Source organism: Vicia villosa, linkage group LG4, assembly GCF_029867415.1.
Source record: "Vicia villosa cultivar HV-30 ecotype Madison, WI linkage group LG4, Vvil1.0, whole genome shotgun sequence".
Taxonomy (NCBI): domain Eukaryota; kingdom Viridiplantae; phylum Streptophyta; class Magnoliopsida; order Fabales; family Fabaceae; genus Vicia; species Vicia villosa.
In genome coordinates, this window is record NC_081183.1 from 97,895,101 (window position 1) to 97,967,189 (window position 72,089).

A 72,089-nucleotide genomic window follows, 5' to 3' on the forward strand; every position below is an offset into this window, starting at 1 on the left:
AATTAATCAGCTTTTGTATTGATATTGTGTTGTTATTTTTTTAGAGAAAAATTATAATTTCAATTTGAAAGAAATCTACTCTAAATTGATCTAGTCATCAAAAAGTCTTTTGGGTTATGTTTTTAAAAAGAAAGTTACGGTTTCTAAAGATTTTAAGATCAAAATAGTTTATTTTGAATAGGAAATAATATTCTTATTTCTAATTTATATATATTATGATATTTTATTTTATAATTTGGACTAAACATTTGGAATTAAAGTATTATAATGTATTTTCAATCATTTTAATAATGTATGATAAAAGTATTTGATAATAATGGATTGCTCGGAATAAAAATGAATTTAAAACCAATGATTTAGGATATAGCTGAATAAGTACAAACAAACTTGTTATAAACATAGTAAAGGAACTAGAATCACCAATTTTTGGATGAAAGGAAAAATACTATATTTAATGGTAAAACGTTACTTGGTTTAGGGTTTGATAGTACTCAGTCGGTGGAAAGTAGAGATAATCGAAAAGCTTGCTACGGTAAGAGCATTTTCTAACGATATTATATGTGATTGAATGCATATGTGCTGGTATGAATAATGGTGTGCCCAATTGGGGGTTTTGTGATAATTGCGTGCTCGACTGAGAATGTTTAAATGTTGTGTGCCCAATTATGAATATGTGTTTATGCCGTGATGCTAAACTTGTGAACATACTTTCATATGATTCGTTGAATATATGAATTGACTTGTGGTTATAATTACATATGTGAAGATTATGTAAATTGTTGCATTAGTATATGTAGAGAAAGTGTATACTCATGCATTTCATAGTTGCCTGTATGTCGAGTGGACTGCACCGGGTGAGGACTCTAGTGGATTGAGCCCACCTAATCCTGCGGGATTTTATTGAGTCGGTGTCAGTGCAGAATACTGCACCTTTAGTGGAAAGAGGCCACGACTCTCTGCGGAGAGGTTAAATTCCGGAATTCATGCATGTGAGGAACCCGGTTAGGGGGATCACATCCATATAGAGTCTGCATTAGGATATTTGTGCCTTACTTTATTTGTTGAAATAAATATTGTGACTGTTGTATATAATGTATTACTTGCATTTGTGTATTCTTTCATGTATGCTATTTTTAGATCGTGACCCTCTACTATTATCATTGAATGGGCTGAATGCCCCCGGGTTGTTAGGAATCGTGATAATTAGGGTATCCAGGTGTCGTGAAGACTTGCAACATGTGTATGTCTTTGGCGATCAAAATCATCAAGACTAAATGTCATAGTGAGTCATTTGTACTAAGTCATCCTTGGCTTTCAATTCAAGATCAGCTTAGGGGTTGTTGTTGAAGTCATTGTTTACTCTTCCTTACTATTTTCTCTGTAACTTGTATTATGGTAAACCCTGTCTATTTATTTGTTAAAATAAAGATTGTCATTATGATCTTTTAGACAAAATGTTTGATTTTTGTTCTTAAACCTTTAATTGAGAAAAAATTTTGTACAAGAGGCCATGTGTTATGATCATTGTCTTACAAAACTTTACTCTGATTTATTTTAAAAATGATTATAGATGTTTTATTTCAAAGACTTTGTTGTTTTAAAAAAAAATACACTCTCGCTGTTAAAAATCGGGGTGTTACAATCATGGAATCTTCAACTACAAATTTACAACATAAATGTTATGCTCTGAAGTGATTATCAAATCAAATAGAGTATGGGATGATGTCCAAAAATACTAGAAGATGAACCAAGATGAGAAAGTTCTTCTCTGTGCTATATCAAGATCAATAAAGCTTTCAGAAGCTTATGAAGAAGAAGAAGAAGTGAGGAATTCAAGACTTTAGGGTGTTATTTGTGAAGAAGGTACTTGAAGAAAAGAAGACCATACATCAAAAGCTACAATACAATGTAATATTCTTTTTGTGTATTAGGATCTTCTGATGTACTTAATGGAGTTTACATATGCTTATGTAGGAGCCTTTAATTGTAAACAAACCCTGTAAAAATAAACAGATGTTTGTTCCTTCTAAAGGACTGGTTAGGTCAGAAGCATTAGGAAGGTTTCTAACAATTCTTTATAAAGGACCAGTTAGGTCAGAAGCTTTAGAAAGGTATTGTGTTCCTCAAAGGACCGGTTAGGTCAAAAGCTTTGGGAAGACTAAGATGGTAGTCTTAGTGGTTGCGAGTCACTCGCGGGTAGCTTGTGCAGAGTTAGTCATCGGCGGTTGCCCATGCAGTTGTAATCAGTTTGATTAAAGTGGATTAAGTTCCTGAGTTCAAGGAGAAATCACCTTGGTCGGGTGGACTGGATTAGCTTGAGGGTTTCTCAAGTGAAACAGGATATATCATATGTTCTTTACTTTTGTGTATGCTTTATTTTTAAATTTATGTTTCTGCAAAGCAATCAAAAGTATCGCTCACACCACTTCACTTAAGATACGAAAAATTTGTCAAGAGTGGAAAACCCAATTCAAACCCCCTTTCTTGTGTTTTCTTCTCACCTTCAGTGGAATCTTAGGGGTAAAAATTAGGGTTTGACACTCCCTTTTATTATTTTTGCTCTTTTGCAACTTTGGTTGTTTTAAAATTTTTGTAACACCAGAGTTCGCTTGGTATCTCTACATGGAAGGTCCATGAACCACTAGGCATATCCAGTGTCATCGATGAGTTGCGAGTCAGCACCTCGGCATCTTTGAAAGATTGTGTACTTAGGGTGTGAGAACCCTGATTTCTTTCCTTTAGGAGGAAATGAGGTGTCTCGTTGCGACGAGGTACTTGATGTGCTCTTCATACTTTCTTGACTATGATCTTCAAGATTTACAAGCATGTTGTATTTAGCACATTGAAGGCCATCATCTACCATTTTTGGTTTTTATATTTGTCTAATGTATTTAGCATTTGCAAGCATGTTGTACTTAGCATTATATGTAGTAGAGTATTTCTCTACGCGTCATATTAAGTGTGTTGCTTGTGTTTCCTCCAGTTGGGTTCGTCATCGGTGGGATTGATGAGATGCATTCGTCTCGTTGGACTGTACTCGTCGTCACAGAGGACCGTTTCCTGACCAAGTGTAGGATCCTTGTCCTCCTGAGGCTTGGCTCTGATCAACATAGACATCTCCGGATCCACTTCCTACACCCTTGGATTGGATAGATCTAAAAGGGGATCCACCAGCTACACAAAAACATGTTTAATCCGTATCAGATACGTAGAAATGCATATATTTTGTATCAGAAATGCAATCATTCAAGAAATGTGTTTGAGTCATCATATACACAAAAATGCGTGTATTTTGTATAGACACACAACCATGCAAGAAATGCGCTTAAGTCGTATCAGATACGTAGAAATGTGTGTATTCTGTATCAAACACGCGGAAGTGAGTGTAATCTTTATCTCCTCGCCTTTAGGGTCCTAAAGATAGGTAAACATAAAAAAGTGCAATATGAGAAAAATATTAGACAATTATTTTCATTCATAATAAAGTAAATTTGTTACAGTGAGATAATAGAATAACTAGATAAGTAGATCTTCAATCATAACACCGATTTAGTTTACCTCTGGGGCCATGTTCGGATCTCTTGGGGTCGAGAGTATGGTCGGACGAAGGTGAAGTCCCTTGAGAATCTCCCTAGATCGATATGAAAGAAGTTTGACTAGCTCTCTTTTCATCTAGTGATCTTTCTAAGGACTAGTGTTGTCGGGTGGAGGACCATAGATGATTTTTGATCGAAGATGTCTTTTAGAAAGACTTGGTTTCCTTGCTGCCATAGTCTAGGGGTCCCGTTTACTTTACTAGTCTGATCATGAGGATTTGGTATTCGGCAACTCCGGGAAAGGTGATGATGTTGGGAGAATGTTGCTTACAAGCCACCTCACCTGGACTCTGGCCCCGGTGGAAACTGCTACACTTATCGGGCGGCCCGAGGCTGAAGTTTGTTAGCGTTCTTGCTCTTCGAACGTATTTTCTCCCTGGCGTCTCTATTTATTGATGCAGGGCCCCAGAGTTGTATATAAGAGGAAGCTTGCTAGAAGTTCGGCATTAGAATCACCTGCTCTTCTGGTAAGAACTGAAGCAAGCGATAAGTAAAAGATGTAGCAGGGCCGGCATGCTCCATCATGACATATCGGATTTGGTCTGAGAAGGTCTCTTCCACCGGTCAAAGATCCTTTGGTACTTATAGGAAGCACTCCAGTACCGCATCTACGCTGGTCATCAGCTATGAACTCGTCGTATCTTCGGTGTCATCACGGTAAGTATCATGTCGACAACATAGGATAGCGGCAATGTTAGATTGGAAGATAGACTGTGAATCTTTGGCATTATCTTCGAGAATATTACCTTCACTTTCCGGTAATTTTATTGCATATTTGGATTTGGATCTAGGATCCTTTCTTCTTTTACTTACAGAATTTCCAGAGGAAATCATAGTTCTGGAATTTGATGGATTGTGGTTGAAGCGATACTTGACTCGATCGAATGCGACAGATCTCAACGTTTGATTCCAAATGTTTCTGATTTGGTAACCAAGGGAGGTTACGAACTGGTAAAGTAGATATTAGATCCGAAATCGTGGAAATTGTAGGAATTGAAATTCGTTTTGTTCCGTTCTACAACCAGAAATAGATGCAGTTGATGAATTGGATGTCTTGAACTGCTGGTACTGATCTCCATCATGGCGGCACGGTGTGGACCTGCATGATTAGCACTCTAACGCGTAAGTCAGTTCAAGATTTAAGATGAGAGATGTAAAAGTGGAGATCAGAAAAGTGTAGTTTATTTTTTATGTCGACTGACTTTTATATATTTGGTCAAGTGAGGTGAATTTGAGACAAATTGAACCTTAACTACTAGAAGTCCATTCTTAATTTTAGAAGAGGACCTCTAAATTTTTTGAGACGGTCCTAATAACCGGCCTTTCTTAGTAGGATAAGACTTGATTTTTCATCCGTTGTATATTTTACTTCTCAAATTTATTTTTAAAAAACCGATTTTATAAAAAATATGTTTTTTAAAAACTAAAAAGCAAAAGTGATTTGAACAATTTAAGAGAATGCTATAAATAACATTCACTACAGGCTACATAAAATAGCAGAGCAACACGACTCCAAGAGCATGGCTTCTAATACGAATAATCATCCTCTCCCCACGAGAAACAATTGTGTAACACTTACATCAACCTTGGTTCTAACATCTTTGCTTGCTCTCACAGTTCAAGTCTTCTACTTCTCCCCCATAGATCCACTTTTGTTTGAACCAACACCTTCTGTATCTTCATCCAAAAACAACCAATTACAGGTGAAAACATAATGAATTAAATCTAACTACACGAACCGATTATCGTTTTCTCTGCTATATTAATTGTAATCTCTTGAACAGAATTTGATTAAACTTGGAGAAGGATTTTTGAAGCAACCAGAAGATGTTTGTGTGGATAAAGAAGGCATCATCTATACAGCTACACGAGACGGTTGGATCAAGAGATTGGTGCTTAGGAATGGAAAGTGGGAGAACTGGAAGCATATAGATAGTTCTTCTTTGCTTGGAATCACAACATCAAAAGATGGTGGTCTCATTGTCTGTGATGCTACCATGGTAAGTACTGTATAGTATACATCTATTGAATTGCATGAAAAATATATATATTAATGGTGCATGCATGATTAAATAATATATAATTATATTTTGTAGGGTTTGCTGAAGGTTACAGAAGAAGATGGTTTCAGTGTTATCCTTTCACAAGTTAATGGTTCTCAATTACTGTGAGTTTTACTTGTTTATCTTGTTTTGTTTTGATGCATGCATGCCACTACAAGACTATTACTTCGACTTTTTGTTTTCTTTTGCATCGATTTTGTCCATACACTTAGAATAGAGTTTTTACACTTAAAGTATCATCAATCTGACTTTAACATAATTGATTGTGACATTTACTGAGATTATTTTTTTAGGCTGTATTTATGATTTTTGTTATGTTAATTAGGTTTGCAGATGATGTAATAGAGGCATCAGATGGAAGTATATATTTCAGTGTTGCCAGTACAAAATTTGGTTTGCACAGTTGGCATCTTGATGTGCTTGAGGCAAGACCTCATGGAAAACTTTTGAAGTACAATCCTATGTTAAATGAGACAGTTGTTGTTCTTGATGACTTGGCTTTTGCAAATGGTGTTGCACTTTCCAAGGATGAAGATTATGTTGTGGTTTGCGAAAGTTGGAAGTAAGTATACATTTCTTGATCAGACAATAAAGTTTTACATTTAACCTAGATGAGTTGCTATGTTGAGTTCCATAAATTTAAACTATGTATATGAAAGAAAAATAAAAGGAAAATGAAAATTCATCATTTTGATAGGAAAGGTGCTCTGAAAATGATAGGAAGAAGATATTTATAGCTAATATTTTCTCTGGCTAAAAAGTATTATAAAGGGATAAGATGGAGTGGAAAATTTATTCAAATAATTTTGAAACCTTATCTTAATGTAATTTTTTCAATGTTTCTAAAATTTGATTGAAGGTGGAATAAGTGAGACATTTAGATTTCAGTCAATAGATTTGACATTGATTGAACTAAATGATTAACAAATAAAGTAAGTATTAAATAAGATATTTTGAGGGGGGAAAATGAACTCATTGAGTTAAGTAGAGCTCAATTCAATTATATCATACTAAGAACTTACTCCCTCTGTTCCAAATTATAAGAGAAATTTATTTTTTTGATTCATTGAATAATTAATGTATTTGATCTATATACAGACCATATACATTAAATATTCAATGAATCAAAAAAGTAAATTTCTCTTATAATTTAAGACGGAGGGAGTATGTTTGTAAATTAACGAAGAAAAATCAATTTAATTGGAGGCAGGGGTGAAAATAGAAAAAATTCAATTTTTAATTACAACGGCGGAACTGGTATAAGAAGGCGGAGGCAGGTGTCACTTGATATTGGCTGTACAATTTAAAATGGGTCCTTAAAATGTTGTCATTGGAGATGTTTGCAATGTCTAGAAATATAAACTTTTTTTTTTTTATGAACCAGATTTAGGTGTGTGAGGCATTGGCTAAAAGGAATTAACAAAGGCAAAACTGATATCTTCATTGAAAACCTCCCTGGTGGACCTGACAATATCAATCTTGCTCCTGATGGTTCATTTTGGATCGCTTTGGTTCAGGTAATACTATATTTACTTATATAACATGAAAAATAAATTTAATCCAAGAATCCATATAAATAAATTTATTAAACTTAATAAGGCATGGCAGTGATTTGTTTTTCTTCAATATTAATGCAGCTGCTTGCTTCTGAAAGACTTGGGTTTGTGTACACTTCTAAGGTGTCCAAGCACTTGGTAGCTTCGTTTCCAAGGCTATTTAATCTGATCAATGGAGCAACCAAGTCAGCAATGGTGGTAAATGTTGGAGCTGAAGGCAATATTATCAGAAAATTTGGTGATAATGAAGGGAAGGTGGTTAGTTTTTTAACTTCAGCTGTGGAGTTTGAGGATCATCTTTACCTAGGTAGTCTTAATACCGACTTTGTTGGGAAATTCCCACTACTGTCAAGTGCAAACTAGTGTTGTTCAGATTCAGAATTCAGAAGTGTATTGATATATATGGTTTAGACCAAGCACATCTAGTAGAATACTACCTATGTAATTTAAATTTCTGTGTCAATGATCTGAAGAATAATAAATGCAAAATTAGTATAAAAAAAATAAGACAGAAAATCAATAAGATGAAATTAGAGTACCATCTTTAGTATTTCTCAAATCCCCCAAAGTTGGCACTTGATGCATATTGTAACTAAATCTCAAACATTAATAGTGTACATGCAAGAGTTAATCTACTGTTTCCTCATCTTCTTTTCTATTCTTGATGAGTGTTTTTTTGTGTCACCTGATTGGTCCCTTTTCGATTTCCTACTGTTTACAAATTCAGAGAAGGATGGTATTGGTGGCAAGTTTGTATTAAAAGAATTTTCCGTTGGCACGTCACATGGGATTATTTCTGTCACGGTATTTCCTGAGACCTCATTGCTAGTTTCTTCTTTTGCGCAAGGAGCCGAAGCAGGTGGCGGTGTGAGGGAATGTTCAACTTCAGAGAAGACATTCAATGATGAGGAAACATCAGCTGCACGAAGCCGGTTCATTAGATTGTCGGAACTTGTAGTTGTTAACCACCTGATAGTACTTGCCACTTGGGAATAATAGAAGGATTTGCCAGTCTTGCCATATTTCTTGTAGCATTCATCTTCGAGAAGAGATGCCGAAGCTTCCATTTCAAACCTGAATAAGTAGCCAAGCCGTTCCTGAGCCTGTTTTAAAGCATTTTGTAATCTCTGCCTGCTAGCCACTCGTAATGCATCAGAAATAGCATTCTTGTCAACTTTGTTACTCTGTAAATCATATTATTAGATAAATTGAGTATGAAGAAGGGAAGATAGGGGCAGTGTAACGATTTCTGCTGCATTGATCTTAAAAGTACTTTGCTAGGAATATAAATAAGTAGAGACTTGAAAATAAATTATTATACATTTCCAACAAGTTCTGTTATGGTGTCAGACAAAAGATCTAACCATGGGAAATATAATGAACCGTGGAGAAATATAGAGCACATGCTTTTTTCAACAGGGAGGGTATAATGCATAAAATAGAACCTGTTTATTAGTGTTCTCATTTCGATAGTACTTTTCTTCGGCCCTCTGTAGCAAATCAAGCTTTTCGTTTATTCCCAGTCTGGATTGAACGTTTGACCGGGCTAGATTGTTGACAACCTCATTACCTTCTGCAAACAAATATTCATCAACATTCAGTCTACTAACCACTCCATCACCCCAACAGTATAACAAATGCAATTGAAATAAACTTTGTACTACCATCTAAGTCAGAAATATCTTCCTCTGATCCACTTGCTTCCTCATCTCGATTCCAGAATTCAGACAACTGTTCTCCAACAATTGCATCAGAGGAACTGAAAAATTAAAGAGGTAGATGAACAAGAAAACTAGGCATTATTTAACTGGATTAATTAATGTAGCATGAGGAATGACCAACAACCTAATTAACAGTTCAGCACACAATCTTCTTGGCGAAATTTTTTTCTTCTAATTTCATCCTTTATCTTTCTTTCTCTTGCAGTTTTCTTTCTTAAGTATACATGATGAGAGGCCAGATGGCAGAATCACATGGTAGGTACTACAAAACCCTATGCTAATGGTACGGTCAAACACAGCCAAAGACAGAACTGCTAATCATGTACTCCCAATATGTTCTTCGGTTTATCAATGTTAAGTTAAACTTCTAATGCACGAGGGTCTTTTACCTGGTGATGAAAACTCGAGAACTGCCTTTCTGGCGTAGAGAACAAGCAGCAGTGAGATCCTCCAAATTTCTGGCAACTAAGTTTGGGTGTCTACAGGCGTCACATGTTTTTCCACATAGTGAGGCTGTTACCTGTTTGGACAAAAATAAATATCCATTTGTGTCAATATGAATCACACCACATAATACCAAGAGCTGTATATTTCATTACCTGCTCTCCAAAACTCTCGAGAATCGTTTTCCTACGACATCCAGATCCCTCACAATATTCAAGCATCTACATATTTTACATAAAGATTCCATTGCTTAAATGCATAATGGCATTTATAGATACCATGTCGAAAGAAGCATGCGAGGATTTATATGTTACCTGATTGAAAGCAGTCAAGGACATTCTGGTTGATTCTTCTTGTGAGTTTGATGATTGTGATTTCTTGCTACCTGAGTTTCTTAATATAAATTCCTGAAATAGATCATAGTAAGAGAAAACAAGTCCTAAAAGAAAACATAATCAAAGCATCAATTTAAGTTAGTCAACCATTTTTTTGCGATCATCTACTCCGTAGTACAAGAGACTTGTAGAGGGCAACTGATCACGACCAGCTCTGCCTGACTCTTGATAGAATGCTTCCATTGACTTCGGAATATTGAAGTGGCACACAATTCTCACATCCTTTCTATCAATGCCCTAGTAATGTGATCTTAATCAATTAAATTTAATAGCAAATAACATAAGTATAAAAAGATTATAACATTGAAATTTCTTAAAGAAGTTTGAATCAAATTTATAATAAACGGCCACTTACCATCCTGAACAAACACCAAAGGCTCAGTAACGGTATGCAATAGAAACGCTCCATGCAGAGTACAGAAAGAAAAGAAATAAATACATCACAATCACAACTAATTCATAAGTTAAAGGCATCAGAATAAAATTATAAGATGTTGTGTGCATATATTTATTTCTTTGATACATTTGTGCTTATTTGCAACTCTCTTTTTTATTAACCTCACTTCGATTCATATTTATTGATTGATTGATAGATTAGATTCACTTTAATACTCCATTAAATAAATCCAAGGATACCATACACTCTTAAATATTTCCACAAAGTGAGTCATAAATAGCCTGTAATAGTGTTCACAATAGTACCGCTGTAGCTTTCAGCAGGGATAGTTGTGCCATGCTATTCTGTAGCATTGCAATTTCTGAATGTGAGTCAATGGTGCAAGCTATCTGCACCATTTACTGGTTGGGAATTCCACATCCCCTTCTACATGCACTTGCATAAAGACTAGTAAAGATTGAAAAGCATATAAAACAATCATGCACAGTTTAATACATGTAGAAATATGGAATATTTTATATATTTTGTAAAGAATACATAAGAGGTATTTATAGACTATAAATCTATCTAAATAAGGGAAGGGTAATTATTCTCCCTATAAATGCTAATTTAGTCATAATGACCTGTACAGGACAGCAGCTCATAAAGAGCTGTATTATGAGCTGTATGATATTCAAAATATTCTAATAATAATAATATTGATATTACAAAACTCCCCCTCAAGTTGGGGAATGGATATCTATCATCCCCAACTTGCAAGTAAGATCTCGAAACCGCTCCAAGGAAAGTCCTTTGGTGAGCACATCAGCTAACTGAAGTCCTGATGGGACATACTGTGTAGAAATAAGACCACTATCCAATTTCTCTTTGATGAAGTGTCGGTCTATCTCTATATGCTTTGTTCTGTCGTGTTGGACTGGATTGTGAGCAATACTAATGGCAGACTTATTATTGCAGAAAAGTCTCATAGGAGCTTCATACTTTATTTTCAAGTCATCTAGAATGATCTTCATCCACAACAATTCACATACTCCTTGAGCCATGGCTCTAAACTCTGCCTCTGCACTTGATCTGGCAACTACATTCTGTTTCTTGCTCCTCCATGTCACTAAATTTCCACCTAGAAACATACAATATCCAGTGGTGGATCTCCTGTCAACAACCGACCCTGCATAATCTGCATCAGTATAAACCTCCATAGACAACTGCTCACTTTTCTTGAACAATAGTCCTCTTCCTGGGCTCATCTTTAGATACTGCAAGATTCTATCCACTGCCTGTAAGTGTCTCTCCTGAGGGTCATGCATGAATTGACTGACAACACTAACTGGATAAGCTATGTCAGGCCTGGTGTGAGATAGATAAATGAGTTTTCCCACAAGTCTCTGGTATTGAGCTTTATCAACCCTTGGGCTTTCCTCATCACTCCCAATCTTGTGGTTTTGCTCTATAGGCACTCTGGTGGGTTTACAACCCAACTTGCCAGTCTCTTTGAGAAGGTCAAGGACATATTTTCTCTGACAAATGAAAATGCCTTGTTTTGAGTATGCTACCTCCATACCTAGGAAATATTTCAACTTTCCAAGGTCTTTCATTTCGAACTGAGCTGCCAACTCCTTCCTCAAGTTCTTCTTCTCAAATTCATCATTACCTGCTATGATCATATCGTCTACGTAGACTAACAAAAGAGTGAGTTTACCATTTTGAGCATGCTTTATAAAGAGAGTATGATCACCTTGGCTTTGTTTATAACCCAATGACACCATTACATGAGTGAGCCTTCCAAACCAAGCCCGAGGTGATTGCTTGAGCCCATATATGGCCTTCTTTAACCTGCAAACCTTATTACTTCCTGAAGTAGGGTCATATCCGGGTGGGATCTCCATATACACCTCTTCCTCCAAATCTCCATGCAAGAAAGCATTTTTCACATCAAACTGTTGCAACTCCCAATCAAAGTGAGCTGCCAAGGAAAGAATGATTCTTACAGTGTTCATTTTTGCTACTGGAGCAAAGGTCTCTTCATAATCAATTCCATAGGTCTGGGTGTATCCCTTTGCAACTAGCCTCGCCTTATATTTGTCGAGTGTGTCGTCGGATCGGTATTTTACCGTATATATCCACCTACAGCCTACTGGCCTCTTGTCATTTGGCTTCTCAATAATCTCCCAAGTCCCATTTTTCTCTAGTGCATGCATCTCTTCATTCATGGCTCGAATCCAGTTCTTCTCCTTCAATGCTTCTTGTACTGATGCAGGAACTCTAATAGAGTCAATAGCTGAAATAAAACTCTGATGCTGCACAGAAAGCTTTTCAGTAGACACAAAATGAGATATAGGGTATTTGGTACAAGACCTTTTTTCTTTTCTCAAAGCAATAGGTAGGTCATCAAGGTTTGGCTCACAAAAATTACTAGGCTCAGGGTTAGGAACACTTACCTCAGGTTCAGACGATTGGACTTGTTGGGGCAGAACGGGTTTATCTTTCCACCTTTTTCGCTGGAACTGTAACTTGTATTTGTCAACATTATTTTGCACCGGTATTGGTACATCACCACCTTCCTCATTAGGCATCAAGGGCTCATGTATTACACGAAGAACAGACAACTCAGGAGACGGCTCTGGGTCCTGCATTAGAGGAATAACTGGAAGGACAGAAAACTCAGGAGACGGCTCTGGGTCCTGCATTAGAGGAGTAACTGGAAGGGCAGACAACTCAGGAAACGGCTCTGGGTCCTGCATTAGAGGAATAACTGGAAGGACAGACAACTCTGAAGACTCGGCTTCTGGATTATTCTCCCCCTGAAGCTGAGGACTAGGATAAAAAGACTCAGATTCCTGAAAAGTAACATCCATGGATATATAGACACGACGACTAGGAAGATGATAACACTTGTACCCTTTCTTATCTGAAGCATATCCCATGAAGATACATTTAATAGCTCGAGGATCTAACTTACCCCGATGAGAACCATGAACATGGACAAAGGCAGAACAACCAAATACACGATTCTGAAGACTTAACATAATGGGCACGGACGGATAAAATCGAGTCAGGACCTGAACAGGACTAACACCAGATAACACCCTAGAAGGTAACCTATTGATTAAATAAGCAGAGGTCAAGACAGCTTCCCCCCAATAAAATTTAGGAACATTCATTTGAAAGCGTAATGCTCGGGTGATTTCAAGAAGATGACGATTTTTCCTTTCAGCAACCCCATTTTGTTGTGGAGTGTCAACACAAGTCAACTCATGAACAACACCATTAGTTTTGAGAAAATTGTGAAGATTTTGGTTTACATACTCCTTACCATTATCTGACCGTAACCTTTTAATAGGTTTCCCAAACTGTGTTTTAACCATTTGAAAAAAGTTAACAAACAATTGACATACTTCAGACTTATCTTTCATAAGAAAAACCCATGTAACCCGAGTACAGTCATCAATAAAAGTAACATACCATTTTGCACCAGAAATATTGGAAATGGATGAAGGCCCCCATACATCAGAATGGACAAGATCAAAGGGTTCGACACTCATAGTATCACTAGGGGAATAGGTTGCTCGATGGGATTTGGCAAACTGACACACATCACAATGAAAGGAATCAGCCGACACTTTGGTAAATAAGTGAGGGAATAAAGACCTGAGCATGCGGAAAGGAGGATGTCCAAGACGCCTGTGTTGGAGCCATATTTGAGTATTTGCCCATGACTCTGAACCAGCCTGATGACACTTGCTTTCCTTATGAGGTAGACAATATAACCCGTTCTGTTCCTCAGCAATTCCAATCGTCTTCCCTGTGGCAAGGTCCTGAAAAACACAATGAGAATGAAAAAAGGTCACAGCACAGTTCAAGTCTTTAGTGAGTTTATGGATGGACAAAAGATTGTTAGAAAGCTTAGGGACATGAAGCACATGATTTAGATGGAGAGATGGGCTTAGGCGAATGTTACCAGATCCGACAATCGGGGTTTGGGACCCATTTGCAACGGTAATATGGCGTTTATTAGGTAAAGGTGAATAAGAAGAGAGATATGACATATATGGAGTCATGTGATCGGTTGCACCAGAGTCAATAATTCAAATATCTTTAGAACAAGAGGCATTTAAAGCTAAGAAGCTAGAGTTCTTACCAGTCATGGTCAGAGAACTAGTGTTAGAGAACTTACTTAAGGAGTCCATAAAGAGAAACAAACCGTCTCGAGCCCGGAGAGGATTGAGATCTACTGTTAGGAGAGGATTGAAGGGCTGCCAACGAGAAACACCAACAAAGCTGACAACCAAACAATCAAAGGCTGCAAACAGCAAGAACCAAAGGTACAGCAATGAAGGCTGTCCTGAAAAACAGAGGTACAGCAATGAAGGCTGTCCTGAAAAACAGCAATGAAGGTGAAACAGTTCGGATCTGCACCGGCGGTTGAGCGGTGCACGACGGCTACAAAGTCACCGAGATCACTAGGGTTCCAAGAGAAAGGGAACCTCAAAAAAAAAAGGACCGTAATAAGAACGGCTAGTGTTTTGAGCGCGGAAGCAGAGCCCCTAGAATCGGGTGCTCTGATACCATGTAGAAATATGGAATATTTTATATATTTTGTAAAGAATACATAAGAGGTATTTATAGACTATAAATCTATCTAAATAAGGGAAGGGTAATTATTCTCCCTATAAATGCTAATTTAGTCATAATGACCTGTACAGGACAGCAGCTCATAAAGAGCTATATTATGAGCTGTATGATATTCAAAATATTCTAATAATAATAATATTGATATTACAACAATACAGTATCCAAACATGCCAGCATCCACATTCCACAGAGGATTCAGACTAGTAAAATTGAAGTTGTTTCAATGTGTATAAATTGATACAAAATAAATTTATGAGAATAAGTAGCCGACTATTTAAATCACAACATTGTGTATAGTATTAGAAGGTAACTTGGCAAGTGTTCTGCATCACTCATGCCAATGTTCAAGCATTTTCATTGGAGATATACACAATTTATTTACTGCATCCCTCATACCAATTTATGTACTGCATCACTCGTACAGTAAATATCCTCAACCAGGATTGCCAACATAAATTAGAGATATACAAAAATTAAAAGGGAAAACATACCCAAAAGCAACAGTGGCAACAACAACTTGTGTTTTTGAAGAAATCCAATCATCTAGCACGGAAGTTCGCATTTTATTATTCAGTCCTGCATGATAAGCTGGAAAGACCATAATATAATGAATATTGTGAAAATTAAATCAAGGGATGGATCAACTTATAGGATTGTGGGGAAGTTTCACCTACAATGATTTTATTTTAATTTTGGCTTACCATTACACGTATAATGTGTATTAGTTGCACGCAACATTTGACTACAATATTTTTAATACCCTTCAATTTCTTATCCCACATTATCTACATATTCATTGTACACATTACATTTTTTATGGTTTAGAAAAGTATGACATCCAATCTTGTTCCCTACTTTAAAAAGTTTAGTCCTTACTTCTTTATTAAGCATTCATTGGGCATAAATTTATTTTATTTTATTTCATTTTGTTCTTTTCACGCATATCTTATGTGTCTCTCTTCTTCTCATTCTTATTTTCTCTCATTTTGTAATATCTTATCCTACGTGGTTGAATGATTGTTTGGTTACTTAGATAGAGAACTTGATAGTGATGAAATAACGAAATTATCCATGTTTTCAAAATATAAAACATGTACGGAACTATTATAGTGTACACTTTTAGTATATTATGTCTATACTCTATAGTATTAGTATATTATAATGCAACAGATTTACATATTTTCTAGGTCCAGATAGTTGCAGTAACATATCACCTGCACAAGAAATGCCGCTTTGAGATAAATGAGCTGACAAGTTGATAGAAATGTGATTAGTGAAGTGGGACCTAGGCCAAGGGTGTGGAGAGTTTACACAAGGAAAAGGACAACAGGAATTAAAGATGATGACGTGGCTGTGAATGAATTAAGTGCATGAGAGTGGCTATATATAGCTACAGCTGGAAGGGAATAATCAGGAAGGAATTCAGTTAGGATTTGGTGGGGTCACTTTTGGTGATTTGGGAGCACTCCGTGCTTGGAAATTGGTAGCCACTACCAGTTTGTTTTTTTCATTTCTTCTTTCCCTATTTTCCTGTAATTGTGGATCTTATAGTAATACAATTGCAGCCTCTTTATTCTTATCATACTGTTTTATCCATTTCTTTACTATTTTGTGCTTTAAGACCCATCAATTGGTCCGACCTACCGGATCGAACTCACACCACGAAGACGATTGTAGATGCCAAGGAAGCCTAAGATGGGTGACCGAGTTGATGCTTTGGAGACACAGATGGGGAATGTGACAACAACGCTGCAAGAGCTCTCTCTGCAGATGCAGCAACACGCTCAACAGATGCATCAACAAAGCGTGGTTCTAGCGGAACTAAGCAAACAGATTGGCAAGAAAGGAGACACTCTTGAAGGGGAAACTTCTGTGGGTTACTCTACACAGAGTGAATCTCGTCTCGCTGGAAAGAAGGTGAAGTTGCCTTTGTTTGATGGTGATGATCCTGTGGCTTGGATTACACGAGCCGAAATTTACTTCGATGTTCAGAACACATCTAATGATATGCGTGTGAAGTTGGCTCGCTTGAGTATGGAAGGTTCAACCATTCACTGGTTCAACCTGTTGATGGAGACAGAGGATGAGTTATCATGGGAGAAGCTGAAGCGAGCGTTAATTGCTCGTTATGGAGGGCGTCGCTTGGAGAATCCATTTGAAGAACTCTCGACGCTGAGACAGAAGGGGAGTGTGGAGGAATTCGTTGAAGCTTTTGAGCTGTTGTCTTCACAAGTTGGAAGACTTCCGGAAGAACAATACCTGGGATATTTTATGAGTGGATTGAAACCCCAAATTCGGAGAAGAGTGCGTACCCTGAATCCTCGCAATAGGATGGAGATGATGAGAATTGCGAAAGATGTTGAAGAAGAATTGAAGGAGGAAGAAGACGATGGAGAGCGTCGTGACGTGAAAAAAGGAGGGTACGAGCGTGTGGGCCAAAGGGATTGGGCCGGGTTACTAAGGAGTAAAGGTGGGCCTCAACCCAAAGATGTTACTCGTTCATTTCAGTCGGGTGGGTCAAACCCGAGTCAGAAAACGGGTTCAATTGGATCCAACACAAATTCCACTTCCTCTTTGATTTCTTCAGCGCGTAAAGGTGATGGAGGTTCGCGTTCTGGCACGGCGGAAAGATGGAAGGGAATCCGAAGCATCAACAATGATGAATTCGAAGAGAGGAGAGCAAAGGGTTTATGCTTCAAGTGTGGGGGAAAATACCACCCTACGTTACATAAATGTCCTGAAAGAGCTCTTAGGGTTCTAATCCTAGGAGAAGGTGAAACAATGACAGAAGAAGGAGAGATTGTGAGTATGGAGGATGTGACGGTGGGGAGTGAAGAAGAAGTGGAGGTGGAATGTAAATTGATGGGGGTATTGGGAAGCATGGGTGAATCTCACACCATGAAGGTTGAAGGAAAGATACAGAATGTAGATTTGTTGGTGTTGATTGATAGTGGTGCGAGCCACAATTTCATCTCTCCCAAAGTAACTGCTGCGTTGGGTCTTGTCATCACACCTACAGCAGCTAAGAGTATCAAGCTTGGTGATGGTCACAAGGTGCTAACAACTGGAGTGTGTAAAGGGATCAGTATGAAGATAGGAGGGATTGAAGTAACGGTGGATGCGTTGGTGTTGGAGCTAGGAGGAATGGATATGGTGTTAGGAGTTGCTTGGCTAAGCACTCTTGGGAAGGTGATTATGGATTGGAAGGCTATGACTATGCAATTTTCTTACGAAAATGAGTTGGTGAAATTGCAAGGTCAAGGCAATAAGGTAGTCAGACAATGCTATTTGAACTCATATCTTGCGGACATTCATAGTAGAACTGAGCTGGGCTGGTGGTGGGTTCATTTACGGTCGATGGAAGCAACCAAATCAGTGGTTCCCAAAGGCTTAAATCCTATACTTGAAGAATTCCAAGAAGTGTTTGGAGACAGCATTCAGCTACCCCCTGAGAGGAGTCAAGTGCATCGGATTAGGCTTTATCCTGATCATGGTGCCATTAATGTCAGACCCTACAGGTATCCTCATCACCAAAAAGAAGAAATTGAGAAGCAAGTGTCAGAACTGTTGAAAGCTGGGGTTATTCGACCGAGTATGAGTTCATTCTCAAGTCCTGTGATATTAGTCAAGAAGAAAGACAAGAGTTGGAGAATGTGTGTAGATTACAGGGCTTTAAATAAAGCTACAATACCAGATAAGTATCCAATTCCTATAGTTGATGAGCTGTTAGATGAACTATATGGAGCTACTATGTTCTCTAAAATTGATCTAAAATCGGGATACCATCAGATTAGAGTGCATGAGGATGATATTCCTAAAACGGCATTTCGTACACATAATGGCCACTATGAATATTTAGTAATGCCGTTCGGACTTATGAATGCCCCAGCTACGTTCCAAGCTACCATGAACGACATCTTTCGGCCATATTTGAGAAAGTTTGTCTTGGTATTTTTTGATGATATTTTGATTTACAGTAGGGATATCAAGGAACACCAAAAGCATTTGAAGATGGTTTTGGCTATTTTAGTTCAGCATTGTTTTGTGGCAAATCAAGCAAAGTGTAGGTTTGGCTGTGCTCAAATTGATTATCTTGGCCATATCATTTCTGGAGAAGGTGTCGCAGTGGATCCGGAAAAGGTGAAGTGTATCCTTGCATGGCCTATCCCAAAGAATGTGAAGGGAGTACGGGGTTTTTTGGGACTCACAGGATATTACAGAAAATTTATCAAAGATTATGGTAAAATAGCAAAACCGCTCACAGAATTAACGAAGAAAGACAATTTTTCTTGGGGCATAGAAGCTGTCCAGGCTTTTGAAGAGATGAAGAAGATCATGACTTCTCCGCCGGTGCTAATTCTTCCAAACTTTGATGTACCTTTTGAAGTCGAGTGTGATGCAGCTGGCAGAGGTATAGGTGCTGTTCTTATGCAGCAGAAGCAACCTATTGCTTTCTTCAGTAAAGCCTTATCTGATGGGAATTTGGCCAAATCTGTCTATGAGAAGGAATTAATGGCCCTGGTACTTTGTATTCAGCATTGGAGGCATTATCTATTGGGCAGAAAATTTATTGTGCACACTGATCATAAAAGTTTGAAGCATTTTTTACAGCAGAGAATCTCATCTCCAGATCAGCAGTGTTGGTTGGCCAAACTGCTAGGTTATCAATTTGAAGTCAAGTACAAGCCGGGTCTGGAAAATAGAGCTGCGGATGCTTTGTCTAGATGTCATGGTGAGATAGAAATGAATTCTATCATTTCGTTTCCGTTGTGGGCTGATAGACAGAAACTTTTGGATGAAATAACTAGGGATCCGTATATTCAAAAGCTGATGAAGGAGGTGCAGGAGTCTCCTGATGTTAGACCTGGATTCCAGGTGAAACAAGGAGTTTTATTGTATCATGGTAGGCTAGTGATTTCCCCCGAATCACCCTCTATTCCTTGGTTATTGGAAGAATTTCATAATACTCCTGCTGGAGGGCACTCAGGTTTTCTAAGAACATATCGAAGACTGGCAGATTCCTTATATTGGGTGGGGATGCAGAAGAGTGTAAGGAATTATGTTAGATCTTGTGAAGTTTGTCAGAGACAAAAGTATAGTGCTACTACTCCGGGTGGTTTGCTACAACCTCTGCCTATTCCTAATGGTGTGTGGGAGGATTTGTCCTTAGACTTTATCACGGGGCTGCCTAAGTCTAAAGGTTATGAGGCTGTGCTAGTGGTTGTGGATAGACTATCTAAGTATAGTCATTTTGTTTTACTTAAGCATCCATATACTGCAAAATCTATTGCTGAACTTTTTGTTAAAGAAGTGGTGAGACTTCATGGAATTCCTAGCTCGATAATCAGTGATAGAGACCCTTTATTTATAAGTCATTTTTGGATGGAACTGTTCAAATTGCAGGGTACTAAGCTGAAAATGAGTTCAGCATATCATCCGGAAACAGATGGTCAAACGGAAGTGGTTAACAGGTGCTTGGAGAGTTATTTGCGGTGCTTTGCTTCTGACCATCCAAAGACTTGGTCAGTGTGGGTTTCTTGGGCTGAGTATTGGTATAACACGACCTTCCATGTATCAATTGGGAAGACTCCGTTCGAGGTGGTATATGGGAGACAACCTCCTGCATTGTTGAGGTTTCTGTCTAATGAGACGAAAGTGGCTGCCGTGGCATTGGAATTGAGTGAAAGAGATGAGGCCCTAAACCAACTCAAACTTCATTTGCTCAAAGCGCAGGAACAAATGTCAAGGTATGCAAACATGAAGAGGAGGGATTTGTGTTTTGAAGTTGATGAATGGGTTTTTCTGAAACTCAGACCTCATAGGCAACAGTCTGTGGTGAAAAGGATTCATCAGAAACTCGCTGCAAGATTTTATGGACCATTCCAAGTGGCGGAAAAGATTGGTGAAGTGGCTTACAGGTTGAAACTGCCAACAACATCTAAGATTCACCCAGTTTTTCATGTTTCATTACTCAAGAAAGCTGTTGGGAACTATCAGGTACAGGGAGAGTTACCAAAAGATTTAGAGGTGACCGAGGAGAATGATGTATATCCTGATAAGGTGCTGGGTTCAAGAGTCACAGTGCAGGGAGGTAATGAAGTTCAGCAGTCCTTGATACAATGGAAAAACAAAGCTTTAGAGGATGTGACATGGGAGGATAACGAATTTTTGCGTGGTCAGTTTCCTGAATTCTGCCTTGAGGACAAGGCATTGTCTAAGGAGGCGGGAGTTGATAGAAATGTGATTAGTGAAGTGGGACCTAGGCCAAGGGTGTGGAGAGTTTACACAAGGAAAAGGACAACAGGAATTAAAGATGATGACGTGGCTGTGAATGAATTAAGTGCATGAGAGTGGCTATATATAGCTACAGCTGGAAGGGAATAATCAGGAAGGAATTCAGTTAGGATTTGGTGGGGTCACTTTTGGTGATTTGGGAGCACTCCGTGCTTGGAAATTGGTAGCCACTACCAGTTTGTTTTTTTCATTTCTTCTTTCCCTATTTTCCTGTAATTGTGGATCTTATAGTAATACAATTGCAGCCTCTTTATTCTTATCATACTGTTTTATCCATTTCTTTACTATTTTGTGCTTTAAGACCCATCACAAGTCATCACACATGGAACGTTCAAGGCAATAAATTATCGCACAGACATCTCCCATAGATTTGAGTGTATCAGATAAATCAGCATAAGCATCTTCCAGTAGATCTTTATATCTAACTGTATCATGAAAACATCAAGTTAGATTTGTTTGAATTTATATATAACAGCATGCCTGCATCTCATGCAAAATTAACATATAAAGCAATTCACCAATAAAACTCCGAGTTACTGAAATACTCAAAAAAGCACTAAATTTACTGGAATGGAATTGCAAGGATTTCTTCAAAGATGTTTATATTTGCATCTTATCTATTTTAATGAAAATCTTTGTTTTTCAAAAATAGAAATTAGCTTGTAAGGTTTTTGCTTTCTTCTATCTTCTCTTTCATAGCATCCTCATCACCAAATGTAAGTTAGCATGAAGTATTTATATAATGACTGAACTGATTTATTATTTGTGTACCCACCACGTTACATTTGATAGAGGAAAGTGATGGTTTTCCATTGCTAAGATCAGTGGCGGAGCCAGAAATTTTATACAGCCTGGGCAAAAACTTCACACCATTGATTTTCACACCCTATTTTTACTAATTTTGCCCCTGAATTTGTCTAAAAATCGACTATTAAATTGTGGGGAGTACATAGAAAATAGGGGTTGAGCCCGGGCGCTTGCCCGGGCTAGCTGGGCCTTGGCTCCTCCCCTGGCTAAGATGGAAATTATGACCAACATGTAGGCTGAAAATGAAATCTGAATTTATCTATAGCTTTGATTCAAACTGCAAGCAGGACTGACCTTCATAATATATATTAGGACGATTAAAAGAAGTCTTTAACATTAATGCATTTTGCATCTGCAAGGAGTCCACTACATCCTTCTGAACCCTGAAAAAAGGAAGAATATAAAAGAGCATGCCTGCTTCAAAAGTACTACTCAGAATATGCAATGATATAGTGATAAACAGAGCATACTCTCTGTATGCTTAAACCAGTATTATCATAAAATAATCTGATAGATCCATAATAAAAGAGAAATCCTATTATGATAAAGAAGTAAGGACTAATAAGAGAAATAGAAAATTCAGAAATCCACAACAATTGGAATATTATTTTTCAGAAGAATAGATAGAAATACATAGACATAGGATTGCAAAATTGTTGAAACAAAAAAGTTAAAAATATTAAAAACAAGTGAATTCTTTAAAAGAAAGTAAATTGAGAAAACTCACTTAGGAACAGCAGTAGCAGTCAGAGCTAATATTGGTACATCTGGTAGGTGACTTCTCAGAGTTGAAAGCTTACGGTAGCTAGGTCTGTCCTCAAATACAAAAGGAAAAGGGAATAGCATGTCATCAGAATAAACTCCATGCAAAACTGTGTCATCACATGAAAACTTGAGCTTTTATATCAATTATTTCAAGGGCAGAGCCTAACAAGTGCAAAACTGTGGCATGCATGGAGACATGATCAATTGACACTAAAAGCCAATTTTTTACACTCATAACAATATGACACAATAACAATATTTCACATGTACCATGATGAGTGGTAAATTGTTGTGAATTTGAGTGTGAATAATTAGCACTCATCAGCTTAATTCATTTGCTTTTCGTCAATAAACCTTAACTTTAGTGTATATTTGGTATAGTTTACGTTATAGTGTATATATTGCGTTATCGTGTAAATATCATTGAGTTTAATTGTTTTCATCTTATTTTTGTAGGTATTCAAGAATTGATATTTATTCGTAGTTAGATAGAGCATTGAATAAGCTTTCCAACGCTTCAAACCGGGCGAAAATCGGAGTTACGGTTCTCAAGTTATGGCCGAAACAGTGCAGAATTTTTACTGTTCTGGTGTACTTCGCCGGGCGGATATTTTAGAGCTCCAATCCATCCAATAGCATTTTTTGAGTGGAAAGATGCTAGAAAACACATTGAGGCTGTCAAATGGATGATCCGGGGTTGAATCCTTCATCAATCGGAGCCGACAAACCGGGAGATTTTTGGGTTTTTCTCCATTTCTTCTCTTTGTGGTTTCATTTGTGGGTTTTGTGTAGATCTACTATGATCTCATGTATATTTGTTGACTATTATGTTATATAAATCTTGCTTTCATATTTTTATGAATTATTGTCTTAGATTATTGCTTTGTGGCTATGTGTTTGAGTTGCTATAGAGATGTAGGGCTCTAATGCTTATCTAGGATGAATTTCTATTAACTTAATTGCAGAGATGGATTAGGTTGATAATCACTTAGTGTCAGTGCTTAATGCGTCTGAGTGGTCGTGTTTGTCTGAGAGATCGACATTTACGGGAAGCTCGGATTTCTCATGTGTTGTTTAGGTATCTGAGAGATCGTCACTTAGATAATGTTGTGGGTTGTGTTGTTGACATTTGGTAATATTGATAAGTTACAAGTTGAGTATATTTGGTCAATAAGTTTAAGTTTGTGAATAGTAGATTATATGCAATACTTGATAGTTTCTTCTATTTGAAGAATGAATTTATTTTATGTTCATATGTTATATTTTCCTTGTTTACTTTCAACCCATTCAATCCAAACTCATAACTATGGAAACTGTTGAACGGCAGTTCAATGCACTGATCCCTGTGGAGACGATAATAAATTCCCGGATAAATATTTCCAAATCTTTTGTTGCTTGCCGCTTTACCGCTCCAACATACCACTTGACCAATTATAATTTTTTGTAGGACAAAATTAACCAATCCAACTATTAGATAAAAGTTATGGCGAGGTACATCAAATTCATAAAAGTTCACATAAATAAAAAATAAATAAATAAATAAATAATTTGTTATTGTCACATATTCTTATAATGTAAAATACATTTTAAAATATAGTTAAATAACTGAATATTCACTATTAGAATATATAACAGTCCAAATCATTGAAAATGAGATATGTATGATCACAAAGATATTATCATGTGATTAGATGACGGGATTGACTAATTTTATATTCTACAAAAAGCTATCAAGTGGTTCAAGTGTAATAGTTTTTCATCTAGTACCAATTGATGTTAGTCCTGGTTCGGTAATGGGCCTAGCTCTGGACCTTTTCGACTAGTTGTTAAAGGTTGAAGACACGCAACCAATGTACTACTTATTCCATATTATATTTTCATAGTGGATGTTAGGTTTTGCTTTCCACCATGAAATATATCATCTGTTATTAATATCATATTAGTCGGATCCTAGAAATCAGGAAAAATTCAAATGGCTAGTAGAAGAATGAATGAAAAACCTGAAATCATGGCCCCAAGAAGAGATGCAATGTGCCTGAAATTTGTGCATACGCGAATTAATAAGGATGGTCACAAAAATCCAACAGAAACAAAAACTTGGAATAGTCTTTCCAGCTAGACCTCGTCAATTGCAATGAGACTTAGCAACCCCCTGAAATAAATCTTTTTCAGCTTTGACATAAACCCTGGGGTTGCTATCAACTCTGGAGTCACATATAGCAGCCTTGTAGACGGTTTGCCAGAATCAAGGTCCTCGTGAATCTTAAAATATAAAACAGAAAAATCAATTTCCAAAATTAATACCGAACAAGTGAGAATTGGCTACACATTCACATAAGTGAATTTGGAACGGATCCTTCCCCTACTCCCAAACAAAACAAGGGCTAAACTTTATGATTCTAGGTCAGCAGCATAATAATGAGGTTCGGGTAAGATATCCAGGAATTCTTGCAGTTTCATAGAGAAGCACGAATTTACTAGATATAATATCGTTTTAAATAGTCAAAAGTCCAAAGACCTGAGCAAGTAGTGAGACTAAAATTATGCACTGATTATACTAACTACACTTCTATTTCATATGCAGAAACCTTATTTACAATACACTATCAGCAGTATTCTAATAAACCCACCTTATTTTTTGCATCTGCCGTTTTTGTTGATGAAAGAAACTCAGCAGCAATTCCTTTCTCCTTTAGCGCCATTACTTGGTTTTCCTAACTTGTAGGGAAAAAGAACCATAAGAACCAAAACAAACTACGAACTCACAAATTCAACGTGTCTATTAAAAACAATAAACTGATAAAGTGAAAAAGATGCATACCATTAAGGCTGCCAGCATCAGCAGAACAAAAGTAACAAAAAAAATCAGAACCAGTATCCTCGCATGCAAACCGAGTGAGTCATCAATCAAACATCATTGATCTCAATCAAAGATACATACTCTAGAAATAAGAAAAATAAAATTCACCTATTAAAGGACAAACTACAAGCACAATTCCTGTTTTTGCCAATGCAGGAATTTGATAACACATTGACTTGCCACCTCCAGTTGGCATAAGACAAAAACAATCTCTTCCTGCAGCCAAATAAAAATCATAAAAAAGTGAAAAAAATCAAACTTGAAAAACAATAGTTCAAAGCAAATAGTCATATATCTCTTCTTAATGCAGAGAAAGCTAGTTAAAATCATTTATTCACACTTAGGTACTTACCTAAGTGTATGTTTGGTTTAGTTTTTGGAAGAGGCAAAAGCAATTCTTGAGATGTAGAATTGATTCTGGAATGATTTTGAAGTGTTTGGTTTCGTCTAAAGTAGAATTGATTCTGGAAGTCTAAAGTAGAATTGATTCTACTTGAAGCTACAATTTGTAGCTTTCGAATTTAAACGTGATTTTTACATTGAAATTTGTTGTTCAACTCACTTATTCAAACATAAATCACTTTATATTCCAACCACTTTTAACCAAAATCAATTCAACAAAATCAATTCAATCAGAATCAATTTTCCTCACCAAAGAACCAAACGTACACTAAGTGTATGTTTGGTTTCACGTTTGGAGCATCCAAAATTGATTCTAGAGGTACAAAACTGATTCTGACATGTTTGGTTGCTCTCGAAAAGAATTAATTTTGATTTCCATAATTGATTCTCTTGAAGCTAGGATTTGTAGCTTTTGAGCCTAAACGTGAGTTTTACACTTAAATTTACCGTTCAACTCACTTTTGAAGAAATTTATCCAAACATAAATCACTTTACTTTCAACTCACTTTTAGAAAGAATCAATTCACTCGAAATCAATTTTTTCCACGGCAGTACCAAACATACACTTTATGGTTTTTAAAAGTGATTTTTACATTAAAATTTAATGTTAACTCAATTTTTCATAAAGTTATCCAAACATAAATGACTTTACATTCAACTCACTTTTAACTAGAATCAATTTTACCAAGCTAATTCACTTAAAATCAATTTTTTTCACTGCAGAATCAAACATACCTATGCTCAACAAGTTCAAGGTACCAACTACTACTAAATATGAAAATGAACAAAAATCAAAACTCCCTTTTCATCGAAATTAAGATGGAACAAACAAAAAGATGAAATGCACCTGAGAGCACAGCTTGAATAGCTTCCAATTGCATACCCCTAAAATCAGGATACCTAAAATGCCATCTTAGAATCTTCACCAGAGACTCCTTGCTACACAATTGCTCTTTCTTCTTGTTCGCAATGGCATTTTTCAACGGTAACGGTGATTTCTTCTCCATTTTTTCGATTCTTACCTGTGAAATCGAAAGTCGATTAACGAATTCATCAATTGAAGAATTAAGAATCGGAATGTGAATAGAAAGAACGAACCTTTTGATCGATTGTTTCGCGTGTTGCGCAATGGAGACTGCGAGTGCGAAGGTGTTCGCGGGCTTTTTGTTTTATGAGTTCTGTTTCCGAGTAATGTATAAATAGTTTAGTGGTTTGCTACCTGCGCCGCGAAAATTATATGTGTACACCCTTTCTCTCTATTGAAGTGTTTTTGCCAAACTCGTGTTTTAAAAACCGTGCCAATGCCATGGGAGGTAAAATTGAACCGGAGTTAAACCGATTGAAATGTGATTAAACCATGGTTAATTCAATTGATTTTATTTTTTTTACTTATTTATATCAAGGTAAAAATGAAGTGGAGTTAACCAAGCGGTTGAGCTCCATTGGCAAGGAGCCCCGTCCAAGGACGTACTCGGGGAATACCGAGTTCGATTCCCAGGCGGAACAATCTTGTTTGGCCAGTGCGCATGCCTCTCCGCACGAGCCGGATTAGTGGCCCACCTGTGGTGGGTCGACACCGGTGCAAATAGCAAAAAAAAAAAAAAAAATGAAGTGGAGTTGAACCGATTGAAATGTGATTTAATTATGGTTACTTTAATTTATTTTTTACTTCTTTTTTTCCTTTTTTTTATCTGTTCAATTAATCTATGTTGGCAGTTTCTCAATCATAATCAAATCTCGGCTACTCTTCTTTTTTTTAAGGCAGTTTCTCAATCATAATCAAATCTCGGCTACTCTTCTTTTTTTTAAATAGGTAATGGAATTAAACGGGAGCAAAAGAGATGCTCCGACCCGATACAAGAAAGAGAACAACTACCTCTCAAAATAAAGAAGAGGTAGAGTATTCCAAAGATAAAAATTACAAAGATTAACTCTCATGGAAAGAAGCTAAAAACTTCCTTCTCAAAGATCACCGCATTACGCTTTAGCCAAATCGACCAAACCGTAGCAAGTCAAACGGTACCCACAATCATACACTTATTAAGGCAAGGAATTTTCCGGAAATTATAGAAGAAATCCCCAAACTCTTCAAAGGACAAAAGTCCGGATAAATCAAGCCACATAAACACCCTTCTCCAAATGCGAACGGAAACCTTACACAAAAAGAAAAGATGAGATAAAGATTCCTCACCGAAGCCGCATAAGGCACAGCTAGAATCAATTCCTTCCTCCAACACACCTCTTCTCACCAATTGATCTCTAGTGGCCAATCTATTTAATAAAAACCTCCAAGCAAAACAAAGAATCTTTGGAGGAACTTTGAATTTCCATAGAAAGTTTAAGGCCTTAACCTTATCACTTTCCATAGGTTGACCGGAAAGAAACTTCTTAAAAAACTCATAGCACGATTTAACGGTAAAGCTCCCACTAGAAGACTTCGCCCAAGAGAAGTTGTCCTCAGTATTATCCTTGATCAGAACAGGATTAAGAGCTGCCAACAACGACTGCAACTCAGCTGCCAGCTGCTGAATCGGAACAGATGCAGTCCCAGCACCACCGTCGACAGCAGCCAGGCCTGCTTCGGTGGCTTCCAGCGCTGCCACACGACTGAACGAGGCATTCTGAAGCAGATCCGCTGCCAACTCAGCCGCCATACTCCCTTCTCCAACTCCAAACTCCTTCAACAAACGCCCCTGCAAGATTAATAGAATCCAAAAAATTTCCAGCTAGAGAGAATAAATTAGGAAATAATTCCATGAAGGATTTTTGACCCGCCCAAGAAGCAAACCACAACGGAGTAGAGAATCCATTCCCAACATTACATTTAATAGCACTCGTAAAGTGATCGAAAAGAAGCTTCTCATAATTATCCGAGACTATTAAATCTCTCCACCAATGTGACTCTTCTAGCTGCTAGAGTGAAAAGAAAACAATAAGCTTATCAATTATTCCATCGAATTCTCATTATGGAAAGGCTTCAAGAATGTGTACGGCAAAGAGATGGACAATAGTATTTGGATTATTGGAAATGGCAGAAGAATTAACTTTTGGTTGGATAATTGGAATGGTGAAACTCTTGCTTTCAAATACAAAATTTCGAAAAAGTATCACTCTAGCCTCAATTCTAGAATTGTAGACTGCTGGTACAACATAGAATTGGTTATGTGAGAAATTCCAATTGCCTTACTCAACCAACAAAATGTCGGACTGTCATAAGATTTTGAATGAATTTTGGAATCTGTAGGCCTTAGCAGTTATCAAAGCAAGCATTGTTTTCTCTTTTTGCCAAATCTAGCAGGCCGGAAACAATTTCAAATTCGACAACAAAGTTACTCATTGGAAAAACTGCATCTCAAATATTGCTGCTAGAGCCAAAATGGTTGGAAACCTAACTTCAAAGAAGCCTAATGATTCATTGGGTAGCTTCCCAATGCTTAAAGCCTTTGACATTTGCATTCACCCTCGTAAGCAACTATCCACTATTGAAATCGTTTGGTGTCCGCCAGCTCGAGGTTGGATCAGTTGCAACATTGATGGAGTTACTTCTGGTTCTTCGTTGTTGGCTGCTTGCGGTGGTCTTTTCAGGGATGATAATGCTAACCATTTGCTTAGCTTTAATGCGTTTTTAGGTACTGGAACTCTGGTTGTTGCTGAGTTCATGGTGGCTATTATAGCTCTTGAGCAGGCCAAGAAATTAAATTGGTCTAAGTTGTGGTCTTTTCAGGGATGATAATGCTAACCATTTGCTTAGCTTTAGTGCGTTTTTAGGTACTAGAACTCTGGTTGTTGCTGAGTTCATGGTGGCTATTATAGCTCTTGAGAAGGCCAAGAAATTAAATTGGTCTAAGTTGTGGTCTTTTCAGGGATGATAATGCTAACCATTTGCTTAGCTTTAGTGCGTTTTTAGGTACTGGAACTCTGGTTGTTGCTGAGTTCATGGTGGCTATTATAGCTCTTGAGAAGGCCAAGAAATTAAATTGGTCTAAGTTGTGGTTGAAAACGGACTGTATGTTGGTTATGAAGGCTTTCGCGAATGTTCATTTAGTGTCTTGGATAATCAAATATTGTTGGCTTACGTGTTAGGCGTATACTCTTAGAATTGATTTTATGATCACGCATATCTTTAGAAAGGCCAATCAAATACCGATTGGCTTATGTGCCTTGGATAATCAAATATCGATTTTAATGACAAAAGCTTCACTTGATTTAATTTTGTTCATAAAGATATTATCTTGGATTACTTGTTAGACTACTTGTTAGATAATGCAGGTACCCCTAAACTTAGGTTTTGTTCTTAAGACGTTTTGGCTTGGTCCCCTCTTGTGTCCTTTGTATTTTTTTTTTATTATTAGTATAATTTTTTTGATTTAAAAAATATTGAGCTATTGGATCGGCTTGTTTTCACAATAAAATTAAATTATTGAAGTTAGAAATATATTCAACGCCTCTATCCACAAAAATTTAATTTTTATATGGAGGAACACATTTTCACTATAATATAGTAATTAAATTATTTTGATATAGAAAATGTGGTCCAACGCCTCTATCCACATGAAACGTCGATCTGATCAATCCAATTTTTATTACATTTCTAAAAGTATGTCGTTAATTGATTTTGATTCATAACTCTTTTAACTTGCTTTGTTATGATTTATTTGCTTTTTTATATTTAGTGAAAATAATAAAAATATTTTGGATATAGGTTGTTGGAGGGTTTAATTTTATTTATTACACCAAAAACTCCATAATGTGGAGGAACTCAAAAATTATATTGATAGATAGTTTTGAAGGGTCTACATAAATTTTTTAAATATTTTTTAAGTTATCATAATATTTAAAAATTAAAAATATATTAATAATATGATTATTTTATCATTTTAAACAAAATCATTTTTTTAATAAATATCATATAACTTTCTATCTTTTTTTTTAATTTTCGTTTTCGGAAATCTTTCCCCTCACCTCCCCTCAAACTCGCAAACAAAGTCAGCCTTAAAATATGTAAAGATATATATATATATATATATATATATATATATATATATATATATATATATATATATATATATATATATATATATATATATATATATATATATATATATATGATTTAATCAAGATTCAAACGTAGCATGCTATATTAATGACTTCCGCTCAAAATTATTTTTTAACATAAAAGAAAAACTAGCCATTTCATTTCACTGTATCATATTTTACTTGTATCACACTTTACTTTATTAACCTTGAATGCATGGCTGTACTATTCTCAAAGTAGTCCAATGTATAAGAACACTACAGTATAACAATCTTATTAGATGTCAAATGAAGTATTACATAGTTTAGAACCAGACAGTATGATAATCTTATTAGATGTCAAATGAAGCATTACATAGTTTAGAACCTTATTATATCTTATACAACCATGTCTTGTGTTGTCAAAAACAAAACGGAAAAACCCATGTCTTGCATTAACCGAGAATTTACTCCAGTTTTATCTGCCAAAGTCATGGTCGCCACCAATTTCTTTGACTTGTTTATTAGCCAGGTTCCCGTTTCTTCTTTCGCACACTTACATTGAAAGAGCTGATCTACAAATCCCCTCTAAAACACACAACTCAAATCTACAATTGATTAAATACATTTCATTTCACAACATAGATCATTTGTATTGAATACATTCCACCCTTAACCTGTTTTCTGCACGAAAGCGTTTATGTCAAAAGCATCACCAGCGGTAGTCTTTGTAATGACACCCTGCTCAGAGAACATAAAATGGTCATTGTTCAGAGAGCAAAGTGATAATGAAACCAATAAAAAACATGCAAGAGAGAGAGGTAAGACATACCTTCTCAGTGATGATCCCAGAAATTAGATGAGCAGGTGTGACATCAAATGCCGGATTCCACACTGATATTCCTGAGGCAGCAACTTGCTCTCCGAGTCCTCCGCGTGAATTTAACAACTCCTTGGGAGATCTCTCCTCAATGACAATTTGTTGCCCGGAAGAAAGTGATAGATCAATGGAAGTCAAGGGTGCAGCAACATAAAAAGGTACATTATGAAACTTGGCACATAAGGCAACACTATAAGTTCCGATTTTGTTCGCTGTGTCACCTGTAATGTCGTTTAAGAGAAAGTAAATCTGCTGATAGCTTTCTTGGGTTAGAAGACACACAATTTAGTTTAATTTTGTTGCAACACAAAGTACCATTAGAGGCAACACGATCTGCGCCAACAACAACAGCATCCACACGTCCTGCTTGCATTAGTGCAGCTGCAGCAGAATCTGCTATGAGAGTTGCTGGTATTTTTTCATGTACCAACTCATAGGCAGTAAGTCTGGAACCCTGCAATTGAGAATTATGATTTGTCAGAATCAACTCCCAATCATTTTAATCTGTTAGTTTCGTAGGGAAACAGTTGGTGGAGAAGTGATTCTCAACATATATGCAGGCAAAATCCTTCATTCAAGAAATGTCTCAAAACTACTTCAAATGCATGCAGGCAAAAAACCTATATTAAAGAGATGTGTTCTCAAAAACATTTCAGGTTTCAGCTAAACAATTCCATCTAACCAGCAGGAAAAAATGTTAAAAATACAAGAGCTGTAATATGCATGATGACTGCCAGCAGACAATCCCTGACTCAATGAATGAAAGAGAAGTGTTAGGAACAAACTCTTCTCCTCTATTCGTTAAAATTCAAATGGATTCCATTAAATCATGTAGGCCCATATAAATTTAGTGGACCATATGAATTTCAAACCCATAAAAGAGTGTGTGTTGAAAAAAAGTGAGTGTGCTGCTAGCTAGCATAATTCTTAACAAAATTTAGTTTGAGCAACAACAACAACAACCAAGCCTTATCTCACTAAGTGGGGTCGGTTCCATGGATCAAATTACGCCATAATGTTCTATCCAAGACCATGTTTCTATCCAATTAGTTAATGTTGAGATCTTTCTTAATAGTTTCTCTTATAGTTTTTATAGGTCTTCCTGTACCTTAAGTTGTTTGACACCTCTTGATCTGATCTACTCTCCTTACAACAGAATCTAGAGATCTTTTCTCTACATGTCCAAACCAGTTAAGCCTATTTTCCACGGTAATTCAAATAATTTTCTTACCTATTATGTTTTAAATGAACTACTAGGCAGACATCAAACATGAATAACAAGATAAAGTATGTCCATCACCATGATACAAATTGATGTATATCTGAAATTTGAGTGTTCTTGTTAAGAAATGCATTTCATGTTTTAAACTTTGAAATTAGAAGATGGAACATAAAACAAAATATAAGCATGTTATTACATTTCAGTTCTGCCTCATGCCATGCTTTAATCCAAGATAGCAAGTTGCAAAATAAACCAACTCTAACAGAACATCTTGATGAAAGGTAACTTTAAGCGTGCATCTTCTCTCAAAAGAGATCCGATAATAATTATATTTGGAAGAAATGAACTCACTTGATTGAATGGGCGTGTTTCCGTACAATAAGCCCTTTCTAAAACTCCTCCACTGTTAAGTGCACGGATAACACCAAGAGCAGTACCATATCCAGCTGTGGCTAAACTGAGTAACAAATGAAACACACAATTGCCTGTGAGAACCTTCCATGCATAGACACATTCTCTCTTTGTCAAACAAATGAAAAATCAAAAGATATTTATGTTTATACTTATTATTTTATTATTATAAGTGATGGAACTGTAGCAGATACCTTCCAGTGTTGCAATGGGTCAAAACAGAAAGCTTTTGTTTCTCTGTATGGTTTTGAATAAATTTAGCTCCATAAGTCCCAATTGCTTTGTTCGACGCAACATCGTCCTCAAGCATTATTTCAGAAGCTTCTACATAAGCCTGAAAAATAATTCAATAGAATAAGTTTCGAATGGCCAAATCCAAAGTAAGAGTAAAAAGGTACAAACTATAACTTCCTTTTTTTTATGAAAGAATTCATCATTATAAAATCTTAGAAGTACCTGAAAAACACCCTTAGCCTCTGAAGTTGTAGCAGCAGCCTTCAATGTGATTTCTTTGAGCTTTGTCGCAGCATCCGATAAGTTAACCGCGGTTGGCCGACTGAAGCAAGAAGGAAGGAAATGAAACAAAAAGTCATGCTTCGAAACTTCTTGACAACAACCTCAACTGCTAAGGAGACACTACAACATGCTAAATGCTATTTATTTATCAAGAATGGCATGACTAAGATCATTCACAACAAGTAGATTGTTGTCTTGGAAACACGGTTAATCGAGAACATACCTCGAGACAAGATAGTCCAACTTCTTCTGCAGGAAGTATACAGCGTCATCAGTAGATCCATTGAAATCATCCAAATAGGATACCTCCACAGCAAGAGAAAGAGCCGCGGCAATAGCAATAGCAGGTGCTCCTCGGACCACCATATCTCGTATAGCATTCCTAAGAAAGTCGTAAGATATAATAGATGTTGGGATACACATATTGAAAATGTAAAACAGATAATAATTCAGATTCAATAAATGTTCTTTTCTTTCCATGTCCATTGTTACTTCGGCGACCGGGATTTGAAATTGCAAACTACATCACATAATGCAGTGTAATGCAGCCATAAACTATCTGGTTGCAATGGCGGACAAATGTGCATCATGATTAAATGCTTAAAATTTACAATTGCAATTTAAAACCTTGATAGAAATATAATAACAAATTACGATTAACCATTTAAGAAAATTATCATCTATAAATCATGGTTCTCAATTAAAATAAATCATGGTTCTCAATTAAAATAAATCATGGTTCTCAATTACGATTAGCTTATTAGAGCTTCCCAAATAAAATAAATCATGGTTCTCATTTATAAAAAAGTCGTTAATATTTATAGATGTTTAATTAATGGAGACTAGAAAAAATGATAAAGTAAAAACAAATGTTATCTTATACAAAAACTTAATTTATTAAGAAACTCATAGTAACTTTATGATTCTACAAAAACAACAACCCAGCCTTAACCCACTAAGTGGAGTCGGCTACATGAATCAACTTCCGTCATAATATTCTATCCAGAACCATGCTTCTACCGAGTCAAGATCCTCTCCATTTTCTTTCTCCATTTTCCCTCTCCATTACTATAGTTTTGGAGACATTTTTAGTGTATAAAAATTAAATAGGTCCATCAAATATCATATTATTACATTTATATTCCCAAAACTTTGATAATGGACAAAATGGAGAAGGAATAAATGGAGAGGATCTTGATTCGCTTCTACCCAAATTATTAATTTCGAGATCTTCCAAAATAACTTCTCTTATAGTTGTTCTAAGTCTTCCTCTACCTCAAGTTGTTTGACTTCTCTCCATCTGATGTACCTTCCTTACCGGAGAATCTACATGCCTTCTCTCTACATGCCCAAACCACCTAAATCTATTTTCTACCATCTTTTCTACTATAGGTGCTACCCCAACACTTAATGATTCTATTAATGTTTTTTTATGGTGTTTGCAGCAAATTGTATCCGGCAGCTTGACTCCCAATGAAACACAAGGCCGCGAAAAACACGAAGACAGGTTTGGCTATTATAATTTTAAATAAAGGCCGGCACTGTCCAAACCCCAACACAACAACAGATTTTTATGTTGCAAAACCACAACTCAGCCACAGCTGAGGCTGCATCCGCCTCATTAGACCCCGGTTCTCAACTCAACAGTATCAATAACCACTAAGCAACCATTAATGTAACCCCTATTTAAAACCTTTTTGGTCATAGCATATTCAGAATTCAGAACTAGTATACATGTAAATGCAACAATCAAATTATAACTCCTTGTTATAACTTTACATATCATCAATATCCAAGTTAAAGAGTTTACACAAAGCATAATTTAAAAAAATTTCAAACACCTCTGGAAAAATGTGTGTCTGTATGTGTCCGTGTCCAAAATCGTCACTGAAACCGACACTTGTGATTTTAATTTATTTATTCTTCCAAATTACTGCTGATGTCGACGTGTCAGTGTCTAAAAAAAACTAGTACTGAGAGAATTTCAACTGAAATACGTTACCAGCCATCGTTTGAATCCCGAATTTCCAAGTAAACACTTTCTAAAGGAAGCTTCCTCTGCACAATAACAACTATCATAAGCAAAAATTGAAAGAACAAAAAAAGAATAAAATTGAATGCGAGAATCTGAAGTGAAGATTTAAATGAGGACCTGATCGAGAAGCTGAAGAGAACCGCGGTCGTAGCAAATGGCAAGGAGCGTGTTGGTGTTGGTGGAATCGGATGCCATTGATAGAGAAATTGAGTATTGTTTTTAGGGTTTGGTTCAGAACTCTCGGTTTGTCAATTGGATGTCAATGTCTCCACTGAGAGTGGCGTTCGTTCTTGCTATATCATATGATGCTGCAATCATGTTTTTTTTTTTCTTTTATGGTTTGAATGCAATTTTTAATTCCTTATCCCGGGGTAGCGTGAGAATATTTTCAGAATAATATAAAATAACATAAAAATTATTTATTGTATTTATAATTTTTTAATTCTTATATTTATCAACATATAATTCAGAGGATATCTCATTACATCTCTTGATTCTCTGCGTCACTTGACGAATTTCTAATTATGCTCCATGCTTTTGTAGATGCACATTCGAAAGTAGTTTTTTAAAAAGCAATTTGATTTTTTTCGTAGGTACATCTATGAAAGCATAAAAACGTAGTGAACGTTGAGAAAATTTAAATTATTTTATTTCAGTAAATCTTCCGTAGATGTATCTACGGAACGTGTTAAAAACAAAGTGTTCCGTAAATGTACCTACAGAATATTCTCTTATATTTTAAAAACTTTCAAATAGTGTCAAACTATAGTACATCATAGTAGTGTAATGTAAAGGCAATAGTATATATAATACACAAAAAGAAAACACTGAATAAATCTTTCAAATAGTGTCAAACATAATCAAAATAAAAGTACATCAATCTAATAAAAATACATACATCAAAAGTGTGGTCAAACTGAGCCTGATGAGTCTAGTAGTTATATGATAATTGAACTCTCCCGGAGCATAGTCGACCAACACATTACCATGTGTTGTATGATGAAAATAGATTCAGTGCAGAACAACTATAAAATTTTACTTGTCTTAAATTACGTGTAGCATAAATTATTAGTAAAACTTTGTAGTTGGTCTGCACTGAATCTATTTTCATCATACAACACATTGAATGGAGGTGCCATCTGTCACCTGTGCGACTATCTGCATCCGTGCATGTCGCACGGATGCATGTTGTGCAATCCTCCTAGTTATAATGCGGTATGATTGATCGGTCATAATGTATGCGTATTACAAATAAAGCCGAATTAGATAAAATTAAATTATAAAAACAATAGGAAAAAGGAAAAACAAAAAAGGAAATAGGAAAAACAAAAAAAAACTGATTTTTCTTTCTTGCGTAGATACAGATACGGAAGCATCCAGAACTCATTACGTTTACTTGTTCCGCAGATGCATCTACGGAACGTTCTGCAACTTCCAAACCTCATCAATGGCATATGTACTGTTCAAAACAATGCAAAACTCAACAAACAATACCTAACGATTAAATTGAGTTTTGAACGAGTCGGAATGAGTTTTAAAACTTTACTTGTATCCTAACTCTATTACGGGAAATACTCGAAAATAACTCAAAAACTCGAAAACTTACCGACTAAATTGAGTTTTGAACGACTCGGAATGTGTTGATCTTTCATGTTGATGCTCACTGCCGAATTAAGAGAGAAACAATGAAGTTTGGTGGAAGTTAGATTTTTGAGGTTGAGAGAGAGTTGGAGTTTGAAAATTAAAGTGTTCGGAATGAGGGAGGAGAAGAGTCTGGCTTCACTTTAACATCTAATGCTTTTGTAGATGCACCTACAGAACAAAACAACTTTAAACAAAAAAAAGGTGTTTCCGGAGGTACATCTACGAAAGCAGGGGTATTTTAGAGAGTTCGCATGGTGCAAGAGAGAACCAAGGGGTGGGGTAAGATAAATCAATAATTTATTATGTTAAACTATTTATATTACATAAATTGAATTTGTATTGAAAATGAAGATAAAATATTTGAATTATTTGATATATTACATTAGTTTTTGCAATGTGGTAATGAAACTTGTGACTAAGACGATAGTTAATAGGCTGAAAACTTTATTGTGTGTGATCATCGATGAGGAGCAAAGTGCTTTTGAGAAAGGGAGACCGATAATAGATAATATTTTGATTGTAATGGAGTGCTTCTGATGTAGGAGGATTGCGCGTATCGAAGAAGAAATCGCACGTCAGAAATCACTTTAATATTTAAACAATTTTAGTTTTAATGTTTAAGCAATTTCTATTTTATTTGTTTTATTTAATTCTGTTTTGGATTAAAGGCCCAATAGGGTTTCTTTGTTTTATGTATTTAAAGACCTTTGGCATGGTCATAAGGTTTATCTCTTTTATAATAATAGAATCTAAAATTTTCTTTATTTCTGGTGGACTCCAGAGCTTATCTACAAATTTTGCGCTTGCAACCCTGTTTTCATTCTAGGTTTAGCGGTTACTATTCCTTTAGGGCTTCCGACTGCGTCACCTTCCATTGAATGAAGGTGGGGAAAAGGGGGGACTATGGCTTTAAAGTTGGATATTGTTTGAACAAGATTTGGTTCTACACTTTATCTCTGAGTTTTGATAATAACAACACATATATTTTATATGTAAACAATTTTATTTCTAATGTTTTCTTGAGTGTGCAAATCAGAAGCTCTGTATGATTTAGGACTATTGTCTAAAGAATCATCAGATATGTTATAGTCAGAAAGACTATTCGCTTCACTTCTGAAGAACCATCAGTAGTTTTATGGAATGCTGAATGTTAACCATAATAGGATCTCCTGTGTCAACAAGCTACTGCTTCAGAAGTCTCAAGCGTCTAAAGAAGAAATAGGTATAACACCCCATAATTTCATAATTTAATTGGAATTTAAATTAATTATTTGGAATTAATTGATTATTTGGTGAATTAAGTGGAGAAATTGTGAAAGGAAGTAATTGGGCTTTATATAGTGGTTAGTAAAAGGGAGGTGCTGATTGAATAGGTCTTACTAACTATTAATCTATTTTTCATAAAATAGAAGAATATTGTGAAAAGAGAAATAGAAAGCCAAAGGAGGAGAAGAGCAAGTACGTGAAAAGGCTGAAGAAGAGAGAAAGAGGAAGATCCAAGAATTTTGCTAAGGTAAGGGGAGATAATCCTTTTAGCTTATATTATTAGTTTAGAGATGATAGGACTGATTTTGTGTATTGTTCATGTCAGTTATATGTTTTGGGGTTTTGGGATTATTGGGTTTTGGGAAGTTTCATAACTTTTGGGTGATTTGATGAAATTGGATGATGATGATTGTGTATGATGTTAAATGAATCCTAAAACATGTTAGAATTGTGCTATAATATGTGAATTGGTACTGTTTTAATGTGATAATCGTTTTGACACGAATTGGGTTGAGTTGGATATGGAAAAGTGCTGTCAAAAAGTGATTTTTTAGGTTGCAGGTACGTGGTAACCGGTTACCTGAGGGTGGTAACCGATTACCTGACGTTACGTAGGCGAGGGTGACCTATTCGTTGTGAAATAACTGGTTACTTGAGGTGAGGTAACCGGTTACCTCTGTTGCATTTTGTGTTTTTGGGATGTCTGAGAGGAAGTAATCGGTTACTCTGTTTGAGGTAACCGGTTACCGCAGTTAAGAATATAATTTTTGGTTACTCCGTCAGGCAGTAACCAGTTACCGCTTTTGTGTTTTTGAAAAATACATTATTTTCTAAAATTCGTAACTCTCAAACCGTGTATCCGTTTTAAGTGTCGTTTTGAGCACAATGAAGATAATTAAATAATTTATGTGATAAAATGGTGAAATAGGCAGAGGCTCGATTTTATTTAAAATTTTGATTTAATTATATTGGTGAAATTATAAATTGTGTGCATGTATTGTGAATTGTAACAATGTGATAATGTGATCATGATATGATTGTGTTGTGATTGTGATGATTGTTGGAATGATGTATGATTGATTATTGAATGATGTTGGGACATGTACATACTAAATTGGTGATGATAACAGTGAGTTGTGCTAAGATGATATTGTTCATCGAATCGGTGATGATGGTAAGTATGTTATATTTTGCATGCATTCATAATCATCTTTTGGCGGCTGAATTCCGGTGATGTTTTGGATCAGTGATGACATAATTCCCACTGTGTGGAATTAGTGCTGGCAGGGCCATATCTCGGTGATGTTTAGATCAGTCAGATGGGTTAATCCTATGACAAATTGGTACCACGTGCATAGTGTCAATGCATTGCATTTATATTGTTATAACATGATTGGAAGAATTCCAATGTTATTTCACGGTGATGTGATTGATTAAATTTTGTATTGTTGGTGAATATTTCCGAGAGTCTGAATATATTGCAGTTGGGTGAATTATATGCTTATGATGTTTTGTCGTTATGAACTGATAATATAGTTTAATTGTGAAATGTCTCACCCTTACTGTTGACATTTTTCAGATTGAAGAGTAGCGACTTTGGCATGGTGAGGATAGCTTATAGGCTAGTCCGTTTAGTTGTAGCGTCGATGTCATGCTCTAATTTGTAACACTGGGGAACGCTAGTTTAGAGTTGTTTGTTAAACTCTTATTTATGTTGGTTTTGGATTATGTTTTTAATTGGTTTATGCATCAGTGAGGATTATGCTATTCCGTTTTAATTTAATTATGTTGTGTTGAACATGATTTATTGAGATTGGTATTTCGTTCCTCGTGAAGCATGACAGTCTATATGACATATCGTTTAATTTGAATTGTGACATCCTCGAATTCATGTTTACTCTGAATATTTTATTAATTGCCGTGGGGGTTTATAATGGTGTTACAATAGGTATACAAGAAGGTGTTGCTTCAGATCAGAAACAAAGTCTACATCTGTTAGCTGGAGATTTTGATCGCCATATGCATGCTTCGAAGCTTTAAGTTTTAAAAAATGGCTTTGGATGGCTATTTCTGAGAATGTTATGTGTGATGAAGATTCCTAAAATCGAAGCTGAATCGAGATAGGTGATCTTCGAGGCCTTGAGTGGTCTTCGAAATGCAAAAGTATTAAAACTTAAAGTATTTTGATGCATTCTCACGGATAACATGTTGCCACGTATCGAATAAGGTTCGAGCGGGAAGTTTTGAATTTCGAAATGTTCTGTTTAAAATCAACGAGGACAGATGGCATCCTAAGGATTCGAAGCGCATGCACGTGGGCAACGTGGCATTTCGTTAATATAGGACCGTTAGGGTCGAATTAGTATAAATAAAGGTCTTAGTATCAGGATCCAGGGTGATCATTTTGTACAAATTACTCACAAATCACTCAAGTATCAAGCGTTAAGAGAAAGAGTTTTTGCTGAGAAATGTACGTGTAACACCAACACCTTACATATGTTTATATTTCTATTATAGAATCGAAGTATCTTTTAAATTCCTTTACTTTTCGTCAAGTCTTTCCATTCCTGCAATTTACATTCCTTTTACATTCTCGTCGAAGTTTTACTTATGTTTATTGTCTAACCAATTTACTTTTCTTCGTGCATTTATTTAGTTTATTTCGCAAGTTATTTATACATTCACACCATAACCTTATAAACCAATAAAAAACCAAGAGAACATGAACCAAATCATCTTGAAAGACAACTTTTCGACACATGTACTAGGATTAATCTAGTCAATCCTGCGAGTAACCAAAGTATATTTCTAATTTGGAAGACTAGCGGTTGTGTACCGGAAATCACCGTAAACAAATTGGCACGCCCAGTGGGACGGTGTCAAAAGTTGTTATTTAAATTTCTTGCTTTTACTTATATGTTTAGAACACATTAGAACCTTGTATGAACCTTAGGAACGGTAAATTAACCAACAGTGCACAGCCAATTCCTAAACGTAAATACAACAAGGGTCAGAAACAGTAGCCGCAAGTACAACGAATGCTTTGACCTCCATGCCAGAAGCGCAAGAGATACCCACATCGATAGGCTCCACGGCCGTAAGTAGTTCCCAGACCTTGCCTGAAACTACATCGATGTCAACAGGAACAATACCAGTACTTAGTTCGACTAGGGTACCACCCTTTACAAGCGCAACAGAAATACCACATTTTTCGACAAAATTTGCAAGTCAGGTACCACCATATACACCGAGACCAACAACATTCGAGGGTTGGAGGCCTTGGAACCCACAACCTTATGGGATGCCACCATCCTATATGTCAAGAATGCAAGGTGCTGGACCTACATGCACCCAACCTGGTATGGCAACCTTTTCGCCAAATGCAGGTTCAGTCGGTCGAAGTGTACAAAATCCATGCCCATCAGGCCAAATGCCCACACTAACCACAAATAACCAAGCAGCATTTAGGCAAGAGATGGATGCAAGCAACCACGATATGGTGGGTGTACTTGCTCGAGAGATGGGTTCGATCTTTTCTCCCTTAATAACAAACATTACTAGGACTAACCAGGATAATGTGGAGACATATCAACGAATATCCATACAAATGGGACGTATAGCGGATTTCTTTGGAGCCCCTCAAACGTCTACCAGACGAAGGAACAACCAGGCTACCATTCAGGAAGACGAACCAATCTTGATACCTATCATAGATCCAGTTCGACCACCTAGGCAAAAGCCTGGTGAGAGAAATCAGGTGATAGATTTCGAGAATCAGAACCGAAGAACCAATACTATTCAACAGGAAGTTCCTGAAGAACAGCGATCAGTCACGATTCTCACTATGTTTTTGTCACTTTCCTGATGATAATCCAGGTATCTTACACTGCTTAATGTCATAACATAGTCTTTTTATATCTGTTTAAGTATTTATGAGTGTGTTTGCAAGTTTTATCCTTTAATTAGTTTTCAAGTTTATTTTCCCATTTTATGCTTTGGTTTGGTTGTTTAATGATGCCTCAGATCTAGGAGATGGTTCACTCTACACATTGCAAGAAGTGTCGGAAGTAAGGAGCTAGAAGAAAGAAGAAGGAAAAGAATCAGTGGTGCAACACGGGCGCCCGTGTTGAGCAACACGACCCGTGTTGCTGGGCAGGCAAGAAAGATAACAAAAAGATGGAAAACAGTGGAGCAACACGGGCACCCGTGTTACCCAACACGACCCGTGTTGCTGCTACTGAGTGCTGAAAAATGTTTCAAGGGATCCAGAGGGCCAACACGGGTACCCGTGTTGCCTAACACGGCCCGTGTTGGCTTGTTACACTGATTTTCATGTTTTTATGATTTTTACTCAAAAAAAGATCTAGAAGGGCATTTTGGTACTTTCCGACTTTAAAAGTGAAGGATAGAAAAACACTTAGAAAGGGGGGTTTGAATAAGTGTAGTCTTAAAACTTGAACGATAAAAACAAATTGCACAGTTATTTTTATCCTGGTTCGTTGTTAACTAAACTACTCCAGTCCACCCCCACGGAGTGATTTACCTCACCTGAGGATTTAATCCACTAATCGCAATAGATTACAATGGTTTTCCACTTAGCCCACGACTAAGTCTTCTAGAGTATCCTGATCACAACCTGATCACTCTAGGAACAAATGTTTAGACACAAGCTAAGACTTTCTTAGAGTATCCTGACCACCACGTGATCACTCTAATTACAACTGCTTAGACACAAGCTAAGACTTCCTAGAGTATCCTGATCAACACTTGATCACTCTAGTTACTTACAAATTAATGTAATCACTTCTAAGAGTATTACAATGCTTCTGAAAAGCTATAATCACAACAGTGATATTTCTCTTAAAGTTTAAGCTTAATCTCACTAATATATTACAACAGCAATGTAGTGAGCTTTGATGAAGATGAAGTTTCTGAGCTTTGAGTTTGAACAACGTTTCAGCAAGTTTTTCAGAATAATTTCGTTCAGAATTGGTAACCTTGCTTCTCATCAGAACTTCATATTTATAGGCGTTTGAGAAGATGACCGTTGGGCGCATTTAATGCTTTGCGTGTTCCGTACAGTATTGCATTTAATGTTTCACGCTTTTGTCAACTACCTCGAGCCTTGTTCACGCTGTGTCTACTGACGTTGCCTTTAATAGCTTCCAACGTTCCTTTTGTCAGTCAGCGTAGCCTGCCACCTGTACTTTCTTCTGATCTGATGTTTGTGAATAAAATATTTGAATATCATCAGAGTCAAACAGCTTGGTGCATAGCATCTTCTTGTCTTCTGACCTTGAAGTGCTTTTGAGCGTGATACCATGAGAACTTCAGTGCTTCTGCTTCTGATCTCAAGTTCTTCTGATGCTTCCATAGACCCATGTTCTGATTCTGCCTTGACCATCTTCTGATGTCTTGCCATACCATGTTCTGATGTTGCATGCTGAACCTTCTGAGACAAAGCTTCTGAGCGCTGATTCGTGCATACTCTTTATATATTTCCTGAAAGGGAAATTGCAATGTATTAGAGTACCACATTATCTCACACAAAATTCATATCCTTGTTATCATCAAAACTAAGAATATTGATCAGAACAAATCTTGTTCTAACAATCTCCCCCTTTTTGATGATGACAAAAACATATATAAATGATATGAATTTGCGATCAGAAAGAGCAGACGGCTAAAGACAGATTACACAGCTATAGCATAAGCATGTGAATATGTCTCCCCCTGAGATTAACAATCTCCCCCTGAGATGAATAATCTCCCCCTAAAATTAATACTAGAAGAATTTTAATAATAAAAGACTTCCCTGATTATTTCGGTAGAGACGTTCACATGTGCTTGATCTTCAGAACATTCATGACTTCTGATTTCTGCTTCCATAGGACAGCTTCAGAACTTTGAATTTCTTTAGATCCTCAGAACATTCACAGCTTCTGATTCCTGCTTCCATTGGACAGCTTCAGAACTTGAATTTCTTTGATCTTCAGAACATTCACAGCTTCTGATTCCTGCTTCCATTGGACAGCTTCAGAACTTGAATTTCTTCTTACATCACTTCATGCTAGAATGTATCAGAACATTGTTGAATGTACCAGAGCTTCATCAGAGCATCTCTACATCCTGAAATGTTACAGAACAAAACTAAACGACAAAAGTCAGCATGAATGAATCAGAACATAAAATATGTTTCAGAACATATAATATGTATCAGAGCCATATAAGCCATATAGAACATATCAGATCTGTTAGACGCTGGCCTAAGGATCTAGAGGGGGGTGAATAGATCCAACACAGTTTTTCCGGGATTTTTACAGACTATAGCGAAAGCGGTTCTGAATCGACTTGCGTCTATTCCGGACCGCTATTGCAAAGGGTTATATGTGTTACAAAACCACAAGATATTCGAAATTCCGGATAATGAGATATGCTATCGAATCAATACGTGTCACAACTGAATATCAATTAACTTCTAGATTGACAAACTTTGATTTACAATGCAGTAAGGTGAATTAAGCAAATAGACAAACACTTGGTGACAATATTCAAATTGATGCTAATTCAAGATGTGGTGAATTGTGATGTTTATGCAGAACTTTTAATTCACAATTTTAACACTTGAATCATTGATCAATTTAGCAATTATACCAATTATGAACAGAATGTAAATGAAAAAGTAAAAGCGACAAGAACACGATATTTGTTTAGGCAGTTCGTCGATCGTCCTCGTTACGACTACGTCTGCCCCCAATTCCAAATTGAAATTGGGTAATCTTTCATTAATGTTGAAAGTAGTATATACAAAGAAGATAACAAAGCGATAAACGATAAACCAATTATGTCGATCCTTTGAATCTTCTTCCCCCTTAATCTTGAACCAGATCAAGGTTATCCAAGAGCTTCACTTTGATTCCCGTCTGCAGTGTCTTGATTCCTTGAACTCCCTGTTCCTCAATCGTTACACTCAGCCGAATCCTCAATGAACGCCTCTTGATAAAAACCCCCAAGAACCACCCGTCGTGGAGGACAAAACCCGCAGATTTTATTCACCAACAAACCCCACAAACCTTCACCCACTAGGAATCTTCAATTCCGTTCCATGGACGTTATCGAACTCATCACTAACCCGCAACGCAAGAATGATTATGTGTAATTGTGTTGGAGATGATGAAGAACGAAGATGAGAAGCGTTTGTGTATCTTTCAGTCGTTGGTGTTGATGAATAATTAACATGGAATGATATATATAGTTGCTGGTATGTTGGAGCAGAGAAAACACATAATTTGGGAAGTTTTCAGCAATTAGGTTGACCTACTTTAGTGCTTAGGTCGACCTAACAGAAGCAGAGTTGAAGTTGTCCCAGTTAGGTTGACCTGTTAGGTTGGCCTAAAATCTGTTAGGTTGACCTGCTGAAGGTTTAGGTCGACCTAAAGTCAGTTAGGTTGACCTGTTGAAGGTTTAGGTCGACCTAAATGCAGTTGTTTCCAGTTAGGTCGACCTGTTGAAGGTTTAGGTCGACCTAAAGTCAGTTGAAATGCATTTTTGTGACTTTTCTTCAGTTTAGGTCGACCTAGGAGTGTGGGTAGGTCGACCTAACAGTGACATCTGTAAATCCCTTCAGTTTAGGTCGACCTAGGAGTGTGGGTAGGTCGACCTAACAGTGACCTTGTCAGTTTTGCTGAGTTTGCTCTAGTTTTGAGTCGACCTAGGGCTTTGCTTGGTCGACCTAACAGATGCAATACCATTTTCTGAGTGATTTGAGCTTCATAATCTTCCATTGTCTTGAGTCATTCATTTATGCTTTTGTATTTGGTTGCTTGTGATGTTTGCCATGAATCAAAAACTCATTTGTGAGTGTATGCTTGTTCTTACAAACTCCCCCTTTTTGATGATGGCAAACATTTGATTAAATGACGAAAGCTCCCCCGGTCTTGTATGCGTAAGCTCCCCCGTACTAAGCTCCCCCGTACTCTCAACTCATCTCCCCCTTTGTCAACATCAAAAAGAAAGAAACCAGGAGAATAGTAGAAGAGAATAACAAAATAGTCTAAACAAAACAATGTCTTACATAACACAATAGTAAAGAAATAGAGCATAATATCCAAACATATTTAAAGGTACAAACCAAGCTTAAGTTCAAGTAATAAAAGACATAATAACATGACAGAAATGAGATGCAATGCAATGAAATGAACTAATGCAATACTCGCTAACGTTTGCCCAAACATGTTAGATGTATGCTTATTCTACTATTTTCATGTCCAAACATGATATGTTATGAGTAATGATGAACAACATATACATGTAAATGAGATAGGTGGAGAAGCATATAAGAAGTCACTATAAACATGTTAATTGATAGCATATTATAGCATCAATGATATTTTTGGAAGTGAACAACAAACATGTTACCACTTTCTCAATTGTAGGTATCTCGTCATCATTTCGTATAATGAAGTATATTCCTCTAGTCAATGTGGAGTGATGCTTGATTTGATGATGAACTACCTTCATACTGAGAGAGATGTTAGCTTGAGCATAATCAATATATATAAAGTAAAGGAATAAAATTAAGGAAACAAACGCATTTAGCTCAAAATTAGAGATATCTAATATCCCTAATTCTCTATGAATGTTGAAGAACTGCTCCGTTGCAAGAGGTTTGGTGAAGATGTCAGCTAGTTGCTTCTTGCTCTTCAAGTTTATGGCACTTATGTTGTCGCACATGATAGGTATACGATCAAGCTTAATACCAAAGTCAAGAAGTTGTTGCTTGAGCCATAATATCTGCGCACAGCAGCTTCCGACAGCTACATATTTTGCCTCAGTAGTAGATAATGCAATCGATACTTGTTTCTTGCTATGCCAACTTATCAATGAATTTGAGAATAGATGACATGTTCCACTGGTGCTCTTTCTATCGGATTTGCAGCCAGCAAAATCTGAGTCGGAGAATCCTACCAAATAACACTCATTTCCCTTCGGATACCATAGGCCATATGTAGGAGTTCCACGTAGATGTCGCAGAATTCTTTTGACAACTTTTAAGTGAGATTCCTTTGGACAAGATTGATATCTTTCTCATCTTTGTCTAGGTTAGCATTTGTTGCCATAGGTGTGTCAATCTCTTTTGCTTCACTCATTCCAAATCTTTTGAGCAGCTCCGTACAGTATTTAGTTTGATTCACAAACGTTCCATGACTGAGTTGCTTGATTTGTAGGCCAAGGAAGAAATTTAGCTCACCCATGAGACTCATCTCAAATTCACTCTGCATAAGCTTAGAAAAATCTTTGACAAGTTTTGCATTAGTCGACCCAAATATAATGTCATCTACATAAATTTGGACTAGGAGAATATCTTTATCCTTTCTTTTAATAAAGAGAGTAGTGTCAACTTTACTCCTAGAGTACCCTTGACTAAGGAGAAATTTGCTCAAACGTTCGTACCAAGCCCGAGGGGCTTGTTTAAGACCGTATAGAGCACGTTTCAGCTTATAGACATGAGTAGCATACATGTAATTCTCAAAGCCGGGTGGCTGAGCAACATAGACTTCTTCATTTATATAGCCATTTAGAAAGACACTTTTAACATCCATTTGGAATAGTTTGAAGTCTTTAGAACAAGCATAAGCAAGTAAGAGACGAATAGCTTCGAGACGTGCTACAGGAGCGTATGTCTCTTCATAATCAATACCTTCCTCTTGATTATAACCTTGGGCAACTAATCTAGCTTTGTTTCTAGTAATAACGCTGTTTTCATCAAGTTTGTTACGAAAAACCCATCTAGTGCCTATTACTTGATGATCTCCCGGATGAGGGACTAAGTCCCAAACATCATTCCGTTTAAATTGGTTTAATTCTTCTTGCATGGCCATTAGCCAATGCTCATCAAGTAATGCATCCTTAGCGTTTTTCGGCTCAACTTGTGAAACAAAAGCAAAATGATGACAGAAGTTACTTATCTTTGAGCGTGTTGTAACGCCCCTTGAGATGTCTCCTATTATATTGTCAATTGGATGGTCTTTCACGTTTGTCCAGGCCTTGGGAAGTTCTTCATTGATTGAGATGCTTTCTTTTTCATTTTCATTGTGAGACTCATCTTTCTCTCTCTCATCATCTTTCTTTACAATACTTTCATCCTCATCTTCCTTATCCTTGACAATGTCTTCAGTGGATGGACCTGCATCATTAAATGAAAGACCTTTCTCGACATATTTTGCATAAGATTCATCAAAAGACACGTGTACTGACTCTTCTACTATAAGTAATCTCTTATTATATATCCGATATGCTTTGCTAGATTGTGAGTAACCACGGAATATGCCCTCGTCAGCTTTAGCATGTAGATGTTGTTTACTCTTAAGCCCTTAAACATAATGTCTCTTTTCTTAGTATGTTCTATTGTGCAGCCAGAATTTGTAAACATTACTTTAAAATCTTTGTCACACAATTGACTTATACTTAAAAGATTATGTTTAAGACCTTCTACTAGCAGCACATCAGTTATAGTAGTGGTAGAAGGGTTACATACACTTACCAAGTATGGCTCCCCGATTGTTATCTCCATAGGTGACATACCCCTTTTTCTTTGCTTGAAGCTCAACGAAAAGAGATAGGTCTCCAGTCATGTGTCTTGAACATCCCTATCAAGGAACCACAACCTTTCGGCAATGTCAAGACACTTTTCCTGCAAGATTAATTTAAAGAGGGAGGTCCCCAATTTTCATTGGGTCCTTGGTAGTGAGTACACAATTTGTTGCACTTAGGCAACCATTGAAATACTCCTTTAGGAACTAAAATTCTCCTAAATTTGCATTTTTCAATGGTATGTCCCTTTTTGCAACAATAATGACAGGTAATATGATGAGAATATGGAGTTTTGCTAGTTGATACTTTTGGTACAAAAGTGTATTTACTATATAAAGGAGTATACGATCTTTTGCCTTTGTCGGAATGTTTTGCTCCATTTTTCTTTAGATATTTGTTGTATCTTCGCACAAACAGTCCCATTTCCTCATCATCGGAGTCTTCGTCATCACTTGTGTCACTATCCTTTGGCTCTCGTTTTGAGGTCTTGGAGCTCGAAGCTTTTAGAGCTATTGACTTCTTCTCTACCTCTTTCTCCATGTTCTTTTCTTTCTTTGTCCTTTTCTCATGCATGTCAAGGCATTTAAGGTGTTGTTCATGTTCCTCTAGTTTACCAAATAGAGTTGTGATGTCTAAAGTGTTTAGATCATTTGCTTCCTTTATTGCTGTAACTTGGGTTGCCATTCCCTGTTCAAACATCTTAAGATTTTGTTAGTAGCAACTGCATTGGAAACAGGTCTATCAAGAGAATTTAACCGATTTTTCAGATGAACGAATCTCTTCTGCATGTTTTCGATGGATTCACCATCTTCCATGTGGAAGAGTTCGAACTCTTGAGTTAGCGTATTGATCCTAGCTAGTTTGACATCATCCGTTCCCTCGTGGGCAACTTTCAATGTGTCCCACATAGCTTTAGCTGATCTACAATGGGAAACGCGATAGTATTCATCAACTCCTAGAGCTGAGATTAGAATGTTTCTCGCTTTCCAATCGTATGCATATTTCTTTTCATCTTCAGCATTCCAAGTATCTTCTGGTTTTGGAACAACTGCACCAGCTGCATTTGTCATGGTGATCTGGAATGGACCATTGACAATAGCTGTCCAGATGTTCCTATCAATTGCATTGATATGGACACACATACAATCCTTCCAATAGCCGTAGTTTTCGCCGTTGAAAACTGGAGCTCTATTATGAGCCCCTTTAGGTCCGGAAGCCATCTTTCCAATAAGTGTTTCACGTAGCACGGAATAAACCAGAGCTCTGATACCACTTGTTAGACGCTGGCCTAAGGATCTAGAGGGGGGGTGAATAGATCCAACACAGTTTTTCCGGGATTTTTACAGACTATAGCGAAAGCGGTTCTGAATCGACTTGCGTCTATTCCGGACCGCTATTGCAAAGGGTTATATGTGTTACAAAACCACAAGATATTCGAAATTCCGGATAATGAGATATGCTATCGAATCAATACGTGTCACAACTGAATATCAATTAACTTCTAGATTGACAAACTTTAATTTACAATGCAGTAAGGTGAATTAAGCAAATAGACAAACACTTGGTGACAATATTCAAATTGATGCTAATTCAAGATGTGGTGAATTGTGATGTTTATGCAGAACTTTTAATTCACAATTTTAACACTTGAATCATTGATCAATTTAGCAATTATACCAATTATGAACAGAATGTAAATGAAAAAGTAAAAGCGACAAGAACACGATATTTGTTTAGGCAGTTCGTCGATCGTCCTCGCTACGACTACGTCTGCCCCCAATTCCAAATTGAAATTGGGTAATCTTTCATTAATGTTGAAAGTAGTATATACAAAGAAGATAACAAAGCGATAAACGATAAACCAATTATGTCGATCCTTTGAATCTTCTTCCCCCTTAATCTTGAACCAGATCAAGGTTATCCAAGAGCTTCACTTTGATTCCCTTCTGCAGTGTCTTGATTCCTTGAACTCCCTGTTCCTCAATCGTTACACTCAGCCGAATCCTCAATGAACGCCTCTTGATAAAAACCCCCAAGAACCACCCGTCGTGGAGGACAAAACCCGCAGATTTTATTCACCAACAAACCCCACAAACCTTCACCCACTAGGAATCTTCAATTCCGTTCCATGGACGTTATCGAACTCATCACTAACCCGCAACGCAAGAATGATTATGTGTAATTGTGTTGGAGATGATGAAGAACGAAGATGAGAAGCGTTTGTGTATCTTTCAGTCGTTGGTGTTGATGAATAATTAACATGGAATGATATATATAGTTGCTGGTATGTTGGAGCAGAGAAAACACATAATTTGGGAAGTTTTCAGCAATTAGGTTGACCTACTTTAGTGCTTAGGTCGACCTAACAGAAGCAGAGTTGAAGTTGTCCCAGTTAGGTTGACCTGTTAGGTTGGCCTAAAATCTGTTAGGTTGACCTGCTGAAGGTTTAGGTCGACCTAAAGTCAGTTAGGTTGACCTGTTGAAGGTTTAGGTCGACCTAAATGCAGTTGTTTCCAGTTAGGTCGACCTGTTGAAGGTTTAGGTCGACCTAAAGTCAGTTGAAATGCATTTTTGTGACTTTTCTTCAGTTTAGGTCGACCTAGGAGTGTGGGTAGGTCGACCTAACAGTGACATCTGTAAATCCCTTCAGTTTAGGTCGACCTAGGAGTGTGGGTAGGTCGACCTAACAGTGACCTTGTCAGTTTTGCTGAGTTTGCTCTAGTTTTGAGTCGACCTAGGGCTTTGCTTGGTCGACCTAACAGATGCAATACCATTTTCTGAGTGATTTGAGCTTCATAATCTTCCATTGTCTTGAGTCATTCATTTATGCTTTTGTATTTGGTTGCTTGTGATGTTTGCCATGAATCAAAAACTCATTTGTGAGTGTATGCTTGTTCTTACAAGATCCATATGAAATGTATCAGAACAAATAGACATAATGTTTCAGATCATATTCTATCATCAGAATATCTGAACATTCTTGCTTCTGCTTCTGCTTCTGATTCTGAAGCTTCATAGCACTCAGCTTGCTTCAAGAATCCAAGAGCTTGATTCATCTTGTTGCTTCTCATGTTGATCTTTAAAGAGAATCTTCAATTCCTGCAACATCACAACTTAAAGCATAGAACTTTGCAAGTTCTGTTAGTAATGTGGGGCCTTTTTACCCGATAACTGATAATATTAATCAGATCATTTATCATATATTTTCTCCCCCTTTTTGTCATAACATCAAAAAGAATATAAAAGATTCAGATGTAAAAAAAACGACAAAGGAAAGAAACAGAAATAAACTTTTCATTGATTAAACAAACAGGATTACAAAAGATGTATGCAGAAAACAGATGCAACAAGGAAAGAAAACTACAAAGACTTAAGAACTACAACCCTAGCTTAGACAAAATCCTAGCTAACATATCATGAATCCCTGCGGTCTTCTCAGTTTGTTCAGCCATGAAAGCTTGAAACTCTGCATGCCTGAGCAGCTCCCAGAGAAAGAAGTAAATGAATACAAAAGAGGAACTGAGAACAGTTCACCAGGAGAGAGCGTATTCTCAGATGGGCTTTCCCTTAACATAGAATTTAAGTCCTTATGGAACCTAACTTCATCCAATATCTTAAGAAAGTCTTCTTCCTTTGGACAAAGGTTAATAACAGCATCAAGGAAGAGATCTGACTTAAGAGAAACTTGGAATGCCATCCCGAGATATGTTTCTCATCCTTTAACCGATTAACCCTTCCATCCATTCTATTCAAATAGATCGTCCACTTTTGAGACTTAGTTTCTTCAACAGGTTTAAAGTTTTGATGAAGGGAACTGGGCGAAGGATTCATGATGAATGCTAGATCGATGAAGAATGAACTAGGATTTTCGCAAAAGATATTCATAGAAAAGTGAGAGAAAGAAAGCGAGAGCACAAAGATTGATTGAAGAATGCAAAGAAATGGAGAAATAAATAGAGGGAATGTGGGGAAGGAAAACGTTCTAGGGAAGGGAAACGTTTGACGGATATAAAAACGTAAAGGACAATAAAAGAAATGATGAATGGCATTTAATGTTACATGACGTGAGGAGAGATAATAATGACAAAAGAAGTGATTTGCACAGTTACCTAAGTAGGCGTCCCCTCAACTGCACGTACGTTTGTCCAGAATTAGTGAACACGTGTTTACCATCTGGATAGCCAGTTACAGCTGTTTTACTTTTAAAGAGATTCTGAATCAACTTAGACAATGAAACGTTAGTAATAACTGAATCATAACTTCTAATTGATTATAAACAGAACTTCTTATAAAAGACTACTCCAATCTCATTTCAGAAGATACTCATACATAAGATCTTCTCATCTTCTCATTCTGGGCATAAATCCATACTGATATTCTTCAGAATGAACTTAAACCTATCTTCAGCAAGGGGTTTTGTAAAGATATCAGCCCATTGATGGTCTGTATCCATGAAGTTTAAAGATATCTCCCATCATGCTCATTTCAAATTCAGCCTGCATAGACTCAGCAAACTCCTTTCCAAGTGTAGCATTAGATGTTCCAAAGATGATATCATCAACATATATTTGACAAATTAAAATATCCTTTTTAAATGTTTTACAGAAGAGAGTAGTGTCCACTTTTCCTCTAGTGAAACCATTTTCCAGAAGGAAAGAACTCAAACGTTCATACCAAGCTCTAGGAGCTTGTTTCAATCCGTATAATGATTTCTTTAATTTAAAAACATGATTGGGAGACATGGAGTCTTCAAAACCAGGAGGTTGATGGACATAAACTTCTTCATCTATGTAACCATTTAAGAAGGCACTCTTAACATCCATCTGATAAAGAGTGATGTTGTGTTGAGTGGCAAAAGAAATTAATAGACGAATAGATTCTAACCTGGCCACTGGTGCAAAGGTTTCTGTATAGTCAATCCCTTCTTGCTGACTATAACCCTGAGCAACCAGTCTGGCTTTGTTTCTTACCACTTCTCCTTTCTCGCTTAGCTTGTTTCTGAATACCCACTTAGTGCCGATGATGTTAAATCCTTTTGGTCTAGGAACCAAGTCCCATACGCCATTCCTTGTAAACTGATTTAGTTCTTCTTGCATGGCAATTATCCAGTCTGGATCTTCTAGAGCTTGATCAACAGAAGTTGGCTCGATCAAAGAAACAAGACCTAATTGACATTCTCCATTGTTCTTAAGGAATGCCCTTGTTCTGATGGGATCATCTTTCTTCCCAAGGATCACATCTTCTGAGTGAGCTGATGCAAGTCTAGGTGATCTTCGGACTGTTGGTTCTTTAGAAATCCTGAGATTCTCTAAAGATGCAGCAACTTGATCTTCTGATCCATTGCTTCTGAGACTGCCAGCTTCTGCAGCTTTGCTTCTTGGTTCTACTGCTTCTGATATATCAATATCTATATCTGCAAAATTCTCAAACTGCTTTGGTTTTTCAAGACCAAGCTTATCATCAAACCTGATATTGATTGATTCTTCTACAATCAATGTTTCAGTATTGTATACTCTGTAGCCTTTAGAGCGTTCAGAATATCCAAGAAGGAAACACTTTTGTGCTTTAGAATCAAACTTACCAAGATGATCTTTAGTATTCAGAATAAAACATACACATCCAAAAGGATGGAAATATGAAATGTTGGGCTTTCTGCTCTTCCACAATTCATAAGGAGTCTTATTTAGAATAGGTCTTATAGAGATTCTATTCTGAATATAACATGCAGTGTTTATTGCTTCTGCCCAGAAATGCTTAGCCATATTGGTTTCATTGATCATGGTTCTGGCCATTTCTTGTAGAGTCCTATTCTTTCGCTCTACAACTCCATTTTGCTGTGGAGTTCTAGGACAAGAGAAATCATGGGCAATACCATTTTCTTTGAAGAACTCCTCAAAGAATTTGTTCTCAAATTCACCACCATGATCACTTCTGACCTTTATGATTTTGCACTCCTTCTCAGATTGGATCTGAGTGCAGAATTCAAAGAACACTGAATGAGACTCATCCTTGTGTTTCAAGAACTTTACCCATGTCCAGCGGCTATAATCATCAACGATGACTAATCCATATTTCTTCCCTCTGACAGATGCTGTTTTGACTGGGCCAAACAGATCAATGTGCAAGAGTTCTAACGGCCTTGAGGTAGAAACAACATTCTTAGACTTGAATGCAGGTCTGGAGAACTTGCCCTTCTGACATGCTTCACAAAGAGCATCTGATTTGAATTTCAGATTTGGGAGTCCTCTAACCAGATTTAGTTTGTTAATATGAGAAATCTTTCTCAAACTAGCATGTCCTAATCTTCTGTGCCAGACCCATTGCTCCTCAGAAACAGACATAAGACAAGTCACCTTCTGCTTCTCAAGATCAGAAAGATCAATCTTATAAATGTTGTTCTTCCTCTTGCCTGTAAATAGGATTGAGCCATCCTTCTGACTTACAGCCTTGCAATACTTTTGATTGGAGATTATATCATAACCATTGTCACTTAATTGACTTATGGACAATAAAATATGCGTTAATCCTTCAACAAGAAGTACATTAGTTATGGAAGGAGAGTTACCAAGACTTATGGTTCCAGAGCCAATGATTTTGCCCTTCTGATCTCCTCCAAACTTGACTTCTCCACCTGGTTTAAGCACCAGGTCTTGGAATGTAGACCTTCTTCCCGTCATGTGTCTGTCATACCCCAATTTTTGACCTAAGATACCACCTCATATCATAGCATATGCATCATTTGCATCTCTAACAAATTGCATAGCTTGTGTTTGTTACTTGTGACTCAGCAGGGTTTAATCAGGAAATCACTCATCAGTACAAGTAACAATCAATTAGGGTTTTGCTCTCCCTTCATTTCAAAAGAACTATCTTCATCAACAATCAACATTTGGTCCTCAGAGATTCATTTCAACAAGCTCGACAGCTTTGAATCGACTGAATTAGGGTTTTGACTGAAGACAGCATACTCCTGACTTTTGCTCAGAATTTGACCTAATGACTTGGGACATGACCTCAAGACCCCAAGTGCATCATTTTGACCTAATCCATTGGCTCAGAACATCTCCTATACAAAGATTGATCAGACAAATCCTCAGATCAGGGTTTTTGAACTATCAGGGACTGAAATCAGGGATCACATTTGGGAAACCCTAAAAACCCCCAGGAAGTCAATCAAAGGTTTCAATCATCCTCAAATAATCCCTATGACAATATACAATGGAAATTACATCTCAATTCAAGACCTACAGGCATCAATTTCATCAGGTCGACAATTAGGGTTTTTTGACCTAATTCACTGAACAACTGACTTTTTAATCAGGACATGGTGCCACAACTCAAACCATGGCTCAATATCCTCTAATACCTCAATATGATCCATTCATACTATTCATTTGATGAGGATAGCTTGTTTCACTTGAAATCTCCAGAAACGCGATTCGTCTGAAAAAGTCAACTGTACAAGATCACCATTGACTTTTGGGGAATTTTGGTCAACCATGACTTTTGAAGTTTTAAATCATCAATATATGATATGAGAAGTCATTTGATCAAGGAAAATCAAGAAAATCAATCAAGAATCAAAAGTCAAAAGTTTGACTTTTCATACTTAGAAAATTTTTCTAAGTGTTTTTCATGGTTTTTTCCAAACTTTGGAAGGGAATAACTCAAAATTTCACCTACAAACTGAAAAAAACTTCCAACATGAAAGTTGTAGATTTTGATCCAATAAACAACTTTGACACATATAAATTTTTTCCATAAGATCAACCATTTAAGAGATATGGTGCTTCAAAGTTGGTACTTTTTGAAAATTTCACTTAAAACTTCATTTTCTTCAAAGTTCATGGATCTTTTTCACCCATTTCCTTAAAGGTCTTGAAGAAACTTTCAACTAGGGTTTTGAAGTGTGTAACATGAGCTTTCCAAAATGTCCAAGAGCATGAAAAAATATGGAGCATAGCTATGGTTTTGAATTATGCATTTAGTGATCATTTTCACTTGAATTTTCACCATTTTTCACTAAGTTTCAAGACTACATGACCTATAATTCAAGTGATGACACACCAAAGCAATGATTGAGAGATATTTTCTGGTTTAAGATCAGATAGGAAAGAGATAAGAAGCTTGGCTAAAATAACCATGGTTTAGTTACTTTAACCATTTGCATTTAATGTGAAAGATTCCATTTTATCTCTTAAGCCAAATCATCATTCTTGAAGCAACTTGCAAGAGCTCTTCATTCAGAATCCTTGGCCTATAAATAGAGGTTCAAATCATCTTCAAACTCACACCAAAACCTCATAAACATAGGTTTTCTCTTCCTTTCTTAGAATGCAAGTTTCATGGTTTTCAAAGAGGTAGAAAACTCAACCTCTAAACCTTGCAAGTTCTGAGCCAAGTAATGCTTCCCACAAGCCACAAACATCATATGGGATGTGTTTGATCCATCCATACACCCCAAAAACACCTAAAACTCAGAATCACTACCTCACTTCCCAAATATGCATAACACTAGCCTTATCATGCCAAAATCAAATCCAGGCCATTTCTGTTCAAACTATCACTTCTAACACCTTCCATATACTTCATATGAATGATCCAAACACTCACATATGATCTGTAACATCAAAATCATCAGATTCATTCTCACACCATAGCTCTGCAGATCGGGTGCCACAAACTGATCAAGAGGTTCTCAGTTCATTCCAAGACTTCAAACATGTTCCATAAGGTCCACTGAAGGTGTTCAGATCAAGAAACAACATCTGGAACCCCTCATTTGCAGAATTCGATTTCCAGTTTTGACATTTTTAAGGTAAGCTCTCTTGAACTTCAAACTCTATCATACATGCATCATAAATGAAAAACTGCCATACTATCTTGTTTCTGCACATGCATAGATCATTAACCCTCAATCAATTGCCAATTATCTTGCACAAACACGATTTCAGATTGAATTAGGGAATTAGGGTTCTTCGTGTTCATCAGAAAATTAATGATCTTAAAGTGAAAATAAATGGAATTAAATGGTACCATCATGTTCCTCGTCCAAAATCGAGCAAGATAGGCTATTCACTTGATCAAAACAATCCAGTTTTCAGAATTTTCAAATTCAAATTAGGGTTGTGTTCTTGGCGCCATATTTTTGAAACTGAAATTTGGAAATCATCTCAAAATATATTTTAATTCGTTGCAAGTATTAACAGACCACGCGCGTGGTCCAGTTGGCTAAGTTTTTGGATAATAACCTCAAGGTCACGAGTTCAACACTCCAAGGGACCAAACCTTCTTTTTTAGCACTATTTTTCTTTCAATTTTTTACAAACTTCACCAAATAATTTAACCAATCAAATCAACTTATTTTTTCTTCATTTTTTAAACACTTCTTATTTAATATACATATTTTAAGAATATCAAAAAAAAATCATCAAAAAATATTTATTTGATACATTTTTTAATAGTTTTAAAATGACTTGTTTTAAGAAATTTTAATACTTTTAAATATTATTTTTCATTTGATTTTCAAAGTTAATCACTTGTAAATATTTTTTGAAGCAAACCCTAATCATTTAAGTGTTAATTGAGGATAATCTTTTGTTTATCTTGATTAAATTGACTTCTTTCAAAATTCAAATCGTTTTAAAACAAGCGATCGCATTTCTTCTCAAAAACCATAAACCATTTCTTTTTGAAACTATTGATTAAATCCTTTTAATTGATCAATTGATTTTCAAAACGATGTGGGGCCTCTCGAATATTAGAGAGTGTAAGTCCCATTTCTTTTCCTTTTGTACAGTTTTTTAAACAGAAAACTTTTTCCAAATTACTTCCAAACAGTTTTAAAAAAACAATAAATCTCACCATCTTTTTTTTCAAAACCATCCACCCTGTTTTATGAAAATAAAACAGGGGCCTCTCGAATATTAGAGAGTGTAAGTCCCATTTCTTTTCTTTTTTGTACAGTTTTTCTTCAAACAGAATAAACTTTTCAAACAAATCTTCAAACAGTTTTTCAAAAGCGAAACCTCGCGCTCTGTTAATAAAACAATCAACGATGTTTTGTAAATACCACGGGCCTCCACGTAGGCATAAGTCCCAAAGCCCCTTTTGTACATACCCATTCCTGTACATGAAATTAGGTATTTCATTGTACACACACCGTTTTGTACATATCTCGATCAACTTGATTTTTAACTTTGAATAACAAACCAAAAATGAAGGTTTTTCTCTAAATCTTCCCAAAAATATACCATGGGCCTCCATGTAGGTATAAGTCCCAAGCCCCTTTGTAAATACCTGTTTACATAGCTTTGAATAAATTCAAGTGGACCTCTCCCCGAGTGTGAGTCCCGAGCCCTGTGTATACAAATGGATCATGCTTACAGGTATATTTCCTTCATAAACTCCATTATATACACACACTTTGTCATATATATAATTGTTCATATCTATTCATGTACTTGTTCATACTTGTTCATGTTTGTTCATATGTGTGATATGTGTGCTTGTTCAACTTAGTACAACACTAGGTTCCCCATAGCCTCCTATTGGGCTTCGTGCAAAGAATCTCCACTAGTTTAGGTTAGGACATAGAGTATGGTTTCCCGGTGAAATCGCTCTAAGAGCTCAAACCAACTATACCATGCCTCCCCTTGGGCTTTGTACAAACGAGTGACCCTCCCATAGCCTCCTCTTGGGCTTACAATGCAAGGACCCTGGATTGTCCCTCCCATAGCCTCCTCTTGGGCTTACAATGCAAGGACCCTCGGATAGCCTCCTCTTGGGCTTCGTACAAGGACCCACGGGCTTCTTATAAGCATCCCCCAATATCCAAAACAAATACCCTAGGAGATTAGACATTTATCATCTCTATGATAGGAGTATCTCTTCTATATCATCACAAACAATCAATCAAACTTTTTTGCCACAAGGCTGGCTAATCAATCAAACCTTTTTGCCACAAGGCTGGCTAATCAATCAAACCGTTTTGCCACCATACTGGCTGATTAATCAAAGTTTTTTGTCACAAGGCTGACTTCATTGAAACTTTTGCCACGAGGCTGGCTGATTAATCAAAACTTTTTGTCACAAAGCTGACTTCATTAAAAGTTTTTGCCACAAGGCTGGTTAAACAAAAACATCTTTATCATTCTAAGCACCCTAAGTGGCATGGCCCCGGGCTTATAATGAAAAGATTTTCAAACAAAATCAAACAGATGTATGTGATGATATAGATTAGATACATCGAACATTTAGATGACATTTGTCTCTTTTCCTTTGCTTCCACTAGCATAAGTGGGAACTACGATTGCTCTGACTTTCTCAACATCCCTTTGAGAATACGTAGGCACAAGGTCGATCCTTGGCGAGCAAAATAAAACAAAAAAAAACCATTCAAACCTTAGCACCCGTAGATCCCGAGCTACAGATGCTCTGATTCCCTCTAAGGGATATGTATGCAGAGGATCGCGATGATCTTTGCGAGCATAATCAAACAAACACCTTAGGTCCCACCTATTTCACAAGAACCTCTCAAGAATGGAATAAACAAAACAAAGAAACCTATAGAGTACTATAGATACGTTGGGTGCTAATACCTTCCCTTCGTATAACCAACCCTCTTACCCAAGATCTCTCCCCCACTTTTAAGGTTATTGCAACTTTTTTCCTTTTCCTCTTTTGGAAACAATAAAAAGTTTGGTCCGTACAAAAGAAAAATCATTTTTTTGAGCACTCGAGCCCAAAGAAGGCATCAGGTGTCTCATCCCAAAAAAAGACAACGATTTTTCCCCGCGACAGTGTCGCGAGCACCCAGAGTCCAGGTACCATGACATTTTGCTTTTTGTCCTCTTTGCCGCCAAGGATATCTGCAACAGAAATTATCTTCTCCTTAGGTACCCACAATTTCTTGGGTCCTTTCTTGTTAGTTCTCCTCAAGTTCTGATTGAACTTGGGTTTAGCAAAATATTTAACAGGAGGAACAACATGATATTCTTTAGGTTTGTCAGCATGATATTTCTTAGGATGTGTCACATGCTTCTTGGTGTGAACAGTGTTAAACTTCTGTGCATGTGAAGTGAGCCTAATATCATGTGCATGGCCATATTTGAACTGATCATACAATGGCTTGTATGTGATCTTCAGATCATCAATAGGTTCAAATTTATGTGAGGTATCACCCTCATAGCCAAAACCAAACCTTTTGTTTCCAGAAACACCATATATCATAGAAGCAAGATGACTTCTGCCAATACTTCTAGATAAGAACTTTCTGAAGCTCGAGTCATATTCTTTCAGAATATGATTCATGCTAGGAATGGATTTTTCTGTTTCAGAAGGAGATCCACTATCTTTGGATAGATTTAAAACTTTTTCCTTCAGTTCAGAATTTTCCAATTCTAGCTTCTTAGTTTCAAATTCAAACTGCTTTTTCAGCTTTTTGTATTTGATACTAAGATGAGCTTTGAGTTCCAGAAGTTCTGTTAAACTGGAAACTAACTCTTCTCTAGATAGTTCAGAAAATACCTCTTCAGAATCTGATTCTGATGTAGATTCTGATCCATCATCTTCTGTAGCCATCAGCGCGAAGTTGGCCTGCTCTCCTTCAGAGTCTGATTCTGATTCTGATTCAGAATCATCCCATGTTGCCATAAGACCTTTCTTCTTATGAAACTTCTTTTTGGGATTCTCCTTCTGAAGTTTTGGACACTCGTTCTTGTAATGTCCAGGCTCATTGCACTCATAGCAGACAACCTTCTTCTTGTCAGATCTTCTGTCACCAGAAGATTCTCCTCGTTCAAATCTCTTTGAACTTCTGAAGCCTCTGAACTTCCTTTGCTTGCTCTTCCAGAGTTGGTTTACCCTTCTGGAGATCATGGACAGTTCATCTTCTTCTTCAGATTCTGATTCTTCAGGATCTTCTTCTCTAGCCTGAAAAGCGTTAGTGCATTTTTTAACATTAGATTTTAATGCAATAGACTTACCTTTCTTCTCAGGCTCGTTTGCATCCAGCTCTATTTCATGGCTTCTCAAGGCACTGATAAGCTCTTCCAAAGAAACTTCATTCAGATTCTTCGCAATCTTGAATGCAGTCACCATTGGACCCCATCTTCTGGGTAAGCTTCTGATGATCTTCTTTACATGATCAGCCTTGGTGTAGCCTTTGTCCAGAACTCTCAATCCAGCAGTTAGAGTTTGAAATCTTGAGAACATCTTCTCAATATCTTCATCATCCTCCATCTTGAAGGCTTCATATTTATGGATTAGAGCAAGAGCTTTAGTCTCCTTGACTTGAGCATTTCCCTCATGGGTCATTTTCAATGACTCATATATATCATGGGCAGTTTCCCTGTTAGATATCTTCTCATACTCAGCATGAGAGATAGCATTCAGCAAAACAGTCCTGCATTTGTGATGATTTTTGAATTCTTTCTTTTGATCATCAGTCAGTTCACTTCTTGTGAGCCTTACACCAGTAGCTTTAACAGGATGTTTGTAACCATCCAACAGAAGATCCCATAGATCAGCATCCAGACCAAGAAAGTAACTTTCCAGTTTATCTTTCCAATATTCAAAGTTTTCACCATCGAATACTGGTGGTCTAGTATAACCATTGTTACCATTGTATTGCTCAACAGAGCCAGATGTAGATGCAGTTGGATTTGTTTGAGTTTCACCAGCCATCTTTTACTGAAGCGTTTTTCTCTTCCTGAATCTTTTCTAAACACGGTTAAGTGCTTGCACCTTAGAACCGGCGCTCTGATGCCAATTGAAGGATAGAAAAACACTTAGAAAGGGGGGGGGGGGTTTGAATAAGTGTAGTCTTAAAAACTTGAACGATAAAAACAAATTGCACAGTTATTTTTATCCTGGTTCGTTGTTAACTAAACTACTCCAGTCCACCCCCACGGAGTGATTTACCTCACCTGAGGATTTAATCCACTAATCGCAACAGATTACAATGGTTTTCCACTTAGCCCACGACTAAGTCTTCTAGAGTATCCTGATCACAACCTGATCACTCTAGGAACAAATGCTTAGACACAAGCTAAGACTTTCTTAGAGTATCCTGACCACCACGTGATCACTCTAATTACAACTGCTTAGACACAAGCTAAGACTTCCTAGAGTATCCTGATTAACACTTGATCACTCTAGTTACTTACAAATTAATGTAATCAATTCTAAGAGTATTACAATGCTTCTGAAAAGCTATAATCACAACAGTGATATTTCTCTTAAAGTTTAAGCTTAATCTCACTAATATATTACAACAGCAATGTAGTGAGCTTTGATGAAGATGAAGTTTCTGAGCTTTGAGTTTGAACAGCGTTTCAGCAAGTTTTTCAGAATAATTTCGTTCAGAAATGGTAACCTTGCTTCTCATCAGAACTTCATATTTATAGGCGTTTGAGAAGATGACCGTTGGGCGTATTTAATGCTTTGCATGTTCCGTACAGTATTGCATTTAATGTTTCACGCTTTTGTCAACTACCTCGAGCCTTGTTCACGCTGTGTCTACTGACGTTGCCTTTAATAGCTTCCAACGTTCCTTTTGTCAGTCAGCGTAGCCTGCCACCTGTACTTTCTTCTGATCTGATGTTTGTGAATAAAATATTTGAATATCATCAGAGTCAAATAGCTTGGTGCATAGCATCTTCTTGTCTTCTGACCTTGAAGTGCTTCTGAGCGTGATACCATGAGAACTTCAGTGCTTCTGCTTCTGATCTCAAGTTCTTCTGATGCTTCCATAGACCCATGTTCTAATTCTGCCTTGACCATCTTTTGATGTCTTGCCAGACCATGTTCTGATGTTGTATGCTGAACCTTCTGAGACAAAGCTTCTGAGCGCTGATTCGTGCATACTCTTTATATATTTCCTGAAAGGGAAATTGCAATGTATTAGAGTACCACATTATCTCACACAAAATTCATATCCTTGTTATCATCAAAACTAAGAATATTGATCAGAACAAATCTTGTTCTAACAAAAAGAAGGGTTTGCAATATATAGTGAATGATTGAGAAGAGAAGAGGCATCTTTTATAAAAGGAAGAAATTGAATCTGATTGAGAGCAAGTAATGTATGAGATTGTTGAAGAACGGAGATCATTCATGATCAAGAGCAATTGAAGATCAAAAATTCCTCGATTATCTGTAATGTTTAACTTTTATATCTTTGAATTTCTTTTGAACAATATGAGTAGCTAAACCCCCCAATGCTAGGGGGTGTCCCTGATTTGGTTTGTAATGAATTTGATATTATGATTTGATCGATTCCATGTTCATGTTATTCAATTCAATTGTTTACTGTTTCTAATGCTTTCTTTATCGGACCAATAAAGATTGTTTTGTGGTTAATAGTTTGCCAGACCGCAATTGTTAAGGGTTGTATCCAATTGGACCATAGTAGATATTACCTAGGACTAGGGATACCCTATGGGCACTAAGAAACTCTTGATCGTAAAAAGCTTGGTTTTATCTTATTTCTCTAAGGACTTAGGTTTTATGGATGAAAAACCAAAGGTTTTCCTAATAAGAATTTATGGGAAAACAATCTAAAGATTTAGTAATTGAATATAATGAACTTGTTGAAGAGATCTCAAATAAGGATTCAGGGTTGTTACAGAGCAAATCATACACCTTGCCTTGGCATGTACTCATATTAGTGAAAAAAGCATCAGTTTACTTTCCGCTATTTTTATTTTACTCTTAGAAATTATAATTCAATCAACAATCCCCGTTGTCCTTTTATTTAATTGAATAATTATAATAACTTATATTCCAACGCAGTCCTCGAGATCGATACTTGAATTTTACCCTTTTATTACTACATCGTAAAAATAGTACACTTGCTATTTTTCCGATCAAACAAACTAGGGTAGTTGTGGTTAATAGGGAGCAAAATGCAGATGAAGTAATACACAGGGTTAGAAGAGACAATGTGGTGATAGAAAATAATCTAACAACCCTGATCGAAAGGATCATGGCTAATAACGGCCTTAATACTGGACTTTGACGTCCAAACTATACCTCCCCTGTAGCAGATTATATTTTGCAAACTGAACTACCAAGAGGCACCAAAGTACCCAAATTTACAAAATTTTCAGGGGATACTAGTGAATCGACTGTGGAACACATAGCCCGATATTTGACGGAGGCTGGTGATCTAGCGAATAGTGAGAATTTGAGAGTTAAATATTTTCCTAGTTCATTAACAAAAAATGCTTTTACATGGTTCACCACCTTACCTCCAAACTCTATAGATACTTGGGCTCATTTAGAGAGATTGTTCCATGAACAGTTCTACATCGGGAAAACCAAGATTAGTTTGAAAGAACTGGCTAGCATTAAGAGGAAATTCACCGATCCTATAGATGATTACTTGAATAGGTTCCGTTTATTAAAATCAAGATGTTTCATAGTTGTTACGGAACATGAATTGGTCGGAATGGCTGCAGGCGGTTTGGACTATTCAATTAGAAAGAAGTTAGATACTCAATATTTGAGAGACATGGCCCAGTTGGCAGATAGAGTTCGACAAGTCGAACGACAGAAAGCTGAAAAGGCCAGAGAAAATAAGAATTACAAGAAAGAGAGAGTGGCCTATATTGAGGTTGAAGATGCCGAAGTTGATACCTTTGATGATTCATATAGCTTCGATGAAGTCGAAATAGACTTGGCTGAATTAAAAAAGGCACCTCCATACTCTTGTAAATTGCTCACCCCTTCTAATGGAAAAAACCCTGTCGAAAATGACAAGAATGATAAATTCCCAAAGAAAACATACACTTTTGACGTCACTAAGTGTGACGAAATTTTTTATTTATTAGTAAAAGATGTCCAGATGATAGTCCCTCCCAATTCTAAAATTCCTCCGTTAGAACAACGGAAGAAACGAGGTTTTTGTAAATATCATGGGTTTTTAGGCCATAAAACCTCACAATGTTTTATTTTCAGGGATCTAATTCAAAATGCTATCAAGGATGTTCGTTTGAAGTTCGCTGACAAAGGGAAAAACAACATGAAGGTTGATGCTGACCCCCTAAATGTCGCTGACACCAACTATGTTGAACCTGTCGACATCAACATGGTGGATGTGTCTGAGGTTGATATCATAGAGTGGGAGATGGTTTCAGCAGGAAAGCAGGCTACTGAAAGCCTAAATAACAATATGATCTTCAATACTGAAGTTGAAGGTTCGTTTGAGTCAAAGACTACTGATGGTCTTATGGAGAAAACTAATGAGGCCACTAAAGACCTTCGGATGAAGCTCCAGAACATAAGGATTTCTGAAGTTCCCCCAACAGGAGTCAATATGGTGAATGTTGGACAACCTTTATCTGAAATTGAGGAACTGGAAAAATGTTTGGTAAAATTAAAGGAAAAAGGAAACTATGGAAATTCAAGGGAGAATGAAAGCTTGAAGGATTATCTTTGGAGGTGCCATGAGAAGAATGTTGGACGAATGCTGATGTGTCCAAGATGCTTAATCATGTTAAGTCGAAGGGTTCAGGCTAACTACGAAAGGGCCCAACGAAGCAAAATGCAAGGGCACTAGAGGCAAGAAAACCAGTTGCTGAAGGTTTACCCAAGGCCTGGTGAATGTCTTGTGAGTTTCCTGGTTCGATGTCACAAGGCGAAAGCTGAAATCATTATGTGTCTTAGGTATGGGGCAGTTTATGATAGCCTGATGGCAAAATCATTCGAAAGGGTATCATTCTCTACTGGCAAGGAATCAATCCCAACATGTACGTGTTCGATAATAGAGCATCATTGAGAAGGCCCGATAGCCCTCATCCCAAGGCTCGGAGAGTGACATTCAAACTCCCAGCAGAAGTACCCATGGACAGATGGACACAAGCTGGCGCAGGGAATAACAAATGGCGAAGCTTCGACCAAGGTGGACGAACGACCATGGCATATAGAAGGCAGTTCCAGACGTCAAATCGAGAAATGTACAGGCTTGAGAATTACAAGGGTTAAAATCTAATGTCCAGGTCTCAATGGAGGAGACACCAGATAATGAAGAAAGCTCAAAAAGAATCTAAGGTAAAAGAGGTTGGAGAATCTAGCAGCACTAAAGTCCCATTGCAGGGGGCAAAGTCAAACAAACCCCCTATAGAGCGCAAGTTGTTCCATTCTGAGAATGAAAAAGAAGAGGAAAAGGTGCAAACTAGCCCCTGGAAAGACGAAGACAGGATGACTAATGACTTCGACTCTGACAGAGTTTCGTCTATAAATTTCAACTGTAATGTGGTGTCAGTTCTCCCTCATGAGTATTATCAAGAGACGGAAGTCGAGGATTACGAGGAAGCTGACAAAGAAGAAATGGCGAAACACAGACCAATGTGTTACTATGTGCTGAATAATGGTGCTGTCGAAGAGCAGAATGCATTCTTCGAAAGACCTGATCAGGGTATGAGGAATCATTTGAAACCTCTTTACATAAGAGCCTAAATCGAAAATGTAGGCATCAACAAGGTCCTCGTTGATGCAGGGGTAGCGGTGAAGTTAATGCCCCAGTATATGCTGAAGAGGATTGGCATGTTCGACACAGACATAAAACCACATAACATGGTCTTGTCCAACTATGAAGGAAAAGTAGGACATACCTTGGGAGTTATCCAAGTGAACCTAACTGTAGGTTCAGTCACAATGCCAACTATGTTCATGGTAATATTAGCGAAGGCGAACTATAACCTTTTGTTGGGAAGAGAATGGATCCATGGAGTGGCTGTCGTACCTTCAACGATGCACCAAAGGCTGACTATCTGGAAAGAAGATGGAATAGTCGAAAATATAGAAGGAGACCAAAGTTACTATATGTCTGAAGTAAATCAAGTAAACAAAACAAGCTTCGACAAAAACCTAGCCAACATAGGACCATGTCGAGCAGCAGAAGAGCTATAAGCTCAAAATAAAAATGCTCTATACTATTTATCTCTTCACCCTAGTGGATTTCAGTGGAACAGAGAAAATAATGGGAGATCCTGAAGAGACAGAATACATCGAAGGATTACCAGGAACACGGCCAACTGGCTGGGATGAAGACGTTGAATATGTCTGAGTTATCCTTCTTCGAAAAGATTTTGGCTTACATAGCCGAGAATAAAAGAAAAGCGGCTCTTGAGGCCAAAATGTCAAACATGGCTGTCGAGGCCATACAAAAAGAATCAGAAGTACCAGGCCCAGGGATACACTTTATTCCGAAACCACCTGACGCTAAGATCTCTGACGAACAGGTTTCAAGCGAACGAGCAAGTCAAAATTTAGACGCAATTTATGATGAAGAACCTTTGGGATTCGAAAAGGATCCAATGGCACCAAATATAAAGATGTTGGCTCAAGACCCACTCGAAGAAGTAGATCTTGGAGACGGGAGTCTGAAGAGGGTGACATATATCAGCGCAAAATTGGAGCTAGCCTTAAAAACAAAGGTCATTGCGTTACTAAAAGAAAATAAAGATTGCTTCGCCTGGGACTATGATGAGATGCCTGATTTAGAAAGAGACATGGTCGAATTGAGGTTGCCAATAAAAGAAGGGAAGAAGCCCATCAAGCAAACTCCTAGAAGATTCGCACCAGAGATTCTCTAAAAGATTAAAGTAGAAGTTGAAAGACTGCTTCGTTGCAAATTCATTAGGACTACGAGGTATGTCGAATGGATTGCTAATATAGTGCCTGTTATTAAAAAGAATGGTTCTTTAAGAGTCTGTGTAGATTTTCGTGATCTGAATGCAACAACCCCTAAAGATGAATATCCTATGTCTGTGGCAGAGATGTTAGTGGACTCAGTCGCAGGCTTCGAATATCTAAGTATGCTGGATGGATATTCAGGATACAAGCAAATTTTCATTGCAGAAGAAGATGTGTCCAAAACAGATTTTCGTTGTCCTGGGGCAATAGGAACCTATGAATGGGTCGTTATGCCTTTTAGTTTGAAAAATGCTGGGGAAACTTATCCAAGAGCAATGAATTCTATATTTCATGATTTTATAGAAACTTTTATGCAGGTGTACATAGATGACATTGTTATAAAATTTGTTTCTGATGACAGTCATCTCGATCATCTCCGCCAATCATTTGAAAGAATGAGAAAACATGGCTTGAAGATGAACCCCCTTAAGTGTGCTTTCTTTGTGCAGGCAGGAGATTTCTTAGGCTTCGTAGTCCATAAGAAGGGAATAGAGATTAACCAAAATAAAACGAATGCCATTATGGATACAAAACCTCCGTCCACGAAGAAGGAATTGCAATCACTATTGGGGAAGATAAACTTCTTGAGAAGATTTATCTCTAATTTGAGTGGGCGTACGCAAGCTTTTTCCCCTTACTTCGTCTGAAGCAAGGAAGGTTCGAATGGCCCGCTGACTATCAAGAAGCTTTTGATAAAATCAAGCAATATTTGATGCACCCACCCATCTTATCACCTCCAAATGGGAAGAAACATATGAGACTTTATATGTCAGCTTCCGATACTACAATAGGTAGCATGCTAGCACAAGAAGATGAAAATGGCATCGAAAGAGCCGTTTATTATTTAAGCAGGATACTTAATGATGTAGAGACTAGGTATACTTGTCATACCCCAAAATTTGCTCACTATATTTCACGCTTTGATTCACAAAACAACTCAAATGGTCAACAGTCGACTAATTTGACCTAAAAGTCAATTGTGGTCAAAATACAATCAAAACTCCTGATTTTTGGTCAACATCAATATTTTGAAGTCACATTCATCATTTTATCAAGTATTGATCATGACTCATCAAGGAAAGCTTCAAAATCATAAAAAGTCCAAGTTTCTAATTTAGGGTTTTAACCTAAAAGTCAACCCAACTTTGACTGATCATATCTCCTTAATACTTTATCAGAAATTCCCCAACCAAATCCTAACTTGAATGAAATTGAATTCTCTACAACTTTGTCTCTCTAATGCCAAGGCCAAAAATGCTTCATTTAGGAGATATGATCCAAAAGATTATAGGTCCTTTTTGAAAGTCAACCAAAAGCAATTTTTTGTCAAAGCCCTTATCATCAAGATAAAATCTTCAAATGCAAAAGAGGTTCCAAAGTGGCTTGTAGAGGACATCTCGAGCTTTCCAAAAGTCCTAGAACTCTTTCATATCTTAAACATTGAGGGAGATATGCCTTGTCAAAGTTGGACAAATTTGAGTGAAGAATGTGAAGTAAATATGGTCCAAAATGAGTTTTCTTGCAAATGGGCCCAATCCTTTTTGATTCAATCTTGGTCCACAAGTTATCCAATACATCCAATCCAATTGCCATGAATTTTTGAGAATTATTTGATTTATTATGAATTTTTTACTCATTTAAAAGTGATTAAAGTCAAATAAATCAAGGATTTGATTTAAGAAGCAATTTGAATCAAATCTAATCATCAATCACACCCCAAATTGATACAAATCCGTGCTAGAAGAGATTGGAGTGAGAAAGATTGAAATTGACCAAGTTTAGTAAGTTTTGAAATCATATTCCAATCAATTTCCCAATCAAAGATTCAAGGAGATTCAATCCAATTTTGTTGACCTAATATGTTTCATTATATAAGCATAACATTACCAAAGCATGAGGGCACACAAATTCTGACTCCAAGAACCCTAACCTAACTCTAAAAATTCTCATTAAAAGTGCAATTCGTTTTCAGAATTAGAGTTCGAATCAAGGCGTTTTGGAGGTTCTATTACGTCCCTGGGACTTCAGTGAAGGATTTCCATTCATTCCCCAAGGTCGCCACACTCAAAATCGTCGCACATACAAGTTACGGTTTTCTCACTTTTTTCCAAACTCGCTTGCAATGATTCATGCATGATTAGCATAATTTTACTGCATATTTACGTTTACCTTAATGTTATGATGCTTTCTGGTTCGTTTGATTTAAGTTTAAGTGCAAGGTTGAGGATCCACCATTATTAGGGTTCTTAAGTTTCAAATTGGGGAATTCTGAATTGAGGCAAAATTGGGAGAAGTCAAGGGTTCCATCGTGATCAGAGCATAGCCTTTGGTGGATCTAGGTGCTTAATTCGGGTTTATCTGGGTTGTATGTTGATCTTGAAGCTTGCAGGGATGTAGTGACATCAAAAAAAACCGTTGCTATAGGCTTTAGCAACGAACCTTGTCTGTAGCTAAAACCCTGGTTCAGAATAGGTGGAATAGAGGAAGAAGAAGCCAACGCGCGCTTTGTTTTTTTTTAATTTTAATCCACGTTTTTTTTTAATATATACTAATGGGGGGAATTTAATTATCAGCGTGTACATTTGGTGCAGATGGCTAAGGAATGCGTCCAGGTATTGAAGGGCAAGGGCAGGGGTTCGATCCCTGCCTCTTGCCAGATTTTGTTTCATTATTTTCTTATTTCCACTCTTTTGCAGATCCAACGCTCCTTTCTTCATGCAGGCGCATCATGCACTCTCATCATCAGCCATCAAGATCAAGACCAACAAGATCTAACGTACCAGGATGGGGAGCACATCACATGGACATCTCTCTCGGCCTCACACAATAAAAATCCTGGTTTTCTAATTTTTTTTACTCTATATTTATTCATTTGT

General features: G+C 36.9%; 4 protein-coding genes across 6 annotated transcripts; 1 reads left to right on the forward strand and 3 right to left on the reverse strand.

Moving 5' to 3' along the window:
• The first annotated feature begins 3,572 nt into the window (after window positions 1-3,572).
• LOC131595001 (protein STRICTOSIDINE SYNTHASE-LIKE 4-like) lies at window positions 3,573-7,873 on the forward strand. Of its 3 annotated transcripts, none has more exons than XM_058867214.1 (7): window positions 3,573-4,253; window positions 5,214-5,299; window positions 5,381-5,596; window positions 5,693-5,763; window positions 5,985-6,221; window positions 7,044-7,176; window positions 7,297-7,873. In XM_058867214.1, the coding sequence occupies exons 1-7, from the start codon at window positions 4,223-4,225 to the stop codon at window positions 7,576-7,578; spliced, it is 1,056 nt and encodes a 351-aa protein (XP_058723197.1). In that variant the 5' UTR covers window positions 3,573-4,222; the 3' UTR covers window positions 7,579-7,873. The 3 variants fall into 3 exon arrangements, with proteins under 3 accessions (XP_058723197.1, XP_058723198.1, XP_058723196.1); XM_058867215.1 differs by lacking the exon at window positions 3,573-4,253 and adding an exon at window positions 4,398-4,718; XM_058867213.1 differs by lacking the exon at window positions 3,573-4,253 and having other exon boundaries at window positions 4,954-5,299.
• Window positions 7,736-27,173, reverse strand: LOC131595002 (ATP-dependent DNA helicase Q-like 3). Its single transcript, XM_058867216.1, has 19 exons — window positions 27,031-27,173; window positions 26,780-26,954; window positions 25,639-25,746; window positions 25,492-25,499; window positions 25,301-25,384; window positions 24,792-24,932; window positions 24,671-24,705; window positions 22,633-22,716; window positions 22,200-22,288; window positions 21,407-21,523; window positions 16,019-16,054; window positions 15,292-15,392; window positions 9,863-10,012; window positions 9,695-9,787; window positions 9,536-9,601; window positions 9,326-9,456; window positions 8,880-8,974; window positions 8,661-8,788; window positions 7,736-8,399 (listed from the first exon to the last, which is right to left on the reverse strand). The coding sequence occupies exons 2-19, from the start codon at window positions 26,937-26,939 to the stop codon at window positions 7,848-7,850; spliced, it is 2,178 nt and encodes a 725-aa protein (XP_058723199.1). The 5' UTR covers window positions 26,940-26,954; window positions 27,031-27,173; the 3' UTR covers window positions 7,736-7,847.
• Window positions 27,174-27,944: 771 nt separating this feature from the next.
• LOC131597556 (uncharacterized) lies at window positions 27,945-28,586 on the reverse strand. Its single transcript, XM_058870246.1, has one exon. It carries the CDS (start codon window positions 28,584-28,586, stop codon window positions 27,945-27,947), a length of 642 nt encoding a protein of 213 aa, XP_058726229.1.
• A 2,628-nt stretch (window positions 28,587-31,214) lies between these two features.
• LOC131595003 (methylthioribose-1-phosphate isomerase-like) lies at window positions 31,215-36,337 on the reverse strand. Its single transcript, XM_058867217.1, has 9 exons — window positions 36,127-36,337; window positions 35,977-36,032; window positions 34,198-34,356; window positions 33,915-34,014; window positions 33,653-33,792; window positions 33,399-33,504; window positions 32,141-32,279; window positions 31,778-32,046; window positions 31,215-31,686 (listed from the first exon to the last, which is right to left on the reverse strand). Exons 1-9 carry the CDS (start codon window positions 36,202-36,204, stop codon window positions 31,618-31,620), a joined length of 1,116 nt encoding a protein of 371 aa, XP_058723200.1. The 5' UTR covers window positions 36,205-36,337; the 3' UTR covers window positions 31,215-31,617.
• Between the last annotated feature and the right edge of the window lie 35,752 nt (window positions 36,338-72,089).

What these genes read in the sequence shown, in the direction of transcription:
- LOC131595001 (XM_058867213.1), top strand. Translation starts at nt 5,117, where the DNA reads ATGGCTTCTAATACGAATAATCATCCTCTCCCCACGAGAAACAATTGT. An exon ending in GTGGTTTGCGAAAGTTGGAA is followed by an intron (nt 6,222 to 7,043) that starts GTAAGTATACAT and finishes TTTATGAACCAG; the next exon opens with ATTTAGGTGTGTGAGGCATT. An exon ending in TTTGGATCGCTTTGGTTCAG is followed by an intron (nt 7,177 to 7,296) that starts GTAATACTATAT and finishes ATATTAATGCAG; the next exon opens with CTGCTTGCTTCTGAAAGACT.
- LOC131595002 (XM_058867216.1), bottom strand. Translation starts at nt 26,939, where the DNA reads ATGGAGAAGAAATCACCGTTACCGTTGAAAAATGCCATTGCGAACAAG. An exon ending in TTCCATGTGTGATGACTTGT is followed by an intron (nt 16,055 to 21,406) that starts GATGGGTCTTAA and finishes CTATCAACTTGT; the next exon opens with CAGCTCATTTATCTCAAAGC. An exon ending in TAGATGATCGCAAAAAAATG is followed by an intron (nt 9,788 to 9,862) that starts GTTGACTAACTT and finishes GATCTATTTCAG; the next exon opens with GAATTTATATTAAGAAACTC.
- LOC131597556 (XM_058870246.1), bottom strand. Translation starts at nt 28,586, where the DNA reads ATGGCGGCTGAGTTGGCAGCGGATCTGCTTCAGAATGCCTCGTTCAGT.
- LOC131595003 (XM_058867217.1), bottom strand. Translation starts at nt 36,204, where the DNA reads ATGGCATCCGATTCCACCAACACCAACACGCTCCTTGCCATTTGCTAC. An exon ending in CTCTTCAGCTTCTCGATCAG is followed by an intron (nt 36,033 to 36,126) that starts GTCCTCATTTAA and finishes GTTATTGTGCAG; the next exon opens with AGGAAGCTTCCTTTAGAAAG. An exon ending in AGGCTAAGGGTGTTTTTCAG is followed by an intron (nt 33,793 to 33,914) that starts GTACTTCTAAGA and finishes ATTATTTTTCAG; the next exon opens with GCTTATGTAGAAGCTTCTGA.